Source organism: Apium graveolens, chromosome 9 (assembly GCF_009905375.1).
Source record: "Apium graveolens cultivar Ventura chromosome 9, ASM990537v1, whole genome shotgun sequence".
NCBI classification, from domain to species: Eukaryota; Viridiplantae; Streptophyta; class Magnoliopsida; order Apiales; family Apiaceae; genus Apium; species Apium graveolens.
The window spans coordinates 154,170,496-154,242,584 of NC_133655.1; the positions used below are offsets into that span (position 1 = coordinate 154,170,496).

Sequence of the window (72,089 nt, forward strand, 5' to 3'; positions counted from 1 at the left end):
GGATATCCCACAAAATTACATTTTACGCAACGAGATTCCAGCTTATCTGGGTCAACTTTCTTGACATAAGCTGGACATCCCCAAATCTTAACGTCTTTAAGACTCGGTTTCCTTTCTTTCCATATCTCATATGGTGTTTGAGGAACAGATTTGGAAGGCACCTTATTCAGTAAATATGATGAGGTTTCCAATGCATAACCCCATAGGAATACTGGAAGATTCGCATAGCTCATCATGGACTGAACCATATCTAACAAAGTTCGATTTCTCCTTTCAGATACCCCATTCAACTGTGGAGTATATGGAGGAGTCCACTGGGAGACTATACCATTTTCTTTGAGATAATCTAGAAACTCTCCATTCAAGTATTCACCACCTCGATCTGATCGAAGAGTTATAATACTATGTTTGGTTTGTTTCTCCACTTCATACTTATATTCTTTGAACTTTTCAAAGGCTTCAGACTTGTGTTTCATTAAATACACATATCCGAATCTAGATCGATCATCTATGAAAGTAATGAAGTATGAAAATCCACCCATGGCTTGTGTAGACATTGGTCCACATACATCTGTGTGTACCAATCCTAACAAATCTGCAACCCTTTCTCCATGTCCACTAAATGGAGATTTGGTCATTTTACCCAATAGACAAGACTCGCATGTAGGATATGATTCAAAATCAAAGGGGTCAAGTAACCCTTCCTTATGCAATGTCCGCAGTCTATTTTCACTAATATGACATAGCCTACAGTGCCATAAATAGGTCAGATTTTCATCATCTCATTTTCTTTTATTAGTTTGTTCAATCTGAAGTAAATCATGCTCTACGTCACATACATACAGACCATTATTTAAAATACTATGTCCATAAAGAACATTATCTCTAAGGATAGAACATTCATTATTCTTAATAATAAATGAAAAACCATCCAAATCCAACATAGGAATAGAAAAAATATTCCTCATAATAGAGGGAACGTAATAACAATTATTCAGAATAATAGTCTTGCCCGTAGGCATATGTAAACTAAATGATCCTACAGATATGGCCGCAACCCTTGCTTCATTGCCCATACATAAAATCACCTCATCTTTTTCAAGAGTCCTACTTCCCTTTAGTCCTTGCAACGAATTGCAAATATGAGAACCACAGGTGGTATCTAATACCCAAGTAGAAATTTGACATAGTGATATATTAACTTCGATCATGAACATGCCTGAATCAGAAGCGGTAGTCTTACTACCCTTCTTCTTCTTCAATTCTGCAAGGTAAACCTTGCAGTTCCTCTTCCAGTGCCCCAACTTGTTACAGTGAAAACAAACAGCTAAATTAGGACCAGTCAACTTGTGAGCATCTAGTATGCTCCGTAGTGATAGTGCAGAAGACATGACGAATATAGTAAATCTGTAAATGATAAATACATAACAACACTTACCAAATATTCAATTTCATTTCAAAACACTATATGAATCGGGTCTTTATTCATAAGTGTCTCCCACTAGTTTATCTAATTTATTCAACCCCCTAAGTGAAAATTAAGCATTCATAATGCTAGTGGGAATAGGGATTCTACATTCCATCACACAACCTCGGCTGTGGCATGAAACGTCATGTGATGTTCAATAGGCAAACAACTCTTATCAATTACATCTTATGTTATTCCCTAATATAACTTTAGCCTCTTGAATAATTGAGTCACGGCTGTGGCACGACAAACTCAATATTCTAAGTCAAGTCTAACCCAACATTTCGTACAATTGAATCAGTCTCCAATGACCCACGGCTGTGGCATGTAACGACCTTTAGATTCTAATTCAATGTACACATCTCTATGTAATAGACAAGTATTTCTTATTTTGAAATCAAAGCCCTCGGCTGTAGCACGAAACGACAATGATTCAAAAATAAGAACTACTTTCTACCATGTTGGAAGGCTTTGACCGACACAAGCCCGTTGTGTCATTGGCCAATTACTACTTGATATTATTTAATTTTAGAGGGATTATATTACGTTATAATCATAATCATATTATAAAGAGATTCTTCCTTTTAAATTAAATATTTCAAATCAATAATCGATAATCAGATGATTTCCGGATCGGGTGGAGCATTGTCAAGAGGCGTCACTTAATAACCCTTTCTTACAGATAGAAATCTGTTGTTGACAGAATCATCCTTTCTCTCAATATTGAAAATTCATATTCAATTACGTGTTTCATAAACACAAGAATCTCATGATCGTATTCATAATATTTATTGTTAAGGCAAGAAATGATTCCTATTCTAGATTTTCTAGAGCACGCCTTATATTGATTTAAGTTCACCTAAATCTATCATCGCATGGTAAACATAGGCATATATCTCATATATAAAATTAAATAAACAAGTAAATGTAAAGTACAATAAAGTAAATGTGTTTGGTTATGGCCCCATCCTATGTGATCTTTATCAAGCTCATGATAAAGATCAAGGTCAATCTAATATGGTGATGGAAATAAATACAACTACTTATTACATAAGTCTTCTTCTTTGTTTAGACTTCTTGTATGCCTCGTCTTCTTCTTTGTATCACCTCCATTGGACTGCCTTCTTGAGTCTTCAATTACATTACATGATTAAAAGTAAAACTAATTTAATGAACTTACAAGAATAACTCGAGTTACATTCGAGATTTATGATTACAAAGATTGACGACATGCAAGTCGTATTTAAAACCAAAACCAAAACCATTACACTAAGGTCGAAAGGCCATAACCATCCACCATGCTCATACAGCACATAAAAGCATGTTAAAACACATAATCTGATCTTAACATATCATATTATCCATGATCTAATCATAAAAAGAAAATATGACAAAAATCAGAAAAATCAGAATCAAATCAGAAAAATAAGAATCACTGTTTACGGGCAGTAAACGACGTCAACCGCCTTACAGATGAGTCGTTGATAGCTTTAGCTATCAGTTTTGTTCAGACGCTCGTTTACCTATGGAATAGGGTATTCGTTTGCGTAAATCGGACACCAGACCCAGATTTCAGCAAATCTGCAGCAGCCAATTCAGAATCTGTATCTACTATGATTCTCATAATTAGAACAAACATAAATCATGTATATATCAGTATATATACAGATTACATGATTATCTTATGACTATACAACTCACATGAATATCATATATTCAAAACCATACATATATAAGCATATTATATTAACATCAAATCATGGTGAATCACGTACATGCTCATATATCGAAAACAGTTAATGTTATGGATTAAAACTACTATATATAATTGCTGTATTTAATACTAAGGAACGTGAGCTCCAAGGCTCGATTTGACTGCTCTTGTGTTTCGTGACTCAATCTGCCTTAACAAGATGCCTACGTACCTTGCTGATTGCCAAGGATCAAGTCAAAAAATGTAGTTCTGATTTGTGGGGTGAGGCCCCTTATATAGATGTGGGAGTCCTTGAATTGGACTTGGTATAGGAGACTTGGTGGACAAGCCTCTGAATTAGGATAGACTTAGGAGTCCTAGGAAGTAGGAAGCTGATCCCTTATCCTTTTAGGTCCCCTTGAGGCTAATCTATAAGGATTTATATCCTTATTGGGACTCTTCTCAATAGCTGATTTTTCCCTTATTAATTAATTACGAAATTAATTAATAATTAGGGCTTTTGGGCCTTTTTTATTCCATCAGGCCTGATCTGGTCCATTAGGCTTAACCTTTCTGGTCTGAGTTTCATATATCTTTTTATTGGGCCTAGTAGCCCACAGCTTGTACAATTAATGCAGTATTTAATTATACAATAATAATTTATTTATCCCTATCATTTGCCCCCCAACTTTTGGGAAATATTGAATAGGTTTCGCAGAAGTTAAGTCTATTTGTTCCCTTACAGGGTTTCGTTTTTCCGTAAAGTGTGGAGCGACCTACACGTTTACAACAAATTTTTCCTTTTATTTAGGAATTATTTTGATTTCCAGGAATTTTTCCCTAATTTCCGGGATTTTTCCCTAATTTCTGGAATTTTCCCTAATTTTTCTGGGATTTTCCCTAATTTTTCTGGGATTTTTCCTTATTTTTCTGGGATTTATCCTTAATTTCTGGATTTTTCCCTTAATTTCTGGGATTTTTCCCTTAATTTCTGGATTTTTCCCTTAATTTCTGGAATTTATCCTTAATTTCTGGATTTATTCCTTAATTTCTGGATTTTATCCTTAATTTCTGGATTTATTCCTTAATTTCTGGAATTTATCCTTAATTTCTGGATTTATTCCTTAATTTCTGGATTTTATCCTTAATTTCTGGATTTATTCCTTAATTTCTGGAATTTATCCTTAATTTCTGGATTTATTCCTTAATTTCTGGATTTTATCCTTAATTTCTGGATTTATTCCTTAATTTCTGGAATTTATCCTTAATTTCTGGATTTATTCCTTAATTTCTGGATTTATTCCTTAATTTCTGAAAATATTAACATTTTTCAAAAATTATTTTAAGGAATTTCCTGATTTTTTTTTGTAATTTTCCAGGATTTTTTTTTTTTTTTTATACAGTTTTCGACCAGGGATCCATTCGGCCAGGATCCTGGTCGAATTAACCTTCTTTCAGCCCTGGTCGAAGGAAATTCGAGCAGGAATATTCGAGCAGAGGTCCTGGTCGAATTTCGGCCAGGATTTTTTTTTTTTCCCTTTTTTTTTTTTTCGACTAGGATTTTCATCCTTTTCGGTCAGGATCTCCGTTTTTGACCGAATTAACCCTCATTTGTTGCCCAGGTCGATGCAAATTCGGGCAGGGCTCATTCGACCAGGATTTTATTTGGTTTCCTGGTCGACCGGGTCAAAAACATTCTGCCATTCTTGATCGAATGAAACAGCTATTTCCCCTTTTCGACCAGGAAATTTTCGGTCAGGGTTTTGGGTCAGAATTCTTTGTTTTGACCGAATTAGCCGCCTTTCTTGCCTTGGTCGAAGCAATTTCGAGCAGGATTGTTTCGACCAGGGTTTTCAGTTGATTTCTAGTCGAATGAGTCTTAATTCAGGTCGAATTAAGCTTATTTTTCAGCCCTGATCGACAAGATTTCGACCTCAGGAGTTTCGATCAGGATTCCTTTGTGTTTCCTGGTCGAATTGGTCTTGAATTAACTTCTTGCATATATTTCTGTAATTTGGATTTGGGCCCTTAAACCTGGGCTGTATTCTTTTGGGCCATCCCCTTTCTTCGTTTATAACCTGGGCCCATTTCAACTGGGTTTTGTATTTTTAACTAATTAGGCCCTTTTCTGGGCTGTTCTGACCTTGGGGCCCACTATCTTTATTAATCCTGGGCCTGAAAAAATCATTTTGGGCCTCAAATAGGGCTTTTTGTATTTGGGCCTTGGTACTGGGCCTTGGGTTTTTCAAGATTTTTCTAGAATTGGGCCTCATTTCTGAGCCCAAATTCCAAATTCTTCTAAGGTTATTCTGGATTCTTCCAGAATCTTCAAAAAAATTCAAATTTCTCTCAATTTTTCCAGGGATTTTCTGGATAATTCCAGAACCTTCTTATTTTTGGGCTCAAATGGGCTTTTTTGAGGCCCAAATCCCCTTATTTCTCCTATATATAGGTGGGATGAGAGTGTGCTTCTTCACACCTCTCATTTCATTTCTCTTCATCTCAAACTTCCTAATCTTCTCCTCCCTCAAATCCACTTCTTCCTCCTCCCAAGTCTTTTCCAGTCTTTACTAGATGGCTGACAAGAGTTCCGAGAGGGCGGCCAAGATAGCCTCGGCTTCAAAACGAGGTAAGGATATCGAGATCCGCTCTTCATATATGTCTTTAATTGATATGATTAATACTAGGGGGGATGAATATCCTTCCACTGCACATCTCGACTCCTTTAATCACTATAATACTTGGCATAACATAGATTTCAATAAACTAAATGCTCGTTATAACGTCCCTCCCCCCTTTAGACTAGTTCCAGTCTCTGGTGGCGACCGTACTTGCCACTGGAGGCCCGATACTCTCTTCATATACACCGACGCCCTTAATGCTGGGCTTAGGTTCCCTTTCCATCCTTTTATCCCTCATCTTTTGGCTGACTTACAAATCAACCCGTGTCAGCTTCCTCCAAACGCCTGGAGGAATATTCTATGTTTTATGGTTTGTTGTCTTAGGGAGGGCTTTCCTCTTTCTGTAGCCGTTTTTAGGAAAGTCTTTCAATGTTACAATAGTTCTTCCAATATTTGTGGCTGGGTTTATGTCAAACAAAGGCCCAAAAGCAAACATATCTTTAATAGCGCCTCTATTCCTGATAATAATCCAAATTGGAGGAATAGTTTCGTTGGGTTACGTTGGGAGAATGGCGACTGGGGCACGCTCTTTCGATCTTCCTTCGGGAAGGTCAGTGATGGTAGCCTCAAATCCATTCACTTAACTCCTGAAGAAACTATCATTTACAATGGGCTCACTCAGGATGATGGCACCACCACCAGCTGGACTCTTTTAAAAGAGTTTTCCCTGATTCATGTGGGACTATCCTCTGTTTCTCAACAGGGTATTTCTCTTCCCTTCTCAATTTTTCTTTATTTCACGCATTATTAACATCACTTATTTTGTCTTTTGCTTTGTTTCAGCTGCTAAGGAGATTAACGAGGACAATGTCCCCTTGGTCGAGGAAACAGCTAGGATGAAGAAAGCTCGGTTAGCAGGCCTAGACACCAGAGGAAAGGCGACAGAGCCTATCTTCTTGAGAAAGCACAAGGAGCCTATGGGGGAGGCTTCAACTGAAGGAGCTGAGGGCCATAATGCTCCTATCACTGCTGCTGCCCCTGCTGCTGCTGCTACAGGCGCCTTTCAGCCTCTCTGGGGATTCCGCCGAGGGGATACCGTGGTTGGTTCCACGAAGCATGCTTGGGATTGGTCCTACCATAGCGTGACTCCAAAGGACTTTACTGATGTGGTGGCCACCCCTGACCTTGAGAGGATTAAGCTCATGGGAGCCCAATCTCTGGCTTCGGTATGCCTTCTCTTTTTTAAACTTATTTCTCGTTCTTGTAGCACTTTCTTGCCTTATACTTTGTTAATCGTTTTGTTTCAGTCTAACGCCTACTTTCAAGGCGCTGTGAGGCAAGCCGAATCATGGAAGCGGGCTTCTGATAAGGCCGATAATGCCCTCAGGAGGCAGCAGAAGAAGTATGCTACCCTGGAGAAGAAGCTCAAGCGCAAGGAGGAAGAACTCGGAGAGTCTAACGCCGAGCTGGTGGTACTTCGGGCGGAGAAGGATAAAGCTATAGACAATTATCTGGACTCGGAGGAGTTTGCCCAATCTATGAGGATTAGGGATGATTCAGTCTTTCCCGAGTTTTTTAGGACTGGTTGGGACACGGCCCTTGGGACCGTGAACGAGGCTTGTCCTGATATTAACCCGGCGGACTACATCTGCCCTGACGACGAGGCTTTGCTACAGAGGTTTCGTACCCGAGTAGTTGTCTCGGACCATGTTCCTCAGGATCCACTTCTTCCTCCTCCCGAGTCTTCTTCCAGACCTGCTGAGGATGACAGCTCTTCCTCCTCCGAGACGACGGAGACATCTAGCGAGAGCGGAGAAGACGATGATATGGACGCCGAGGGCACCTCAGCTCCTTAGAGCTTTTTCAGCCTTGCATGGCTTGTCTTATTGTATTGACTTAATCGTATTCAAAACTTATTACCCTTCGGGGCTTATATTTTATATGTTGCTTTTCTTGCCTCTTTCTGTTTAATATGCATTTGAGCCTTAAACATCCTTGGATTGAAGTAATTTCAAACTCTTTAATATGAAGTCTGGTTTTTCAAAACCTTACATAGCATGGGTTCGACCCTAATCAATAATAACTAGACAATGTAAATTCTACTGGAATATAAAATCCTACGCAAGCAAAGCTTCCAGGTGCTTTTAAACCTACTTGTCACAATGACAAGTGAGAATCGTACTTCGCCTATCTTACACGTAGTAAACCTTCAGGTTTTGTGCGTGCCAGGTCCTCGGGACTTCAAAACCATCCATAGTCTCGAGCTTGTAGGTTCCTCTACCTTGAACGTTCTTGACTCTGTACGGCCCTTCCCAATTTGGGGCAAGCTTCCCTTTCTGTCCAACACCAGATGCTTCTATCTTCCTCAAGACTAGATCGCCTTGTTTAAAAAACCTTTCTTTAACCCTTAGGTTATAGTAGAATGAAGCTTTTTTCTGATATTCTACTATCTTTGCATGTGCCTTATCTCGCACTTCATCGATCAAATCCAGGGCTAACCTCTGACCTTCCCCATTTTCCTCTGCGTTGAAAGCCTGAATCCTTGGAGAGGAATGTGATATCTCCACCGGAACTACTGCTTCTGCCCCATATGCCAACAAGAAGGGAGTTGCTCCCGTCGTGACTCTACATGTAGTCCTATAGGCCCATAATATGGGAAGTATCTCGTCCACCCAATTATTTCTTGACTTCTCGATCCTCTTCTTTAATCCATCCAGGATTATCCGATTTGCTACTTCCGCTTGCCCATTGGCTTGCGGGTGAGCCACAGAGGTGAATCGTAACTCAATTTCATTTTCTTCACAATACTTCTTGAATTCCTCATTGTTGAATTACGTTCCATTGTCAGTGACGAGGATACGGGGAATTCCATATCGGCACATAATGTTTTCCCACAGGAATTGTGCAACCTGCTTAGTTGTGATTTTGGCCAAAGGTTTGGCTTCGATCCACTTGGTGAAATAATCAATGGCTACAATCAGAAACTTCCTTTGTGCTGTGGCCATAGGAAAAGGCCCTAGAATATCCATCCCCCACATAGCAAAGGGAATAGGTGAGTTGATAGAGGTCAGCATCTCGGGGGGTTGTCTGGCGACTGGTGCATGCTTCTGACAACGATCACACTTCTTTACATATTCTTTGGCATCAGCCATCATTTCTGGCCAATAGAAGCCTAAACGAGTTATCTTATGAGCCAAGGCCCTGCCCCCCAAGTGTTGCCCACAAATACCTCCATGCACTTCCTCAAGAGCTAAGCGCGCCTCATCGGGCCTGAGACACCTCAAGTAAGGAACCACGAAAGATCTTTTATATAGAATCCCATCTATCAAAGAGTACCTTAGTGCTCGAACAGTTAACTTCCGTGCCTCAATTGTATCGCTTGGCAACCAACCGGTCTGAATGTGAGCCTTGATGGGATCAATCCATGACGTCCCCAAGCCTACGGGAGCCACAAGCTTAACATCTATGTTTCGTGTCTTCAAAACACGGAAGTACACACTTCCTGAGCTTTCTTCAATCTCAGATGAAGCAAACTTTGATAGCGCATCTGCTTTAGCATTTTCTTCCCTTGGAATGTGTTCAACATGGCATTCATTAAATTGGGTCATCACAGCCTTTACTAGGCGAACATACTTTGCCATCGTATCATCCCTTGCTTCAAATTCTCCCTTTACCTGGGATATGATCAACTTCGAGTCTCCACGGACCTTTAAGTTTTTGACTCTAAGTGTCCCAGCTAGACCAAGGCCAGCAATCAGGGCTTCATACTCTGCCTCATTATTTGTGGTTGGGAAGTCTAGCTTCATGGCATACTCTATTAAGAATCCATCAGGGCTTTGCAAAACCAAACCTGCTCCACTGGAATTTGTTTTTGATGCTCCATCAAAATAGAGAACCCAATATTCTTTCTCGTTGTCCCCATTGTCGACTCCCTTGTCTTGAGGTGTGGTATCTTCCTGCCCCCCGACTTCTTGGTTGGGTATGGTACATTCCACCACGAAGTCAGCTAGTGCCTGGGCTTTTATGGCCATACGTGGCTTATACTTGAGATCGAACTCTCCCAACTCTATTGCCCACTTAATTAGTCTCCCACTTGCCTTGGGACTGTGAATGATATTTCTCAGTGGCTGATTTGTTAGCACTTCAATTTGGTGAGCTTGAAAATAAGGACGCAGCTTTCTTGAAGCCATCACCAAGGCTAAAGCGAATTTCTCAATGGCTGAATAATTCAACTCAGCACCATGCAAAATTTTGCTGACATAGTATACGGGTTTCTGGACTTTCAGTTCCTCCTTAACCAATACCGCGCTCAAGGCGCTTTCTGAAACAGCCAAGTACAAGAATAAAACTTCACCCAGAACTGGCTTGGCCAACAACGGGGCCTGGCCCATATACTTCTTTAACTCTTCAAATGCCTTCTGATTTTCCTCACTCCATACAAAGTCTTTAATGTTCTTTAATGACTTGAAGAATGACAAGCACTTGTCTCCTGACTTGGAGATGAATCGTCCTAGCGCAGCAACCCTTCCTGTGAGTTTCTGAACATCCTTGACAATTTTTGGGGGTTCCATGTCCAGGATTGCCTTTATTTTATCGGGGTTAGCCTCAATTCCCCTCTTTGAGACCATCAATCCCAAGAATTTTCCAGATCCTACTCCGAAAGCACACTTCGTGGGATTCAACATCATCTTGTGGTACCTCAGGACCTCAAAAGCTTCCCTCAAATGGGTTATATGATCAGTCTTTACTAGACTCTTGACTAGCATGTCATCAACATAGACTTCCATAGTCTTCCCAATAAGATCCTTAAAAATTTTATTCACCAACCTTTGATAGGTGGCTCCTGCATTCTTGAGACCAAACGCCATAACAAGATAACAATAAACACCAAAGTCAGTGATAAATGATACCTTTGGAATGTCATCCTTATGCATTTTGATCTGGTTGTATCCGCTAAACCCATCCATGAAACTCAGCATCTCATGTCCAGCGGTGGCATCAATCAAAGTATCAATTCTAGGCAGCGGAAAACAGTCTTTGGGGCATGCATCATTCAGATCGGTGAAGTCTATACACATCCTCCACTTTCCATTAGCCTTCTTCACCATTACAGGGTTTGCTAACCACTCCGGAAATTGAATCTCCTCAATGAAACCAGCCTCTAAGAGCTTTTCCACTTCCTGCTTTATAGCCTCTTGTCTTTCCGGGGCAAAATTTCTTTTCTTTTGTTTCACTGTCTTCCGGCTTGGATCCACGTTTAACTTGTGGGTAATTAACTCCGGGTCTATGCCTGGCATATCAGCTGCTGACCATGCAAACACATCACTATTTTCTTGCAAAAATTTCACTAACTTCCCTCTAAGGGGCTCCTCTAATGTAGCTCCAATGAAAGTCATCCTCTCAGGATTCTTGGGATCTAAAGGAACCGAAACCAATTCTTCTGCTGGCCTTCCTCTATTCTCATCATTTTCTCGAGCATCCATATCTTCAATAGGAAGAACCTGCCCCCCGACTCCATCTGCCCTCAAAGAGGCCACATAACAGCTTCTAGCCATTTTTTGATCTCCCCTCTCTTCTCCAATCCCGTTTCGGGTGGGAAACTTCATGACTGAATGGTAGGAAGAGGGGACTGCCTTGAAGGCATGTATCCCTGTTCTCCCCATGATAGCATTATAAGTTGAACTAGCCTTTACCACCACAAAATCCAGCATCTGCGTTGCTTGCCTTGGCTCCGTACCTATGGTGGTTGGCAATTTAATTATCCCTTCCACAGGACATTCTACTCCAGCAAATCCATATATCGGCATGTCGGTTGGTGTCAACTGGGAGTCGTTATACCCCATCCTTAGAAAGGTGTCGTGGAGCAAGATATCCACAGAAGCACCATTATCCACAAGGACCCTCTTAACCGGGCTATTTCCTATTATCGGCGTTATGACCAGCGGGTCGTCATGGGGAAACTTCACACCCTCTAGGTCGGAATCATCAAAAGCCAATGTTACTTCTGTCCTGGCCCTCTTCGGGGCTTCTCCAACAATATGCATAACCTCTCTAGTATATGCCTTTCTGGAATTTTTGGACAATCCAGCAGCAGTTGGACCTCCAAAGATCGTGTTTATCACAGGCCCTCGAGGTCTCGGCCCTCCATAAATGGTGTTTATAACTGGTCCTCTAGGTTGGGGATTCCGCCCCTGATCATCTTGGTCCCTCCTACGATCTTCAAAGTTCTTCCTTCCATTATTGTTTCTGTCTCCTCCATCTCCAGTATACTTGTTCAGCCTTCCTTTTCGAATCAAAAACTCAATTTCATCTTTCAACTGCCTACACTCATCGGTGTCATGGCCAACATCTTTGTGAAACCTGCAATACTTGCCCTTATCTAGCTTGGCGGGATCAGCCTTCAAGGGCTTAGGCCAGCGAATATCTCTGTCTTTCTCAATCTCCATCAAAATCTGACTTCTGGGAGCATTCAGCTTAGCGTATTCAGTGAACTTTTGCCCAGGTCCTCCCTTCTTGGGGGTTGAATCAGGGTTTTGTTCAGTTTTAGGATATTTATCCTTAGCGATATACTCCAAATCAGTTTTTCGTTTCTTGCCTCCAGTGGGCTCATTACTTACTACGGTCTTCCTCATACTTTCTTCAACCTTGATATACTTCCCTGCCCTCTCTTGGAGCTGCAACATGCTCTCAGGGGGTCGTTTGGCCAAAGACATCTTGAAAAACTCATCCCTAGTTCCTTGTTGCAGTGCTATCATGGCTACCTTATCATCAAGGTCTGGGACTTTTAAAGCCTCCTTTGTAAAACGATTTAGGTAATCTCTTAAGGATTCTTTAGCTCCCTGCACAAGACTCATAAGAGATGCTGAACTTTTCTCATGGACTCTTCCACTGATGAATTGCTTAATAAAAGCCTGACTTAATTCTCTGAATGATCCAATAGAATTTGGGGGTAGGCGACTGTACCATCTTTGAGCCATACCCGACAGGGTTTGAGGGAAGGCCCGACATTTTATAGCATCATTCACGGGTTGCAGCAGCAGTGCATTAGAGAATGTCCTAACATGATTAGCGGGGTCTCCCGTGCCATCATAGGCTTTGATAGTGGGCATCTTAAATTTTCTTGAGATATGGGCATTCATTATCTCTTCTGTGAAGGGTGGAGTTGGATCATCAGGATCTCCAAGGGGAAGGAGATTGCTTGGATCAGTTCTTGGGACAGCAGCCCTTCTTCTTACCGGACCATCCAGGTCTATGATAGGAGGAGGATTTCTCCCCCTAGGAGGTATGTGGGGTCTGGTGGCTTGGTGAGCCTCCAAATCACGCCTCAGCCTTTGGATTTCAGCCTCATGAGCCCTGATCTTTTCCTGCACTTCTTGGGGATTCGCCCCTGGGGTGCTTTGGGGGCGTTGCCTTCCATCGGCCATTGGCTCTTTTCCAGGACGCCTCCTTCTCGGGGCCACTTCATCATTCGAAGATTCGGAGTCTCTCTCAGTGTATGGACCAGAAAATTCCCGATCCTCAGGGATAGGATCCAAACCTCGTATATAGGGGGGCGACCGCCCTCGTGCTTCGCTTCGCCCAGCATATCCACTTCCTCCAACCTCAGGGTGAAGGGGCATCCCATAAGGGGGGTTAGTAGTAACAATAGTTGAATATTCATACCCGACGGGTCGAGAATTCACAGGTATATGTATTTGTTGAACTTGAGGATTCGTACCTTGAATAGTCGGGGGAGTTGTCCCTTGTGGCTGAGGATGAGTTGCCCCTGTCTGGGCTTCCCCCTGAGTAGATGCATAAGTTGAATGGGGAGGAACCTCCACGGTTGATGAAATCACCTGGGTTGTCCCTGATGGTGTTCCCTCCTCCAGAGTGCTAGTTGTTCTCCGTGTTCTCGCCATGGTTGTTGTTCCGTTGTTCCCACAGACGGCGCCAAATGTTATGGATTAAAACTACTATATATAATTGCTGTATTTAATACTAAGGAACGTGAGCTCCAAGGCTCGATTTGACTGCTCTTGTGTTTCGTGACTCAATCTGCCTTAACAAGATGCCTACGTACCTTGCTGATTGCCAAGGATCAAGTCAAAAAACGTAGTTCTGATTTGTGGGGTGAGGCCCCTTATATAGATGTGGGAGTCCTTGAATTGGACTTGGTATAGGAGACTTGGTGGACAAGCCTCTGAATTAGGATAGACTTAGGAGTCCTAGGAAGTAGGAAGCTGATCCCTTATCCTTTTAGGTCCCCTTGAGGCTAATCTATAAGGATTTATATCCTTATCGGGACTCTTCTCAATAGCTGATTTTTCCCTTATTAATTAATTACGAAATTAATTAATAATTAGGGCTTTTGGGCCTTTTTTATTCCATCAGGCCTGATCTGGTCCATTAGGCTTAACCTTTCTGGTCTGAGTTTCATATATCTTTTTATTGGGCCTAGTAGCCCACAGCTTGTACAATTAATGCAGTATTTAATTATACAATAATAATTTATTTATCCCTATCAGTTAAACACATAAACGAATTAAAAACTTTTCGCAAGTAGCTCTGATGCCATTGAAGGGTTTTTAGCACATAAATGCAACGAAAACATAAATTTAAATCTTTAAAAAAACCGAAACCCTCCGCAGGATCCATGCGAAAAATAATATTTAATTCGCAGTTCAGTATGTTTACCTTAAGAAGCTTTACATTAATGGAAAGATGGAGGTCTTTAATAGCGATCCAAGAATCACGAGCGGAGATCCCTAGCAGCTGCTCCTCAAGTGTGAAGCACTCCACCGGTATCCACCAAGAAAATGATGTAATGGAGAAGGAGGAGGTGGAGAGAATTAGGGTTTTGTAAAAAAAAATTAGGTTAAGGCAAAAATAGGGTTTATAATAGTATATTTATAGGAAAAAATTTCAGCTGAAAATTTTCCCATAAAATATTATTATTATTAACCCTTTATTATTCTCATTAATAATTAAAACCCCTTTTAATTATTAATCCTTTTTCTAAACACTTTAGAAATAATTCTCTCTCTTGATTTAATTTCCAAAAATTAAATTCTTAATTAATAATATTAAGAACTTTTTCTTGATTAATTTATAATCAATTAAATCTCATTTAATCAATTATTAAATTTTCCAATTAATTATTTATTTCATAAATAAATAATTATCAGCCATTATTAATTAATTCCTCCACCATTAAATCATTCTCTTTTATGGTGTGACCCTGTAGGTTCAATATTAAGCCGGTAGTAGAAATAAATAATAATAAAACTATTTTATCATTATTTATATAAATTCTCTAATTCATTAAATATGATTAATTAATTAATCATATTTATCTACATCGTGAGGGATACTTCTCAGCATATCGCAACTATCCGGATAATACGAATTCACTGCTTAGAATACCAAGAACCTATTCAGTGAGTAGTTACCGTACAATTAATTCCTTCTACCTTGCAATGTCACGATTAAATATAAGGCATGGAACTTGTGTCAAGCCTATCTTATTTAATCACTTGCTTTTCCATTCACTATCCTTAGTTCTATTTAATGTAAATTAGAAACTCCTTTCTAATTTCATTCACTCTGGCCAGAGATTCCTGAACTAACATGTTGGAATAATCTTAAATTTAGTTATTAATTATTTATTTATTTAATTATTAGATATTTTAGATATTTAGAAATAGATTAATTATTAGAGAAAAATATTATTTTAGAATTGTTTGGGAGTGGGGTAGTGGAGTTGTGGAGTAAATTATGGACATGTAATTTACCCATTAATTAGTAGTGGTTAGTTTGGGTAGTAGTTAGTTTTAATATGTTTGTAAAGCCTATATAATGGCTAGTTTACCTTGAGTTTTACAAGAGAAAAAGAAAAACAAGAAATATAGCAGTACAAGTTCTCTGCAAAAAAATGTAGGTGTCTTCTTTTTTCTCTAAGTTTTTCCATCATTGGCATCAGAGCCATATGATCCACGGCTTATAAAACTCTTATAAAAATACACATATACATAAATATATATTATCCTTAATATTTTCCATGGCATCTACAAATGCAAAAAATATGGGCATCTGGCAAAAAATTGTAGATTTCAGAATGATGAAGAAAGGATGACATAATTGATCGAGGGAGAACCATTCCTTTAGAGTTGTGGAGAGAAAGTGCTCCAAAGTATTTTTGGAGAGAAAGTGCTCCAAAGTGTTTTTGGAGAGAAGTGCTCCAAAGTGTTTTTGATGAGAAAGTGCATCAAAATTGATGGTGGTGAGAAGTGCATCACAGGCCAAGAGAAAGTGCTTAGTAAATTTAAGATTATGGGGGTGAATGTTGGAATAATCTTAAATTTAGTTATTAATTATTTATTTATTTAATTATTAGATATTTTAGATATTTAGAAATAGATTAATTATTAGAGAAAAATATTATTTTAGAATTGTTTGGTAGTGGGGTAGTGGAGTTGTGGAGTAAATTATGGACATGTAATTTACCCATTAATTAGTAGTGGTTAGTTTGGGTAATAGTTAGTTTTAATATGTTTGTAAAGCCTATATAATGGCTAGTTTACCTTGAGTTTTACAAGAGAAAAAGAAAAACAAGAAATATAGCAGTACAAGTTCTCTGCAAAAAAATGTAGGTGTCTTCTTTTTTCTCTAAGTTTTTCCATCATAACATAAGTGGATCAGCATTGAACATTCTCTTCCTTCACTGGAAGGGGTAGATCCTTTATTGATCATACACTATCTTCGTGTACAAATTCCTATACCCAGTAGAGCCCTTATAATTGTCCCTTGAGACTAAGAACTAAACCAAAACATAGTTCAGTGTACACAAGATGACTATGATGACCTCAAGTCTAAGGATACTTGTACAACTATCACTATGTGAACAACTGCTGACACGTGAGTGAACTCCATCAGTTGTTCAGCTGTGTGAGTCATGTTCAGTGAACTTATTCTATAATAAGCACCTACATACTAGCTATAATGTCACCACACAAATGTCTATGAGAACAGACATCCTTCATAATGAAGCAAGCATAGTATGTACCGATCTTTGCGGATTATTAATTACCAGTTAGTAATTCTACGACCAGGAACTATTTAAGTTTAGAATTATCATCTTTTAGGTCTCATTATTATGATCTCATCACGATCCATAAAAAGCTTTACTCTAAACTATGGTATATCTTATTTAAACACTTAAATAGTAAAACCCGCAATAAAACCAAAACAAGTCTTTTATTAATATCAATAAAATCAAAATAGATTACATAAAAGTTATTCCTGAATTCTCATTACATGATTGGACTTAGGACATATCTCTTTTAGTATTTATAGACTAGATCTGCTGACTATTGAGTAGGTTTGTTGTACCCTTTTGCTTTTACTTCTGAAGCGTTTTTTCGTTTGTACTACCTAAAACTTTTGATCTATATATATCAGTACCTTTACCTTTCCGGCATTGTCAATTACATTGCTGCACCTGTTTTACTTTACTTTACTTATTGCATCAGTTATACCTCTTGTGATACCATGTACCCTAACCCCTTAATTGTTTACATTCTGTAAAGAAGCATGCAATTTACTTAGTTCAACTGTTACAACTGTTTTCAAAAAGAGATATTTCTATTTTACAAAACTTTTCTTTTATGCAAAGAATTTGATTTAAAGGCTAAATAAGTTGTTTGATTTTTTTACAGAAAATGCCTCCCAGAAGAAATAACCGTTCCAACACCCAGAATGAAGAAACCAACAACAACAACCAAGATAATACCAACTAGAATGCAAACCCAGGACCTATAGACCCAGCAGTAGCCCAGATTCTTCAAATCTTGGCTCAACAAACAGTTCACCTGACTCAACAGCAACAAAGACAGACCAACCCCCAGGTAACTTTCAAAACTTTTCAGGCGGTGAATCCACCGGAATTCAAGGGTTCCTTAGATCCAATTGAAGCGAATGTTTGGTTAAAGGAAATAGAAAAGTCATTTGCCTTAGTCAAGGTAAAGGAAGAACAGAAGGTTGAGTTTGCAAGTTATTATTTGAAGAATGAGGCCACCTACTGGTGGGAAACTGGGAAGCCATTGGAAGGTACAGATGCTATTACTTGGGAAATGTTCAAAGAATTATTTTTAGAAAAATATTTTCCCCTGTTTGTTCAGGACCAGATGGAGTTGAAGCTTTGGAGCTAAAGCAAGGAAGTATGTCGGTAGATGATTATGAAAGTAAGTTTGAAGAATTGTCAAGGTATGTGCCATCATATGTGGATACTGACAGGAAGAAATCCAAGAGATTCCAGCAAGGTCTGAAGCCATGGATCAGAGGAAAGGTATCCATATTTGAATTAAATACCTATGCAGGAGTTGTACAGAAGGCCATGATTGCAGAAATAGAGAGCGAGATGTCACAGAAAGAGAAGGAAAGCAAGAAAAGGAAGTTTGAAGGGAACGAATGACAGTCACAGCCAGGGAAGTTTCCAAATTTTAAGAAGGGCAAGTTTCAGCCAGGAAGGAATTCTAATTTCAAGAAGCCAAATGCAGGCGACGGAGGTCAAGGCAACCGTTCAGCCAATATGAATTAGCCAAATCAGTTGGGGCTAACTTTTCCAAATTGTCAGGTATGTGGGAAGAAGCACGAAGGAGTTTGCAATAAGTTGAGTGTGGTTTATTTCAAGTGTAATCAGAAAGGGCACTATTCGAGGGAGTGCCGTAACCAGCCAGCAAGAGAGCAAGTGAGCAAGGATCAGCCTACCCGGAATCCAACAGTTAAGGTTCCAGCCATTGGATTTACATGCTTTAAATGTGGGAAGCTAGGACATATAGCCGGGGATTGCAAGACACCAGCCCTAGTCGGTAATGCATTAAGGATTATGGGATCTACTCCAGTAGTGAATGAGACTCCAAGGGCTGGAGTTTTTGATATGTCTGTGAAGGACGCTATTCAAGACACTGATGTCGTGGTGGGTATGCTTAATGTGAATTCTTTATGTGCCAAAGTATTAATAGATTCGGGAGCAACTCGATCGTTTATTTCTCAAGATTTTGTTAGTAAGTTAAATTGTCCAGTTGAGTATTTAAATGAAATAATGACTGTGGAATTAGCAAATCAAGAACGTGTATCTTTTAATCAAGTTTGTGGGAATTGTGAAATTGAGATTTCTGGTAATAATTTCTGTGCGGATTTGATACCTTTTAAGCTAGGAGAGTTTGACGTTATCTTAGGAATGGATTGGTTATCTAAGCACGATGCCCAGATAGACTGTTGTAATAAGAAGGTAATTGTAAAGATGTCAGACGAAAAGATATTAACGTTTAAGGGCCAGAAGCAAACAAAGAAGTTCTTAACGATGATCCAAGCTAAAAGGTTGCTACGACAAGGATGCGAGCATTTCATTGCATATGTAATTGATAGAAGTCAGGAGCCAGCAAAACTTGAAGATATTCCGGTAGTCAATGAATTTCCAGACGTGTTTCCCGATGAGTTGGACTTCCTCCAGACAGAGAAATTGAGTTTTCAATCGACTTAGCACCTGGAACGGGACCAGTATCCAAGGCCCCGTACAGAATGGCGCCCGTCAAAATGAAGGAATTTGAAAAGAAATTGCAAGAGTTGTTAGAGAAAGGAGTAATCAGACCCAGTGTATCCCCGTGGGGTGCACCGGTATTATTTGTCAAGAAGAAGGATGGGAGCATGAGACTGTGCATCGACTATCGAGAGCTCAACAAGCTTACAATCAAGAACAAGTATCCATTACCTCGAATTGATGATTTGTTCGACCAGTTGAAAGGAGCCAAGTACTTCTCCAAGATTGATTTGAGATCGGGATATCACCAACTAAAGATTAAGCTAGAGGATATACCAAAGACAGCTTTCAGAACACGGTACGGACATTGTAAATTTTTAGTGATGTCTTTTGGATTAACCAATGCCCCGACAACATCTATGGACCTGATGAACATAATTTTCAAGTAATACTTGGACAAGTTTGTTATTGTGTTTATAGATGATATTTTAATTTATTCAAAGACAGAAAATGATCATGCAGAACATTTGAGGATAACTTTAGAGATTTTGAGGAAGAAAAAGTTATATGCTAAATTCTCGAAGTGTGAGTTCTGGCTACAGGAAGTTCAGTTCTTAGGACACATAGTCAGTAATGAAGGGATCAAAGTGGACCCGACAAAGATTGAAGCTATTACAAATTGGGAAAAGCCGAAAATACCGAAAGAAGTAAGAAGTTTCTTGGGATTAGCAGAATATTATCAGCGATTTGTTTAAAATTTCTCAAGGATTGTAACACCATTGACAAAGCTTACACGAAAGCATGAAAAGTTTATATGGAACGACAAATGTGAAGAAAGTTTTCAGGAATTAAAGCGAAGATTAATCACGACACCTGTTTTGTCACTTCCAGATTACCAAGGGAATTTCGTAATCTATAGCGATGCTTCTCATAAAGGACTAGGATGTGTTCTGATACAGCACGATAAGGTTATTGCATATGCGTCAAGGCAACTGAAACCACACGAAAAAAAGTATCCTACTCATGATTTGGAGCTAGCAGCCATAGTATTCGCTTTGAAGATTTGGAGACATTATTTATATGGAGAAAAATGTGAGATTTATACAGATCACAAAAGTTTGAAGTACATATTCACACAAAAAGAGCTTAACATGATACAAAGAAGATGTTTAGAGTTGATTAAGGATTACGATTGCACGATTAACTACCATCCCGACAAAGCAAATATTGTGGCAGACGCGTTAAGTCGAAAAGAGAAATTGAATGTGTTATCAGTACCCGAGGAGATATACAAGGAATTTCAGAAATTGGAATTGGAGATCAGAGTTTGCAAACCTGATGAAGCAAAAGTGTATAATATGACTTTCCATCCAGAGTTGTTAGAAAAGATAAGGAAGTGTCAGGAGGAGATAATGGATCATGAAATTAATCATTTGGTAGGTGAAGAGTTGTGCACACAAAAGGATGATCAAGGTATTCTTAGGTTTTCTTCTAAAATTTGGATTCCTCCAGTAACGGAATTGAAGAATGAAATTTTACAGGAAGCTCATAATTCAAGGTATTCAATCCATCCAGGGAGTACAAAGATGTACAGAGATTTAAAAAAAATTATTGGTGGCCCGATATGAAGAGAGAGATTGCTGAATGGGTTAACAGATGTTATACATGTCAGAGAGTCAAGGCAGAGCACCAGAGACCAAGTGGATTATTGTAGTCATTAGAGATTCCAGAATGGAAGTGGGAGCACATTGCCATGGATTTCATAGTCGGATTACCAAGGACAAAAGCCAATCACGATGCCATTTTGGTTATAGTGGACAAACTTACCAAGTCAGCTCATTTTCTGCCTATAAATGAAAGATTTTCACTAGACAAGTTGGTCCATATGTACCTGAAAGAGATCGTAGTTCGTCATGGAGTTCCTGTGTCTATCATATCCGATCGAGATCCGAGATTTAATTCGAGATTTTGGAAGAGTTTTCAAGAATGTTTGGGAATGAGACTGAATATGAGTATGGCCTACCATCCACAGACGGACGGCCAAAGTGAACGAACAATCCAAATAATTGAAGACATGTTACGCGTTTGTGCTATTAATTTCAAAGGAAGTTGGGATGAGCATTTACCCTTGGTAGAATTTGCTTACAACAACAGTTATCATGTCAGTATTGCGATGCCACCATATGAAGCTCTTTATGGACACAGATGTCGATCTCCAGTATATTGGGATGAAGTAGGAGAACGCAAGATACTTGGGCCTGAATCGGTGCAACAGACAAAGGAAGTTGTTGAAGTTATCCAGAAGAGATTAATAGCAGCACAAGACCGTCAGAGGAAGTATGAAGACCAATCAAGGAAAGATATGGAATTCGAAGAAGGAAATCTAGTATTGCTGAAAGTGTCGCCGTGGAAGGGATTGACAAGATTTGGGAAGACAGGAAAACTGAGCCCTAGATATGTCGGACCTTTTGGGATTCTAAATCATGTTGGCAAAGTAGCTTATGAGTTGGCATTACCCCCGCACATGGAGCATATTCACAATGTTTTTCACATATCGATGCTTAAGAAGTATAATCCAGCCTCCAGGCATGTAATTGAGTACGAGCCAATAGAACTTCAAGCAGATTTGTCGTATGTAGAGAGTCCGATAGAGATTCTAAAAGTGAGAGAGAAAGTGTTAAGAAATAAAGTGGTAAAGTTAGTAAGAGTATTATGGAGAAACCCAAAGGTTGAAGAGTCAACCTGGGAGTTAGAGAGTGATATGAGAGAAAAGTACCCTCATTTGTTTTCTTAGGAGATTCTGAGGACAAAATCCTTTTAAGGGGGAAAGGATGTAATATCTGGGATATATTGTGTAATTATTGGGATATATCTGAGATTCTGACCCGGGTTTGGAGGGCGCCATAAAAACAGGCCCGTTCTTGGTGCTAGTACACGCCTCCTACGTACCAGCTTTCGTGTGGATACCTCTACGGCATAGATCGTTAAGGCGGGATACGTGGTGTTCAGTTAAAGCTAAGATCTCCTTTTGACAACCATAATCGTAAAGATCTTTAAGGTAAACATCTCATCCATGAATTAAATATTGTTTTTCACATGGATCTTGCGGTGGGTTTCGATTTATTCTGTTTTTACGATTTTATTTATTATTTTCGCTGCGTTTTATGCCTCAAAACCCAACAAGTACTTGGATACTCGTCCGCCCTTTCATCCAGCATGCTCTTTAGACTGTTAGAACAACGATTAATAGAGAAAGAGGAAATAAAAGCTATACCTTGCAGAGAGCGAATTGTAGCCCTCTTGTGCATAGCCTCCATCATGGAGAGAGAAGATCTGGTGGGACCTTGACCTTGAGAAATATTTGAAAAGCTTGAAAAGTTGGGAGCTTGAGAAGGGCTTGAGAGAATTTGAGAAGTTGAGAAATGAAAGTGTGAATGAAAATGAACACTTCTCATCTTCTTTTATAGGGAAAGAGCTACCTGCTACAACAGGTCATAACTTTGCCTAGTTCGCATTAGCAGGTATCTCTCGAAAGAATACCGGAAAATGGTGGAGAAAAATGATCGAAAAATTAGAAGGGATGACATAATAAACGAAAAAAATGATGTAGGACACCGCTTATCGTATTAGTCATCCGAGAAAAGCCTGGATGAGGCTAAACACAAGTCATTAGTATTAGCTAAGGGTTGAATACGCTAATTACCATGATTGGCAAAGCTTATAAAGATTATAACAAGATTAGTTTCTTAGATGAACAAGTTTCGTGAAGGCCTGAGTGCTCACGAGAACGAGAAGAGAACGTTCTCCTCACGACTGATCTGACTACCCTGCAAGAGACCCCCAAGACCTACTAAGAGTAGACCTCGCTGACCAGGATACAAATGAAGCCTTGAGGCCGACCAGGAGCCTCTTTAGGATATCCAGAGGGCCCCAAGGCCTACCAAGAGCAGACCTGGATGACCAGGCTATAAATGAAGCCTTGAGGCCGACCAGGAGCCTCTGTAGGAGAGCCATGAGGCCTACCAAGAGTAGACCTGGCCGACCAGGAGCCTCTGTAGGAAAGCCCTAAGGCCTACCAAGAGCAGATCTGGCCGACCAGGCTACAATTAAAGCCTTGAGGCCGACTAGGAGTCTCTGTAGGAAAGCCCTGTGGCCTTCTGAAGTTGTTCCGGTGGCCCTCCAGTAATTTTTTTTACGAATTCGTAAAAAAGGTTGTCCTCCAACGGATGCGAGTTTCGCGAAGACTAGGACGTCCACGAGAACGAGTTCCATAAAGATCAGAGCGTCAGCGAGAACAAGTTCTGTGAAGACTAGAGGGTTCACGGAAATAAGTTTCGTGAATAGTAAAACGTCCACTATAGCAAGTTCGGAGAACTTTTCCTTCCGGCCGACTAGACTACCCTGAGAGTGGCACCAATGCCTACCAAGAGCAGGCCTAGACGACCAGGATACAAATAGAGCCTTGAGGCCGACCAGGAGCCTCTGTAGGAGAGCCTTGAGGCCTTCTGAAGTTGTTCCAGAGACCCTCCTGTGAAATCTCTTGGAAAATTTCTTGGAAAAGATAAGTCTCAACGGAAATAAGTTTCGTGAAGACTAGAACGTCTACGAGAACAAGTTCGTTGGAGTACAGAACATCCTGTAAAACAAGGTCGAACAAGTTCAATAGAGTACAGGACATCCTATAAAACAAGTTCGATAGAGTATAGAACGTTCAGTAGAATGAGTACAGAACGATCACTGAAACAAAGATAGAAGAACCACAAGGGACTCTAGGACTACCATGAGATTAATTCCATGGATGATCAAGAGCAAGAAAAGCCTAGCAGAATACATAAAGGGCTTGAGTCCGGGTAGAAGGTTCTGCAAAAAAAAATTGGAACAAACACCCCTGGCCAGCAGGGGACAGGAGGTCCTGCCCTAGCCCGCCAGGCCTGGCCGAGAAGGTTGCAATGAAGCCCTTAGGCCGAGCAGGACCTCCTGCAGGCTGCCCTGCAGAAGGTCTGGCAAAGTCCCGGCGACCCTCCTGCAAAATTTTTTGATTTTTTTTTGCAATAATGGAAAAATAGAAAAAATTCATTTTTTTTTAAATTTTCTAGATTTTAAGATTAGCCCGATTAGGGCCAATTAATGTATATTACACGTAATTAACCCGGATTAGGGGAAATTATTGACTCGTGTGATAACATTAGCCTCGACTAGGGCCGTTTAACCTATTCAATCACCTGATTATTGTGAATTCGGGATAATTAGTGTCTTATGCATACTAATTAGTACTGATTAAGACAAATTAACCCTGATTAGGGCAAATTAACCTCGATTAAGGCCGATTGGTGCATTATAGCTTAAAATTATGCTCTTTTAAGCCTAGTTAGCAGCTTGTACATGGAAATTAGCCCCGATTAGGGCCGATTAGCCCCGAATAGGGCCTATAAGCCCCAAATAGGGCCTATTAGTAGCTTTCACCCTGTAATTAACCTTGACGAAGGTTAAGGGGTGATAAATGTTCGCTTTTTAGTCCTAATTGAGACCGTTTAGTGATAAACACTATCCAATTAGCATGTGTAAATGCCTTAAGTATGTAAACCCGCACTATATAAGTCGTTGTAAACGTATAGGTCGCTCCACACTTTATGATAAAACGACGACACCCATGAAGGGCCGACACCCATGGAGGCCGATACCCGAGAAGGACCAAAAGTACCGTGAGTCGCGAAAAGACCATTATAAATTCCACGAAAACTCAAGCAATATTCCCGGAAATTGGGGAAAATCATATGGATAGAAAATACATCCTAAAGACACATTAAATGTCACATTAATTACAATTGGGCTTCTTGTCTGAAGTCTAGTACAGACCTGTCTGGTCCAAGCTCGTAGCAGACTCAAGACGGTCCATGTAGTCAAGGCCCACCAACAGAGGTCGTCAAAGTCCACGAACGTAAGCTGTTCACGGACTAGGCCCAATACGGCTGGAAGAGTAGAGATATGTGTCCAAAACGGACTCGAAGTCTTACACAAAAGGTTCTGGAGTTCTTTTCCTTATAGGATTCCTAATTGCCATATAAGTTGGAGACTTGTCCACCAAATCTCCTAACACAAGTCTAACCCTAGACTTACCTCTATATAAAGGGCTCTACCCCTCATCCTAAAACTACATTTTTTGGCTTGATTCTCTACCACACAGAGATACGTAGGCATCTTGCAAGTACCGATAGTCCCGAATGCGAGATCAACCATTAAAACTCGAAACTCACAAACCCTAGAATTAATTATTAACGCACTCTAGTTTTTATTTCACAACATTAACCGATTTTAATACTTTAGGGTTCAATAACTCTAAATTTAAGTTTAAAAATATTAAAATATTTATCAATATAAATAAAAAACGAACAAAATACCCGTTACAATAACGTGTCATACTTGAAAACATAACATTATCTACGATTTTTGGTAAAAAAAAATACAAATAAGCACTACAAATCACATTTTTCTTTCAAAACCAAATATGAGAATTGATTTTGCATAAAAAAAGTAAAATAAAATAAAATACAACTTGAGATTGTGCTAAAAGAAAAGATTGGACAACATTCCATATAACTTATTTTAACTCCAAATACAAACTATGTCAAAAGAAAATAGTCCAAAACAATCAAAGTATTACTTTTCTACCAAAAAAAGGGCCCTAATTAAGAACAAAAATCAGATCCAGATCTAGATCTGAGATCTCAGGTATGTATAAAATCTTGAAATCTTAGTTGAAGTTGGGTATGATTAAGTTAGACTATTTTGCTCCTGAATTACATATTTTTTTTTGTAAATGGATGAAGAAACTGTTATATTCTCGATGAATATTGTGGTGCATCTTGTTAAAAGTGGTTAAATTGTGACTTGGACCGGTGTTTGTAATCAATTGCATTTAATCTGAAGACTTGTGATGTTGTTGAATCTAGTTATATTATACTTAAATCACTTCTTCTTATAAATGAATGTACATATTTTACTACTATTTGCTGAATATTCTGTTGCATGTTGTGTGATAATTTAATTTTATTTTATTTCATTATCTTTTGGCCAGACAGATTATATAGTTTTCTCCATTTTAGGACTTTTAAGCTGCTCATTGTCTTAAGTGATATTGGTTTGTTGTAGATTGGAAGTATCTAAATTTCTTGATGAATCTGGTTAAATTACCACTGCTATTTGTATATAATTTGCCTTTTGTCATAAGAGGTAGAAAACATAACTTTGTATATTTTTTGTCTACGGCATTGAAACAGAAACTGTTTGTGCATACTGATGGCACTAAGATCAGTAGATCCTAGGGTCAAGAAGGCCTTGATTGCAATGAGGGAGTTGGGTATTTCTACAGAAACTGTGAAACCAGTACTAAAGAATCTGCTAAAACTGTACAACAGAGACTGGACGCTTATCGAGGCAGATAATTATCACACTCTTGTCGAGGCTATTTACGAATTGGAAGATGAGAAGGTTTGCTTTTACATTCTCTCCATGATAATTTTGTGTCGCTGTTGCTTGCATGCTTCTCAACTACTCTCTGTCAGCACTTGATTATGTTTCACAATTCGTATCAACTTTTGGATCAAATACGTTTTAGGGCACAAAAAATATGGTTTCATGTTCAATGCAAGTGAAACATACATTTTTGTTCCTCCAAAAAGAGCAAAGTATGTCGCTAGTGGATTTTCTTTGAGGATGTTAGGACATGCAAAACACATGGCACACTTCCTGCAAATAAAAACCGAGACTGATACTAGCCGGCACAATTATGGTTGTCCATAGATAGATGAGATCAGAATGTAAAAGCAGCGGAAGGGAGTTTCCTGTTTTATTCATTGATCTTTAGATGGGTACAGAGAATACTTGTTGCTGATAGTCAATAAGAATATGTGATAGATTAAATTGCATTATATTGTATCTGGAGACTGGAATGTCTTATAGTCCTTGTTGAGCAGACATGAGTTAATTGTTTGGTGAAGCTTGTAACTGTAGTTGCACAAAGCTTGAATTAAAGTCTATTTTATCAATAAAGAGTATATTGACTGTAATCATTTCCAGTCTCGGGTGTCATAGACTTTCTTAGTTTGCATATATCAATAATGTGTTGAATGTAAAGTATCTTGGATAAAATATTCTGATTATTTATGTGCGCCTTTAAGCTTTTCTTCAATCTTATGTAATGTTATTTGCCATAGGTGCAGAAATACCTGATATAAATTTTTGAATTTTTTTTTGCGACATTGGTTGCAGAAATATAGGCCATCTAATGTGATAGGACAAAGTGGTTTTACCATTAATCTTTTCCACTCTGTAACTATGTTAAGGTTATTATGTGCATCCTCGTCTGAGTAGTAAACTTATGTTCTTGAAACAATATTGTGAACAAGGATGCTTTCTTGCAAAATGTGTTGAAATTTTTTGTACCTACTTCCTTGACTAGCTAAGGGATCAGAAGAGAAAAGGCAAGTGGGTGGGTAATGTGTCTGAACCTCCAACGAAGAAAATCCATGCACGGTTAGAGGAATGTCAGAACTTTGATGATGAAGGGACAGATTCTGATAAGAAACTCAGCGTTAATGGAAATACAGATTTTGTTGTGCCAGTAGCAATGACACATTCAGGTAACCATTATCTGCATTTAATAATCAATGTGGTGGCATAGAGAGCATTCTCATGGCGCATTTTCACTTTTTGGTAAACAGCTGCTGATTGACCATGTCCACTCCATGTCAACTATCACTATAATTTACTTACTCAGTTATACAAGTACAAATGTTTCATCTACATCTAATCAGTAAGATATCATTTATCACTTCATATTCACAAGGCTGCGAATCAGTTTAGAGCAACTCCAACCCAACACTATAGTACTATAATAGTGTAAGTTTTGATGTAAAACCAACTCCAACCCAACACTATAATAGTGTCAAAGTTACACCAAATAAATAGTGTGACACCATTTGGTGTACATTTGGTGTGATTTTTACACCAATTTGTTGTAATACATAATTCCTACTATGCTTTTGCCTTTATTAACAAAAACAAATTTATTCCCACCATATTCCATTTATGTCCTATTATAGCCAAACAAGCTACTTGCTTTTGGAGAAGTAAGAATATCATATTCTTATTTAGACATTTAGTGTAAGATATAGTGTAAATTGGTTGGAGTTAATTTTAAAAATGGGGTAATTTTGACACTAAAATAGTGTAAAAGTTACATTATTTTAGTGTTTTGGGTTGGAGATGGTCTTATTTATGAGAATTTCTTTAATTGTGCCAACAATGTGGTAAATTTCCCTTAAACTTATTATATCTTATTGCCAAATATACACGTGTCACAACATTCTTTGAAACTATAACTGAGTCATTACCGTGCTTCTAATTGATTGTTAAATCTTCTAGGTTCATTTAGAGTTTCCTCAAATGCAAACAATTACAATTATGTTAGTGAGGATGTCACTGATGATTGTTTATCTCAAAGCTGCTGGAGTTGCTGTGGAAAAAATTTCAATTTCATGTTTTCACCCTCTGGAGACATGAAAATTTCATCAAACTGTAATCGCGCTGCTGTGCAACAACCCGGTCTTTCCATGGACATGCAGTCAATTCTGAAAGCTTCGGAAAGTAAATTTTTAAGGTCAAATGCAAGTGTCAGATCTCAATATTCAGTAGTTAACTTGGTAAAAGAACTGTGTGCAAGTTATTTAAAACAGATAGATGGTTCTACAGATCATTGGTTAGATTCCGGTTGCAGTGGGAGCTACTTGGGAATGGAAGGATGTAATGACATAAGTAATGGAACAGAGAAGGTTAAAATACCACTGGTTGATGATTTTGGCAATGAGCCTGTTCCTGAATTTACGTATATCCCGCAAAATACAATTTATCAAAATGCGTATGTGCATGTGTCGCTAGCTCGCATTGCAGATGATGACTGCTGTTTAAGTTGTTCTGGAAATTGTCTTTTATCCCAAGTACCTTGTGCATGTGCTCGTGATACAGGAGGAGAGTATGCATACACAAAACAAGGCCTACTGAAAGAAGAATTTCTGACATTATATATTTCTATGAGCTTAGAACCTCACAAACACTACCTGTTTAAATGTCAAGATTGCCCTTTAGAGAGGGCTAGAAATTCATGCAAGCCTGAACCATGCAAGGGTCATTTAGTCAGAAAATTCATCAAAGAATGCTGGAGAAAATGTGGCTGCAGCATGCTATGTGGGAATAGAGTTGTACAGAGAGGTATTACAAGAAAGTTGCAGGTGAGCAAGTTTGTCCCCGTCTTGTTTCTTCAAATTTAGTTTGCATTATGTATGAAATGGTGGTGTTAAGCAACTGTCATCAATGTTATATATTGGAATATCAGAACTATAAATCATATATGGCCGTGAAAACTTTAGTATATCATGCGATTATATATACTTTATAAAAAATATTTTGGAAAACTTTTGGAATGTTATTTGATAACATGTATTGTTTCTGTATCTTGAAAAATTTTCCCTGTGAAATTTGGCTATCTAAAGCTACAAATCATTCAGTTGGCCGCAACCTCATCTCTCTTTTTCTTGCCATCTTACCTTTTGTGACATATCATTGTAAATGCAAAATAATCTTAGTTACTGGGTATTCTTAAAAAGATACAGAGGTTTTTTTGTACCAAAATTTAATTGCCTATATGAAGCAGGTATTCTTGACTAAAGAGGGTAAAGGTTGGGGTCTTCGAACACTCGAAGATTTTCCCAAAGGTGCTTATGTATGCGAGTATGTTGGAGAAATTTTAACCAACATGGAATTATATGAACGGAACAAGCAAAGTGATGAGAATAAGAGGCATACATACCCTGTTTACCTCGATGCAGATTGGGGTTCAGAAAGAGTTTTGAAGGATGAAGATGCACTTTGTTTGGATGCAACATATTATGGAAATGTTGCACGGTTTATCAATCATAGGTAATAACTCTTATTTAAGACATGTGATGTGCATACTTTGATAGTCCTAATAACCTTATTCAGGACTCATGAATATTTTGGCCATTATAGATATGATATATGGTATGGCAAGACATGGTATGATCATGAACAGTTGTATATTTGTTTTTAATAATGTGAAAACATTTTTGCACTATTGTTGACACCTTTTTGTTTTATCCTTAGTGTACAATGCAACTCCGTGATTCGCACTCACATTTTAGATAGACAATGGAATTAATATAAACAGTTCTCAATGTAGAACTAATATAATCTGCTTTCTTTGTAGAATTTATTATAGATAAAACATAAGTATATCTGTACTTATCAATACGTAAGATTTTCTCTAGATTTTACACTATTGTGTTTTCATTATTTATCTTTTCAACTAGACAAAGGAGGAGACTCTTATCCCCCAGAGTTATCTTGATTTATGACCCATCCAGGAAGCACCATAAGTGAAACGTCTGCTTGATAACTTACCTAAATCTTTATGAATGTTGCTTTGACTAGTATCTTTTGGAGAACTTACTATACCTAATACTATTTTATTGAGAAACGGACAATTAAATTCCCCATCAGAAGCATCCGATCTCCAATTTTTTTTTGTTAAGTTCAATCTCCAAAATCTAGTGTTCGTGAGAAAGTTTGAAATTATGCCTGAAAATCGTCTTTACTAATAACTGAGTTCTAGAGTTGGTGTCCATACTCCCTCCTTTGCTCTTGATAATATGATATTAATATAGGCTATGACATCCAATGTTGTTAAGTGTTTGACTTTACTGGACTTGGCATCTCCTGACTATCTGCTATTTAAAATTTCAACTATACACTTCCAACTGACACTATGCTTACCATTGCTAGTGTCTTTAGAGATCTTTAGAATTATTTTCATCCACAATCATCTTAAACATGCACTTTATTCTAGACTTTGAATATATGTGCTGAATTTGGTTGTTTTATCATGTATGACAATTTAGTTTACTTATAACTGTGTTATTCTCTATAATTGTATGAAGTGTTACTTTACATTATATACCATGTATATATGTATATTTACTTGTCTGACATGAATCCGTGCATTACGTGTGTTATGCTTATGCTGCTTCAGGAGGCCTTTGCGCTTCAGCGTGCATTGCGTGTTCAATAACACTGCTCTCAGTCATCTGTCTCATCTCCCACATGGAATCTTCTGTTCAATTCCCATGATAGACCTAAGACCTAAGCTGTTTTATTGCTGATTAATCTGTCCTCTGGTTCTGTTTATTTACTTTTTAAACAATGTGTTGAGGACATTAATTTTCTGTAGAATAGATAGGTTGTAATATTCCGTCGGGATGACATAAATCTATAATGCTAGATCATTACGGTTTTTATACATTTTGCTGATTCCAGAGTATTAAACTATCAAATATCTTAGTTTAACTTCGATAACAAATTCAAAGACAAATAATTTTTTTTGTAAAATTATGTATAAAGGAAATATACATCAAGTTCCTCACTTCTTTCATTAATTCCTTTCTGCAATAAAACGGCAAAAGGAGGCAACTATAGTAATAAACTATAGTAATGCAAGCAAAGGCAACTATAGTAATGCTAGCAACCCTTCCACGGTGACATAAAATGTCCTCTAGTTCTTTGTAATATAATTATACGATAATGCCATCTAAAGTCCCAAATACAGTAGACGCTTGTAGGCGTGTGAAGGATCCCAAGGGATTTAATGGAACACATATATGGCAAGTGTCAAAATAACAAACCAATAATAGACCATTTGTATTGAAAAGAGTAAGCTTGACATGACTTCTTCAAATATGCAGTAGCATGATTTTTGAACATCTCTCCATCAATATCACTCTCATGAACAGAATTGTAGATTGTCTGGGATGACTAGCATCCCCATAATTAAGTGAGCCTATTAAATCTGGACTGTGGAGTAGTGGTTTTTCAGGACTGCAAATTTGTAAAATAGTAAGTTTCGTATCTTTTGGCTAAGATTATCTCTTTGCACATGAAGCAGCTCCTGGAGTTCTGGTTATAGCTGGTTTCTTTCAGTGCAACTTGGAGAAATTTAGATCATTTGCATTAGGAAGATTTTTATTTTGTAGATTAAAATGATGCCATAACGATAAAATTGTGTCTATGCTAGCCTTTTATGAGCCCATTTATCTGAACTCTTCAGGTGGTTCTTTATTTGCGCAGATTGGTATCACCAGAAGTCCAGAATAGAGGATATTGGTTCAGACTTGAGTTTGAGACACATTGATGTTAGTATGTTACCACATATACAATTAAAATTTCTTCGAGATCAGTATAAGTCCAGAATAGAGGATATGGGTTCAGGCTTGAGTTGGAGACACTTCGTTGTTAGTATGTTACAGTACATTTCTTAAAAATCAGAGATTTAGGGGTTTTGGAGTTCTTAGACTGTCGTGGCCTTTTAGTTGTCTAGATCTAAAGTTTATGATCAAAAGGGAGAGCGATGTTCAATTTTGGTGTTACATTTTGTAATTTAGTTTTCAGATGAAGTTAACCTTCAGCTGTTCTAGTCTACCAGTATTATGTATTTGTTTTTGCTCTGGATTTCGAATAAATGAGTTGTATGTTCTTTGAGAGAAGACTATGCTCGAGCACACTATTGTTTATCAGTTTTATATGTAATTCCATACAAAATAAGCTAAAAAAATATATTAAGAACACAGTAATGGCCCTTGTTTGTTAGCTACATGATTTTACGTTTGCTGTCTTTTCTTCGAAAGCAATAAATTTTGCTAAATTTAAATTCTCACATAATATTATATTTTGTTGTATCCTTAAAGGTTAAGTGGAGTTTCATCTTCCCTTGCGTCATGCAACTGTACATTGCAGACTGAGTCTTAGTATATTGTAGGTATAATTTTGTCTTCTATGTAATTACAGGCACTTTTCGTACTATGTTTTTTACCAAATAATTCTTTAGAGAGTTCACTGCATCACTTGCAAAATTATTGCATTGATTTAATATGGAAATGTTTGTATGTTATATGTCCCCAAGATATCTAGTTTATAAATCAAGTTTATCATTCTCTTTATTTTTATCTTTGTAGATGCCATGATGCAAACTTGCTTGCAATACCTGTTGAAGTGGAGTCTCCTGATCATCATTACTACCATGTATGAAGCAAAGTACTCCGTGTATTTTCTAGCAGTAATTGGTTATTTGCTATTATGTTATCACTATTATCTTGCTGTAGGAACTTTGTTGATCAAGTCGATATCTTTGCTTTATTTCAATATTTTGCAGATTGCGTTTTTTACCAAGGAAAAAGTTAGTGCTTTGGAGGAGCTAACTTGGGTAAGTTAATCCAACAAGTACTTATATGTTTTAATTCTTCATATACTAAACTAAGGTGAATGAGACCCTTCTTTGGCTGGATCATATTAAATCTTACAGATGGAAATAGTAGGGGAATTATCATATGTTAATGTAGTACATAAGCAGATAGCAAAATTCTATATATGTGGGTAGGTCTTACAGAATGAACTTTATTTGTTGGGGTTGGGGGCAAATTAATTGAAGTTTATTGAGCTTTATGTAAATTAAAATATTTTTTCTTGGGTTTTGTGTAATAATACAATTAGTTTAGAAGGCATACGTTTGACTCTTTAGGACGCCACCTGCACAATATACAGGGAAACTTGGTTGCGGATTAGTATTTCCTATCTTTCATTTGTCTACTCGAGTTCGCCTATTTCTTAATATTAGTTCGTACTCATACCCCCAGTTTAAGTTTCTAGGCCGTTTTAGCAAGCGAGAAATTATGTGATTTAAACCAATATATTGATGTATCCAAGATTAGGCGAACTGGTATATTAGGATGTTTTATGATTACTCGGTTTTCATTGTAAGCTAAGCTGTGTTGCGGTATATATATCACTGGCTTTTAATTTCCATCTGTTAGTGTTTGTTAATAATGCAAGTGCAAGAATTGTCAACTACATGTAAACATATAGAGTAAGGACGAGTGGATTGTTAAGATGCCTTATCATCTGGTTTATTATCTTTTGCAGGACTATGGGCTAGATTTTGATGATCAAAATCACCCTATTGATGCATTTGAATGTTGCTGCAACAGTCCATTTTGTCGAGGCACGAAGAGAGAAGGTGAATGTACATTATATTTTGGATTATTTCTTTAAAATAATAACAATAAGTATTAAAATTTCTCTAGAAATAATAATAATAGTAATAATAATAATAATAATAATTATAAATATTATTATTATTTTATTGTTATTATTATTATAATAATAATTTGTATGGAGTAAATAAAAAGAATACTTGAGATTTTATTGAACATGGACTGTTTTACTGAACATGGACTGATTGCGCATCATGGACATATTATTTCCGTGTTAATTGCCTTGGGTTTCTCAGTTTCTCTATTTGTTCTTAACCCTGTTTTAAATTGAATACCTGCCAGGTTCAAGATCCTTGGTAGTATATCAGGGTTAAGCACTCGAATAACTAATATCAGGAGTTCATAGCTTCTTTGGAAGAGACCTTTTTGATCTGGAACTGAGATTCCAGGGTGCTGTCATGCATGATAATGTTTTTCTAGTGAAGAAGTTCCAATAATTTCTTTTACAGATACTTTGGAAGTCTGACATTAGGGATACACAGGAAGTCTTTTGGATTGAATTCTTATTTTTAGCCCCTAAACTCGTGCAAAAAAAAAACAAGTTCACAGAGGGAAAAACTAGGTGATGCAAATATAAAGTTTAAATACTTGTACCATATCTTGGTCAATTTTTGTATAATGTCATGATATTATTATAAACGTGTTAAATGCTTGTTTGGGAAACAATTGAAGGACATTCATATGAAATGCACATCACCACATCCCCTTTTATAATTTATGATTCTAGCTGACAGCCTGTGAAATGCACGGGCTTATTTTAATTCTTATAATTTTATATATATTTGTAATTTTGAATAAACATATGTCATTTTGATATGATATTCTGGGTCATTCTGATTTAGACCCATAGAACTCATAATGAGGGTTTATCTTATTATAGATGAAATTTTATTACAACATAAAATTTTATCTTCACTAAACTTTTAAAGCTGGAGTAAATTTGCTAGATTTTAATAAGCGCGTTGGTTGGACTATGTATCTAGTAACCCACTAAGCTCATATTACCGGTCAAATATTTATATTGATTTCTTATTTAATACTAGTTTAAATCCCGTGCAATACACGGGTTCTCGTTAATATTTTAAATTTTTATTTATCCTGTCATATTATAATTTTAAAATATTTATTTAAATATATAATAATAATAAATTTATAAAAAAAAGTAGTATAATAACATGTATGTAGTCGTAGTTTAATACGATAATTATAGTATATCTAGTAGTTTAATGGATATATAACGCTATTTATTTCCTTTTTTAATAAAAGGATAAGTTGTGATTGTATTTTAGTAGGATAAGCAGACTGTGCGTGTAGGAATTTAATAATTTAGTAGTTTAGCGGATATATAATTATATTTATTTATTTTTTTAATAACCAAAATTAGAGAATAAAACCAAATTATATCACATTCCGGTTACACTATAGTATAGATAGATACACGTAGTATGGATGATCATATTACTTTTTAGCACTACTCATTTATCTTGATTTCGGCTTTAACATAGTAGTATAAATGATGTCAGCATGTTTGGGCCGGTACTTGTCGACGAGTGTTTGTCGATCCAAATTATAAGTTGCCTTTATACTCATAATCTGATAAGTTGAATGTTAGCAACAACGTATTTTTTTCAACTTATTTTATTTTTAGATTTTTAATTAATTTTAGCTTCAAAATATATGTTTTTAAATATTAATTTAATATAAAATTTACGAATTAAGATAATTATATTTAAAAACTATTTACATATAAGATTTCATTTAAGTAAAAAAAATAATCTAAATTATAAATAAAATTATTCAAACATTTATACTTCTTTTATAAGTATTCATGTGCCTGTGAGTATAAGGTTTCCTAAACGAACACAAGTTTTGCAGTACACTTTATTCTTAGATTTAGATAATTAAAGTGAAAAAACACAGAGACTAGTTGCATACGCATACTGAGTCTTAGATTTAAATTTAGATAATTAAAGTGAAAAAACAGAGAGACTAGTTGTATACGCATGGTGAGTGTGAAGAACGAATACTTTTGTCATAATTAAGAAAATACAGAATTAACTAGTGTAGTATATCTGTTGCAGGCAGCAGCAGCAATTTCCTTACATTATTATTACAATGTAATTAGAGTAATTAGAGTAAGAAAGACAATAATACCAGAGTTATATTAAGTTAAGAAAGACGAGAGAAATTGGAGCAGAAAATGAAGAGGGTCATCCAGATTTGGCAGGAGCTTTACGCGTCTTTGCACAATACTCAAATAAACTCCCATCAAAACAGCGTCTAACAGCTTCTTTTGTTAAGTACCCTTCTGAGTCCTTTGCCAGTATATACAGCCCTGCCCATTCCATTTTACTTGTTATCCTATTTTTTTCCAAATAAACAACATTACTCACACATACACTTTGTTAAATATCAGATTCAAGTGAGTAGGTAGACAGATATGTTTACCAGCCAAAGAAATCAAAAGCATTACGGTTGGCATTCGTCATGTGCCAGAGTTCCTTGAAAGTGAGCTTATCAGGCGCTGTATGAGCATATTTGCTAAATATGTTCTCCAGGTTTGCTGGAATAAACCTGCATTTCCAATCACTTTATTGTAGGCTCTCAATGTCACACATACACATTTGGGACTGTCCCAAAATTATTTGCTGCACGATTTCTATCAACACCAATTGAGACAATATAAAGTTTTATATAAAACTCAGTACAACAGTTTAATAAAACAAAAATCTGGAATTTGATATCATACATGAATATACAAAATAAATGACAAGCTCCCTCACCTTCCTTCTGTGTCATAGGTTGAAGTATCACTGCCATGCTTGGCTCGATGAATGTTCTCTATGTATATTGGGAAAAATGGCGATGGTAACCATGTCTGCGCCACCATACACCCATTAGAAACGAGTTAAAAAATTTATAATTGTAGGCACACGGAATGCAAACACTACAACTGTAATTAGAGATGGATAATGCTTAGTGATAATTTGTTTGTGCATGTACGATGAGTTCAAAGCTAGCATTAGATATACTGATTATTTTGTAACACACTGGCAGCTTATTCTTTGCACACTAAAGTTGAGTATTCTAGTTATTATATTTCCATGCATCTACTCTCTTTTTTTTAGTCTTATGCATCTACTCTTTACTATTGACATAAATTTTGTAACTAAAAGAGCGTAGTGCTGCCAACTACCAAGGTATAATTACAGGTTTATCAGACTTCTACTAATCTATAAATCAAGTAAAAATATATGTATGCAACAAGTATGTTTAGATATAGAGTTTGCCATTTAAAGTAATGCCTATATAATTGCATCACAAAAAAGTGTGCTGTGTAATTAAATTTTAAAATTGGCGAATCTGAGAAGAACTCACAGGAAGAGTTGCATAACTCATAGTTGCATGGATAAGCAGCATTACAATGAAAGAAGCCACCGGATTAAAGCCAATATCCCGAAAACCTTAAACACATAAGATGCATGTAAAAAAAAATTAGTTGAATCATAAAATTGTTGTGTGGTATAAAGTGTATAGCAAGAGTAGTGACAGACTGTTATATATGTTGCTGATCAGCTGAGTACGTTCGGCTGTATAATGCCGTGGATAATGCCTCTAATATTTAGATGACGTAAATTTCATACTGTGGGATTTATTAACATATATATATATATATATATATATATGAGGTACGTACAAAACTAAAATTCAAATGCGGGAAGATGTTACCTTTGAAGGTCTCCCACGGATAGAGGATGCCATTATCATCTTGATCAAAAAATGCAATATGCTGTTGAAGAACAGACATGTTGTGATGCCTGTGTCCCCATGTCCCATTCACATGTTCTGCATCCGCTGCCACCAGCGCTCTGGGAACATCTGGTCGATATTGCAACATTATCCCTTATAGTTAGAGCACTGACATGTATGCTGGAGGACACATATTGTCCGTTGATATGTTTGTGAGTGCTCTAGTTAGAGCACTGACATGTATATATATATATGCCTAATTTTTAAGCCTTGGAGGACACATATTGTCCGTTGATATGTTTGTGAGTGCTATAGTTAGAGCACATATTATTAATCAGTTATACTAAATAATTTCTGGATGCAAACACATATATATATTGTCAGATTGAACTTTGATAAAAACAAAATTCATATGTGACTCTCAAAACTTAAATCTGACAGGTTACGATACTTTGCAAAACCAAAATTTTTGGGACGCTTATCGTCTTTTGGATGAATACATCTTTCCTTTGTCTAACATAGCACTCAAACTAATACATACATGTTCTGCTACTACGAATTTACAATCCTGGGAAAATACGGTCTTCAAACCCTAAAAAAATTAAACAACAATAAAAACTCGACAGACATAAACGTGAACAAGGGGTGCATATGTTCTCTTGTATACAAATACCAACTATATTGATATCTAATCTTTGTACAATTCAATATACTTTTACTAGAATTTTCTTGTACAGATTACATGTTAATGCTATGTGTTAATTCTGGAGAAAATCCAGAATATATGTAAAAAGTTTGATATCGAAACCCTACAAATAAAAAAATATTCAAATATGTTGGAATATTGTAGAATCCAATAATTAAATTGGAAAGGTACGTACAAGGTTTAGGAAGTTTAGCATCAAGATCTTGCAAAACCTTCCTGCGAAAAGTGACGGGAGCCTTATCGGCCACAACAGACATTGCATCACTTGATGGTTTCTCATTTGGTGGTGTCTTCTCTCCCATTTCTTCTTCCTTTCTTGATATTAATTGTTTCTCTTTGGGGGGGAGACTAGTAGTGTGTGTGTGTTACTGCATGAAATATATTTTATGGCCAGGGGAAAAAATAGCAGCAATACATGATGCAGAATATTTGTAACTAACTTCGAGAGATGGTTGCATTTTGACTCGCATACTTCCATCCTATTTGTTTGCCTAAATCTATGTCCTCCACCTGTCACTACTTTTTTTTTTGTCAAGTCCATCTGTCACTACTTTGTCTCTCTCTCTCTTTTCTTTTTCGTTTTATAAATTCAGTAATATAGTATTAAAATCAGTGTTACAGATTTCGGAAATCAGAACTATTCGTTTGAGGTACCGATTTACGATTTATCGGACGATTTTTAAAAAATCGGATGATTTATCGGCGATTTATCGAAAATCGGTCAAATCATACAAATATTTTTGACCGATTTTTGAGCAATTTATCGGTAATTTTTGAAAAATCGACCGATTTTTATAACAGAAATTAAAATTATATAATATATCGCGGAAATAAATATTACCGAAACAGTGCTTTACCCCTAGATGTCCAGTCAACTGCTGTGTTATACACGCCGGAAACAAAACGGCCGTTTGCCGGGAATGAGAGATGGGGGTACTGGGACTACCCGTTGTTCTCGGTCAAGCCGCTTGAAGGGCCTCTTGAAATGGTAGAGTTCTAATTTTTTATTTAAATTCTATAATTACAAAAATATTCATGCATTAATATTAAAAAAAATTATACTCACCTAAATTAGGTGAGTACGTACCTAGGAGTATTAAGTCCGGAAAAATAACATGAAACACACATTTTTGCTTTCTTAAAGAAAAGAATTTGGAAATTTTTTTGGGGCGGGGGAGAAGTTTCTATCCAAACCAGGGAAAGAGATACCGATTAAAGCTGTGTTTTTTTGCTAATAATAAAAAAAAATTGCTAATTACAATTAAAGCTGTGTTGCACAGGTAATACTAACTAAGGTCGTTCACGAATCGAACTGAACCGAGTTTTGATGTAAACGAGCTGAGTTTTTATTTTTTGCTGACGAACCGAGCTAAGTCGAGTTTTCTTATCGAACAAGAAAAACATGTTCAAGCTCGAGCTCGTTTACTAATAAGCCGAATACGAGTTTATTCGCGAACAAATACGAGTCGAGCCGTAAACGAGCAACCCGTTAACAAATAAAAATAATACAATTTTTTGACCCACACCAACTGAATGAAGCCCGACCCAGATTTAAGCCCAAACCAAATTATTAAAAAAGCTAAACCTAAATAATGTTCATCTCCCCCGATCCTTATCTCTCCTGACTCTCTGCCTCTCTTATCATCAATTTCTCTGCTTCCTCCAGCTTCCTCCTACGTAGACTAGATTTTCAATCAAAAATACACACACAAACATAAATAGACACCACGTATTGAATACACACAAACACAACTTGACACCCAATTTACATAATTGTATCAAAAAATGTATTCAAATTCAGGGATTCATCAACAAGTATATGCAAGTGGGTTGTTGTTTAAATATATTGACTTAATGAGGTGTGTTTTTAATTTCGACGAATTGGTTGAAGTGGATGGAAATGTATGTAAGTGTGTTTTCAAAGATTCTAATTTGGTCTGTATCTCTCCGCATGTATATCTATGTATCTATCTAACATAAATGGTGATATATTGTAAAAATATTATGAATTTTTTGTATTTTTTTCGAGTTTTATCGAGCCAAAGGAGTTCGAGCCGAGCCCGAGCCGAACATAAAAAAAACTCGGCTCGAACTCATTTTCTTAATAAACACATTTTCGTGTTCGAGCTCGAGCTCGAGTTCTTAACGAACCGAGCCGAACCGAGCCGAGTTCGAGTTTGTTCGTGAACAGTTCGGTTCGTGAACAACCTAATACTAACTTATATGATGTCTTTTAAAGTTGCAGAAGGTTTGGTGGATGAAATGTACATATTAATAGTCAGATTCCTATATGAAACTAAAGCACATACAAAGAATTTCAACGCAAGAAGGCATGTAATTTCGATAAACTAAAAATAATTGTGATTAAATTTTATCGTATTTGGTCAAATTTATGGGGTACGGATAAATTCGACCATTTATGATCGAATTAAGGAGCAGTCATTTTAATCGGTTGAATTTAGTAGTTAAATTCAACTAATTTTTTATTCGGTCGAATTTAGTAGCTAAATTTGACCGATTTTTTATTCGGTCGAATTTAGTACTCCGCCAAAAAGGGGAAATTTCCCGCAAATAACTTGAATTTTGGAAAATAAATTTGACCATTTTTTGTCGAATTTAGCAAATGGTTTGGGCGGGAAATATCCTTTTTTCACCAAAAGTATTTTACTAAATTCAACCAAAAATGGTAGAATTTAATTAAATGCGACTGAAAGTGGTTGAATTTTTTGTATTAAAGAAATTTATTTTTATTTTCTAAATGCTTAGTACATATCATGCAAAGAAAAATTTTAATTGAAGGACACTTTCATTATATAAAAATATTATTTAAGTATACATATATATGATATATAGTATGTTGAATTTTTATTTGTGTTATATTTGATGAAAATTAAATAAAAATCTTAATTAGTTAGAACAAATACAAAAAAATAGTTATATCAAGAAGACATATGCTTAAATATAAATTTACTGAATATGATATAAGGTGATAAAAAAATCTTCTAATTAAATAATTATGAAGAACAAGTTTTGATAATTAAACATGAAGTTAGGGTACAGATTAAGGTTATATTATTTATTTTAAAAAATAATTTGAGCAAATCAACACGAATGAGAAGATTGTCAAAAATGAAGAGTGTACATAAAAAATAATCTACTTATATATTAAACACTAGTAAGAAATACTGGTTAAACTACTTGTTGACTATTAAAATAACAAACCAAATAAATTCATACTTTTCTAAAAATTTTGTGATATCACTAAAATATATAAATTTTAAAATCCGTATGGTTGGATTATTCATATATATTTAAAAAAAAATCAAAACATGAATATGGAACTAAAAACTAGTCGGAAGTACTATTGAAACTATTGGTTGATTGATAAAATAACAAACAAAATTAATTTTTTTTAAAACTTTTGTCATATCACCAAAATATATAGATCTTGACATCCGTACGGTTGGATCATTCGTAATATTTTTAAAAAAAATTGAAACATGAATATAAGAGTAAACACTAGTAAGAAATATAAGTGAAACTACTTGTTGACTGTTAAAATAGTAAACCAAATAAATTTATATTTTTTCTAAAAATTTTGTGATATCACTAAAATATATAAATCTTAACATCCGTATGGTTGGATTATTCATATATATATTTTTTAAAAATCAAAACATCAACATGGGACTAAACACTAGTTAGAAGTAATATTCAAAGTATTGGTTGATTGTTAAACGAATAAACAAAATCAATTTATTTTTTCTAAAATATTTGTTATATTACCAAGATATATAGATCTTGACATCCGTACAGTTGGATCATTCATAAATATATTTTTTTAAAAATTAAAATTTCAATAAAGGATTAAACACCAGTATGAAATGCTGGTGAAATTACTTGTTAACTGTTAAAATAGCAAATCAAATAAATTTATATTTTTCTAAAATTTTTGGTAAATAACTAAAATATATAGATCTTAACATTTATATGGTTGGATTATTCATATATACATATATATATATATAAAGAAATCGAAATATCAATATGTGACTAAACACTAGTTAGAAGTACTATTCAAACTATTGGTTGATTGTTAAAATAACAAACAAAATCAATTTATTTTTTTCTAAATTTTTTGTCATATCACTAAAATATATAGATCTTGACATCCATACAGTTGGATCATACATAAAAAAAAAATTAAAAATTAAAATATCAATATAGGTTTAGACACTAGTAAGAAATATTGGTCAAACTATTAGTTGACTGTTAAAATAGCAAACCAAATAAATTTATTTTTATTAAACATGTTGTCATATCACAAAAATATATATTTAAATAAAGAGTGTATGTAAAAAACCAATCTATTTAAATATTAAAATCTTAAATATTTTTTCAATAGATGTGTCATTTGCATTAAATACTACCATAACCGTAGTTGGTCAAATTTAGCTACTAAATTCTACCGAAATTGGTCAAATTTAGCTACTAAATTCGACCACAATTAGTCAAATTCAACTTCTAAATTCGACCACAAATGGTAGAATTTACCTGTGTTTTATTTTTGACTAAATCCGGTTGAAAATAGTAAATTTGACCATTATTTTGTGTTGTTAGGAATATGTTGTATGCTTGATGATAACTTGACAAAACACTCTAAGTAGATAAGTTAAATAATTTTTTTAACCATCAAGTGATGGAGTAGCTTATGTTTAAATAAGTCTGTAGCACATTCCCATATACTGTAACATCTTAGAGGTTTAGAAATTGTTAGACATTCCAAAGCATGTTGACTACTAGCAAGATATGCAAAATAGGTTGGCTAACTGTAAATAGATGATACCTTGTAATTCTGCATAAGTGAAAGAGTATTAACTGTTAAGGAAACACTAACAATAGATAAACTGCAAAGCACCTAACGGATGACTCAAGGCACTTTCAACGGAAGATCCATGAGAGACTTAACGGATAATCCAAGCTGAGTATCAACGGATAATAGATTCAAATAGCATTGAAAGCGAATAGACAGTCACATGGGTTGATTGTATATAAAGGGAATGTGGCAGCCTGTAATCAGGTTTATGAAGATCAAGAAGCATTTCCATTCCATGCAAAACAGGGACGTTCAAAGATGTTGTATCTATCTGGATTTGCATGAGACAGAGAAATGAAGAAACATGTTTTAGACCTAGATAATAGATTTAAGTTTCGTCTTATTACACATGTAACTTGGTGATATATAAACTAAGTGTAACAAAGAGTTAATTATCGATTGACACAGTCAACACAAGCAAGAACAAGAGAGCATTTGTAAGTTGTATCTTTTAGTACTCTCAAGTTCAGTTTTGTAAGAACTCTTGTAAGTAGTTATGTGCTTTTACAACACAAAGATCTTCTACATTTATATATATCTCTGGTGGAAATATCAATCCACCAGAAAGTTTTTAAAAAACTTTGTTTATTTACTTTATGTTTTGAATACTTGAATACTTCTTACCACACCTAACTTATTCAAACACTATTATATATATTTGTAAAGAGAATTTAAATTTTTCAAAAGAAACCAGAATTCCATTCAACCCCCCTTCTGTAATTCTGTTGTTAGATTTTTAGGGAATAACAATTGCTATCAGAGCAAGCTCTTGACACACTAAGAGTTTAAAGATCAAAACAAACTAACAACATGAGTAGAAAGGATGTTGGAGTGAAGATTCCACTTCTGGATAAAGATAACTATTATCACTGGAAAGTGAAGATGCACATTCATCTACTCTCTCAAGATGAAAGATATGTTGAATTCATAGAGAAAGGTCCTCATGTTCCTCGTAGAGCTGCAACAGATGCTGAAGGAGCTGTTGGATATGAGCAAACAGTCCCAAAGCCAAGGTCAGAATGAACGGATGAAGACATTGAGCAAGTTCATAAAGACAAAAAGGCCATAAATATTATGTTCAATGGTCTTGATGGAGATATGTTTAATAATGTTATCAACTGCAATACTGCCAATGATATTGGGACCAAATTCAAGTATTATGCGAAGGAACTGAGCAAGTTAGAGAAAATAAGATGCAACTACGCATACAACAGTATGAATATTTTTATTTTGAAGATGGTGAGTCACTGAGTGACATCTTCAATATATTTCAAAACCTGCTGAATGGTTTAAAGTTGTATGAGAGGATCTACCAAACTAAAGATTCCAATCTAAAATTCATGAGATCTTTACCAAAAGAATGGAAGCTAATGACTGTCTCTCCCAGAAATTCTCATTAGTATAAAGAACTTACTCTAAAGAGATTGTATGGTATCTTAAAAACCTATGAGCTCGAAATGGAGTAGGATGAGCTATTGGAGAAAGGAAGGAAGAAAGGTGGATATGTTGTACTTGTATCTAAACAAGAGAAAGGAAAAGAGTTGAAGGTTGAAGCTATGGAATATGCACCAAACTCAAGATTTTTGAAGGCAAAGGAAAAGGACTAATGGCTGAGAATGAAGATGATCCTATTCAGGATGAAATGGAGGACATAGATGAACATCTGGCTTTCCTATCAAGAAGATTTTCCAAGCTCAAATTTAAAAAGAATTTTGGAGCAATCAAGCCAAACAGAAACATGGTGGACAAGTCAAAATTCAAATGTTTCAAGTGTGGCTTGAGTGGTCACTTTGCTAATGAGTGCAGAAAGCCTAATTCTGAGAAAAGGAGGTTTGAGCCAGTGGATTATATAAAGAAATATTTTGAGTTGCTCAAACAAAAGGAAAAGGCTTTCTAATTTCAAATCTGTTATGCCAACACCCATGTCTGCATGTTCTTCTTTTTCCAGCATGCCTACATTACCAATGAATGTCATGCATATTATGCCTACACAGAATTTAAATGCACAATTTGCTAATATGCCATTTACACAAAATCCTTATTATGCTGCATTCAATATGCCACAAATGTCATTTAGCATGCCTTACTGGAATAACATGTTTGCACCATCTATGCCATATCATGTTAATCAAAATGTGCTTAATAATTCTATAATTGATCATGGGATTCATAGTCAATCCCCTAGGACTAAGGTTGATCCTCAATCACCTAAGTCTGATGGTGAAAAGCCTAAGTAACCTAAGAAAAGGGCTGACAAGGCAGGACCCAAGGAAACTTGGGTACCAAAATTAACTTGATTTGATTTTGATGTGTGCAGGGAAACAGAAAGAGTCTATGGTATCTAGACAGTGGATGCTCAAGGCACATGACTTGAGACTCTACCCTGCTCACTAAGTTCAACGAGAGAGCCCACCCAAGTATTACTTTTGGAGATGACAACAAAGGATATACTATGGGATATGGCTTGATTTCAAAAGATAATGTTGTTAGGAATATGTTGTGAACTTGATGATAAGTTAAACAAAACACCTTGGTAGATTTAACTTAGTGAATTTTGTAGCTCTCGACGGATGTTCTAATATAGTCCCGACGGATGAACTTTATAGTCCCGACGGATGACAATTTAACATCCATCGAGAGTGTAGCTTATGTAACAAATAAGTACTATAGCACATTTCTGCAAACAACATGTTTTAGTCTAGTAGATTCTGTAGGATTCTCTAAGTCATGTTGACTATTAGATAGATAAGCAGAATAGGTTGGCTAATTGTAAAATATGAGATGTCTTGTAATTCTGTATAAGTGAAATAGAGTCAAGTGACAGATAGACTCCCGACGGATGATCTACAATGCTCCCGACGGATGATCAACATATTTCCGACGGATGCTCAACATAATCCGGATGGATGATCATATTCAAAATAGCTGTTGATAGTGACAACACAGTCACATGCGTCGGGTGTTTGTAAAAGGAATGTGGCAGCCTGTTAAGCAGGATTTTGAAAACAAAGAAGCATTACTATTTCCATGCAAATATGAAGATATTCAAAGATGCTGGATAAAGTAATGTTGCAGCATGATATTAAACTAGATTTATTTTGTTTTATTGTCTTGTCTTACTGTCATGTAACTTGGTGATATATAAATCAAGTGTAGCAAGTAGAACAACTAACTAAGCAAGCACATTTTTCAAGGAGATAGATAAAGTTGTACTTGTTAAGAATTTCTTTGTAGTTTGTTTGTTCACTTGTAAAGCAGCTGTGTGCTATTCAAAGTATCACAGAGTTCTCAATATGATATATTTATATCTCTGGTGGATACTTTCAAATCCACCAGAAAGTTTTAAAGCTTGTGTTTTATTACTTAGTGTTTTGATTTCTATAACTCCTTCATTCCGTATTACAACAAATCAAACACCGTTATATATATTAAGTTAAAACATTTTTAAAATCTCAAAAGTAGCCAGAATTACATTCAACCCCCCTTCTGTAATTCTTGTTGTATTGTTAGGGAATAACAATTGGTATCAGAACAAGCTCTTGAAGTACAAAGAGTGTAAAGATCACAACAAATCAACAAGATGAACAAGAAGGATGTTGGAGTAAAGATTCCATTTCTGGACAAAGACAATTATCATCATTGGAAGGTGAAGATGCACCTACATCTCCTCTCTCAAGATGAAGCTTATGTGGACTGCATAGAAAGAGGTCCTCATGTCCCTATGAGAGCTGCTAAAGGGAATGAACCATCAGTTCCAAAACCTAGGCATTAATGGTCTGATCGAGACATTGAACAAGTCAGGAAAGATAAGAAGGCCATGAATATAATGTTTAATGGTGTCGATGGTGATATGTTTGATAACATCATTAACTGTAAAATAGCCAAAAAGGTTTGGGACACAATACAGATTATTTGTGATGGTACTGAGCAAGTAAGGGAGAACAAGATGCAACTCTTGATTCAACAATATGAGCATTTTCATTGTTATGAAAGTGAGTCACTCACTGATATTTTTAGTAGGTTTCAGAAACTATTGAATGCTCTAAAGCTGCATGGAAGAGTCTATCAGACAAAAGACTCTAATCTCAAGTTCCTAAGATCTCTTCCAAAGGAGTGGAAGCCAATGATAGTCTCATTGAGAAATTCACAAGATTACAAGGAGTTCACCTTGGAGAGACTGTATGGCATTCTGAAAACCTATAAGCTTGAAATAGAGCAAGATAAAAGAATGGAGAAGGGAAGGAAGAAGGGAGGATTCATTGCACTTGTTGCTGAATTAAAAAAGGAGAAATAGGTGAAGATGGAAGCTGTTGAATCTACATCAAAGGTCTGTGAAAGAAAGGATAAAGGGTTGGTAGCTGAAAATGAAGAACAGTTGAGCCAAGATGACATGGATGATATTGATGAGCATCTAGCATTCTTATCCAGGAGATTTTCCAAGCTCAAATTCAAGAGGAATTTTGAAGCAGCCAAGCCAAATAGAAACATGTTTGATAAGTCAAAATTCAAATGTTTGAAATGTGGCTTGGCAGGTCATTTTGCTAGTGAGTGTAGAAAGTCTGATTCCAGCAAAAAGAAGTTCGAGCCTGTTGATTATAAGCAGAAATACTTGGAGTTGCTCAAGCAAAAGGAAAGGGCTTTCATCACACAGGAGAATGACTGGGCTGTAGATGGACTAGATGAAGATGAAGAAATCAACTATGTAAATCTAGCCCTAATGGCCAAGTCATATGAAATAGAAACAAGTTCATCAAGCAATCAGGTAATCACAACCAATCTAGCTCATTTGTCTAAAGCTGAGTGTAATGATGCAATAAATGACATGTCTACTGAGTTATATCACCTGTGTGTTACACTTAAGTCCCTCACTAAGGAAAATGCTAAAATTAAAGAAAACAATTTGTTTTTAAGTGAGAGGAATAATGTGCTAGAGTCTCAATTTATTGAGTTTGAAAAATTGAAATTGGAATGCAAGGTTGCTAAGGATGAACTTACTGAATCCTTAAAGAAAGAAGAGATTTTAAGAAAGCAACTTGAACGAGAACATGAAGTAATTAAAGCATGGAAATCATCTAGAGATGTTCATGCTCAAATTACTAAAGTTCAAGGTATAGAATCCTTTTGTGATGCAGCCCAGAAAAAGAGCAAAGAGAAGCTTGATTCCAATCTGGTTGAAGGACTCTTTACAGATGTGGACCCGTCGGATAATCAAAAGGATTATCCGTCGAGAGACAAGGAGCCACATTTGTCAGTTCAGAGTAAACCAGTTAGCAGAGCTAAGTTAGTTAAATTGAATGAGAAATATGGATCGGTTTCTAAAAACTTTGTTCCAGGAGAATCAAGTCAAGTTAGAAAAGAAAAGAAAGCTAATGTTAGTCATATGTCTATCAAGCAATTGAATGACATACGGGAAAAGATTGAGGTTGAAACAGAAGCTAAAAGGAAAAACAATAGAAATGGGAAGGTAGGGATTAAAAAACATAACAACTACACACCTGATAAATATGCACCAAGAAAAATCTGTGTTAAGTGTGGTAGTGTTAATCACTTATCTGTTAATTGCAAGATTGCTATGCCTACTCCCATGTCCGCACCTTCTTCTTTTTCTAACATGACTGATATGTCTGCAATGACTATGAATGCTATGCCTGCTCAGAATATGAATGCACAATTTGCTAATATGCCATTTACACCTAATCCTTATTATGATGTATTTAGTATGCCTTAAATGCCATTCAGCATGCCTTACTGGAATAATATGTTTGCAAATAGCATTCCTTTTTATGTAAACCAAAATGTGCATGATAATTATGTTTCAATAACTTGTTTCAAAGGTCCAACTCAAATGACTAAGGATGAATCTCAGATCCCCAAATCAAATGAGATCAAACCTAAGAAACCAAGGAAAAGGGCTAACAAGGCAGGACCCAAGGAAACTTGGGTACCAAAATTAACTTGATTTGGTTTTGATGTGTGCAGGGAAACAGAAAGAATCTTTGGTATCTTGACAGTGGTTGCTCAAGGCACATGACTGGAGATTCTACCCTGCTCACTGAGTTCAAGGAAAAAGCTGGCCCAAGTATCACTTTTGGAGATGACAACAAAGGTTATACTGTGGGATATGACTTGATTTCAAAGGATAATGTCATCATTGAAGAGGTTGCCCTAGTGGATGGACTCAAGCATAATTTGTTGAGTATCAGCCAACTTTGTGATAAGGGCAACTCAGTCACTTTTAATTCAGAAGCCTGTGTCGTGACCAATAAAAAGAGCAACAAAGTGGTTCTCACTGGAGTGAGAAAAGGAAATGTGTACCTAGCTAATTTCAACTCATCAAATGCAGACTCAATAACTTGTCTTCTCAGTAAAGCAAGTCAAGATGAAAGTTGGCTATGGCACAAGAAACTGTCCCATCTAAACTTCAAGACCACGAATGAGCTAGTCAAGAAAGAGTTGGTCAGAGGTATTCCTCAAGTGGAGTTTACTAAGGATGGATTATGTGATGCCTGCCAGAAAGGAAAGCAGATTAAAGCATCATTCAGAAAGAAGCTTGATTCAACAATTGAAGAACCTTTGCAACTGTTGCACATGGATTTGTTTGGACCAGTCAATGTGTTATCCATCTCAAGGAAAAGATATTTCCTAGTAATTGTAGATAATTTCTCAAACTTCTCTTGGACATATTTTCTAAAGTCTAAAGATGAATCTAGTGAAATCATCATCAATCACATAAGGCAAGTCAACAATCATCTTGACTTTAAAGTGAGACGAATCAGGAGTGACAATGGAACCGAGTTCAATAATTCTGTGATGAGATCATATTTTGAAGAAAATGAGATTATGCATTAGTTCTCTGCAGCTAGAACTCCACAACAAAATGGAGTGGTGGAAAGGAAAAATAGATCTCTTATTGAAGCTGCAAGAATAATGCTAGAAGAATCAAAGTTACCAACATACTTTTGGGCTGAAGCTGTGAATACTGCATGCTCACTCAAAATATTTCTTTGGTTAATCAAGAAAAATGCATGACACCCTACCAATTGTTCAAGAATAGGAAGCCAACTCTAAATTTCTTACATGTCTTTGGCTGCAAATGCTATATCTTAAGGAATCAAACTAATCAACATGAAAAGTTTGATGCCAAAGCAGATGAAGGAATTTTTGATGGATATGCTGTGGGAAAAGCATATATCTACAATCTAAGAACCAACATTGTTATGGAATCTGTGCATGTTGTGTTTGATGATAAAAAGATTGAAGGACTATAAGATGGAGATTTCCATGAGAGCCTCAAATTCGATAATGTTGAGATGGTTAGTCATGATAGTGATGATGAAAGTGATCAAGAAATAGTGGCTAAGGACAATATAAAAAAATCTACACCTAATGAAGCAAATAACTCAACATCCGTCAAGTTACATAATGCTTCATCCGTCGGTAGACAATCAGCTTCATCCGTCGAGATAGAAAGTGGATCATCCGTCAGAACAACAAGAGAAGCTGCGAGTCAAAACAGATCACTTACTGAAAGAACCCTGTAACACCCCCAAATCTTGGGTCGGGGATCCGGGTTGTCACGAGTTCCATTTCCCTTAATAACACCCAATCTTAATAAATAATCAACTACTCTGTACTGTGACCCCACAATAAACACACACACCACACGTTATAGTCTCAGAGATGAACACTCAAAAATAACACAAGTCCTTATATTCCACAATTATAAACAGTTATACCTTAAAAAGGTTCTGAATAAATTTACACATTCCTTGCCATTATTACAATTCATATTATACATAAGTCTGGTTCATCAATAGTTGAAAACCTAGCCTATTGGTAGCTCCTACCTCAGCTACGGCGGCATCAACGCTTTTAGAAGACTGCATAACGTTTTCTAACCGCTTGCGAATCGGGAGCTTGGTCCTGTTCATCTTTTCTATCTGTTGTTGTGTGATGAAAGAAGAAAGCAAGGGTGAGCAGCAAGCCCACCAAAATAATATGTATAATGATTAACAATATATGAGCCTTCTCATAGTACTCATGAAAGTCTTGGTCAAAAGAAATGAACCAAGTTTGATATCTTAATGCGATGAAGTCGCAAAATATTCAGTATATATACATATATACTTTTCAAAATCTTGGAAGTCCTCTTCCATGCATAATATACACAGAGTTCCAGTTTATAACTGTATAAAAATATCGTTGCAAGGTGATCTCATATATCTACCCTTGTCTCAACATTTTTCTGAAAATCTTTGATATGCATAAGATAATCATTAACTAGATATAAGTTGAAAATATGAAGTTACAAGATACCCCAATATACTTATATCTTTTCCAAATATTACTTGAACTACCACCGTTCAAGTTATAATCAGTTCAAAAGTTCATCACATAGATGAGACTACAAGACAAGATTTGAATAGATTCAATCTTTGAATATCATTATAAATAATGAAGTTACGAGATACTTCATTAAATCCCGATATATATATACACCTATATATACATTTCATACACTCCTTGAAAACCTCTGTTATGAAAATTATAAACAGAGTTGCAATATCCAATGAATTTGGAAAGGAGAAAACCTTGGCATAATCCTGATATCTTGCTGATCAGGCAAAGATACCAATAAGTAACCTTTTCTACTAGTAGATGGACGAATTCCCCACTGGTCATCACCCTGGCCGCAATAGGACCTTATGCTGGACTGCCACTCAGCCACTTACGCATTTGATGGACTCCCACTGAGCCACTTACACTTTCATGGACGCCCACTGAGCCCATGTTGCTTATGCCGACTCAAATAGATGAACTTACTTCCCGAACGATGGGCAAGTAATCAAGATGTTTTCTCAAAACAGCAACCTCGTTGCGAATGTAAAATACACCACTGAGCCGGATCCCTCAAGTTTTGAACGAGTATTTAAATCCCCTTTAAAAGGAAGATCTTAAATATAAAAATGAGTTTTGGGATCCGCTCTAACTTTTAAAAATCATTTTGAAGACTCGAAAACACTTTAAAGAGTGTTTGGAGTAATGCTGATTTAATGAAATAAATCAGTCCCAATATATTAGAAAATATCTGAATATTATTATTTAAATAATATTCCCATAAAGAATAATCTTTATAAAAATAATTGAAGTAGAAGTTTTAAAACTTATACTTGAAATGAGTATTAAATAACCAAAGATATACTTATACGAAAGTACTATCTTTATTTGAATAATCAAAGATAAGTTTGATTATCGACACCTTATTCTTTAATAAAATAAAGAATATATCTCAGCAAATAATCGGAGTCATAGATCCTCAAATGAATATTCAAATAATATTCATTAAATAATATAAACTGAGTCATAAGCCCTCGAATGAATATTCAAATAATATTCAATAAATAATATAAAGGAGTCATAAGCACTCGAATAAATATTCAAATAATATTCAAATAATAAAATAAAAGGAGTCATAAGTCCTCGAATGAATATTCAAAATAATATTCATTTAATAAAATAAAGAAGTCATAAGCCCTCGAATGAATATTCAAAATAATATTCATTTAATAAAATAAAGAAGCCATAAGCCCTCGAATGAATATTCAAAATAATATTCATTTAATAAAATAAAGAAGTCATAAGTCCTCGAATGAATATTCGTAATAATATTCATTTAATAAAATAAAGAAGTCATAAGCCCTCGAATGAATATTCAAAATAATATTCATTTAATAAAATAAAGAAGCCATAAGCCCTCGAATGAATATTCAAAATAATATTCATTTACTAAAATAAAGAAGTCATAAGTCCTCGAATGAATATTCGTAATAATATTCGTTAAATAAAATAAAGGAGTCATAAGCCCTCGAATGAATATTCGTAATAATATTCATTAAATAAAATAAAGGAGTCATAAGCCCTCGAATGAATATTCGTAATAATATTCATTAAATAAAATAAAGTTATCGAATAAACCTTAATCGATTAATAGTTTTAAAAACTATATCAATATATATATAAATATATATTATACTCGGGAGTCTCGCCTCCCGGTTTTAGAAAAAGTTCACATTTTGATCCCCTATACTAAGGGTATACGCAAATACCGCTTATCTCTAGCATAGGTATTATGCAACGAATAAGCATTTGAACCAACAGATATATAAATCAAGAATACGAAACAGGCATGCATATATACCATATCACATGCTACAATATATCGCAAGAATTTACTAATAACAAATATGCATTTATCACAAGATCATGCATATACACATATACATCACAACAACAGTATAACGGGTAGAAAACTTGTCTGAGCGACTGGGGGTGATAAAAGGCTCGGGACGAGTCTGGTAACCTATAAACAACAAGTAAGTTGGAATTAAACCAAAGTCACTTGTAAATCTATACTCTAACTACCTTAGACTCTAACGCTCGCTTTGCGCTTACTGATTCTCTTAAGTCACTCGAGTACCCTCGGCTCCACCATTTTTTATAATTTAACCATTACAAGTTTTAAGGCGATTCCTTCGCGAGTGTCTTACCAACTGCCTAACACTCTTACCATAATTGTTTCATACACTAATTAACCCTTTTTGGTCTTTAACCTATGTTTCAAAGTAAGGCGAGGGGAAAAGTTTCGTTCGCGAAACGCCGTTACTTAAAACGGTCGTTTCTCCTAAACCGTATATCGGAATCAAATGAACTACATATCAAAACGAAGCTCGTAACATGAACTATCTAAACATGGCAATGGTCATAATATAGCAGGGAGTTCTCGGGTCCAAATGTTATGAACAAAAGCAGTCTAAAGTAAATCGGACATTACGACGGCTATGTTTACGCGATTACCAATGTTTAAACTACTCCAATTAACCACCAACCAACTTATAACCATCAATACAACAAAACTTCACCTAAAACATACCACATCAGTCCATAATCTCCAAGGTTTTCAACTCAAACAACCACAATCAAGACCTATGAACTATAATCAAGCTTCAATTACCAAAACACTTCCAAATCAAACCAAACTACTAATAATCACAATCCATGCTTCTCATTTCACAAAACCAACCATTAAACTTACTAACAAATAAAGTAAAGGCTAGGGTTTGAAGTTTATACCTTCCTTGGGAGGTGTTAAGTTGCTAGGAAGCCTTAGGGAGCCTCCTACAAGCTTGATCTTTCCAAAGAAATCAAGAACACAAAGTTAAGCTTTGAAGTTTCTAAAAGTCCGATTTAAAGAACTGTAAAAATGAGGGTCTTACCATGATTATTTGGACGAGACTTGTGAACAAGAGTTGTAGGCCATCTCAATACCTTTCCAACGAGCTATAGAACACAATATTTGAGTGAGAAATGAAGGAGATACAACAGTTTTAGTGTGCTGGTTCTGTTTTGGCCGAGAGCAATGGAAATGGGGGAGGAAATGCTTTTGCTTTCTTGTGTTGGTGAAATAATGTGGTGGATAATGATGGGTTGTCTTGATATTTTGCTAGGTTAATAATAAACAAAGGAGTTAGTGGAAGATAATCTCACCATTTGCCATGTGTTGGTGATTTGTGGTGAGATGAGATCATCCCTAGTTAACTATATAATTAACTAGCCATTCCTTCCTAACTATCACTTGGTTTCTTGTTTGATCAACCATCCACTTGTCTTGCCACTTGCAAAGGTATTTACAAGAGTCGTTATTCATTTCTTTGTCCGGTTATCACTCAATCTCGTTGATCGTTTGGTTAAATACCTTAATGGTTTTATTGATAAAATCTTCTTGGTATTTTTAATACCTAAATTAATTCTCCTTTATAATCCTTGAATTTAAAATCCTTCATCTTAATATTAATTCCTTAAATCCCTTAATGTCTGGTGGAAATCTCGGGGAAAAATAAAAGTGCTCGTTTTCAAAATCCGACAGCTTTTACATACACTTATTTTCTTTATGGAATACTAATACGATCTTAGAATTTTCATAACAGTACTCCTATATATCGTGGTCTGATAATTTTTCTTAATCAGCATTGTCAGCAAAAGTTACTATTCATCCGGGTTTCAAAAATCTCCAAAAATTGGGGTTATTACAAATCCCATCTTTAATTTAAAGATCCACAAACTCAGGGGGAGTTTCTTATAATCAAAACTCAGTCACACATCAAGACAACAATGAGGCCTCTTCATCTAGAGCTAATCTACCACAACAGAGAAAATGTACTAGAGATCACCCTTTTGAGCTCATTATTGGTGATGCATCTTCTAAAGTTTAAATAAGGAAAGCAATTCAAGAAGAATATAGAAGAAGCTCTGTTGGATCCTGATTGGGTTTTAGCTATGTAGGAAGAGCTAAACCAATTTAAAAGGAACAAAGTATGGAAGCTGGTACCTAAGCCTAAAGAAAAGAATCCAATTGACACCAAGTGGGTATTCAGAAACAAGATGGATGAAAATGGTGTTAGGAATATGTTGTGAACTTGATGATAAGTCAAACAAAACACCTTAGTAGATTTAACTTGGTGAAAAATTGTAGCTCTCGACGGATGATCTAATATAGCCCCAACGAATGAACCTTATAATCCCGACGGATGACAATTTGACATCCATCGAGAGTGTAGCTTATGTAACAAATAAGTACTGTAGCACATTTCTACAAACAACATGTTTTAGTCAGGTAAATTTTGTGTAGGGTTCTCTAAGTCATATTGACTACTAGATTGATATGCATAATAGGTTGACTAATTATATATATGAGATGTATTATAATTATGTATAAGTAAAATAGAGTCAATTGGCAGATAAACTCCCGACGGATGATCTACAAGACTCCCGACGGATGATCAACAAAGTTCCCGACGGATGACCAATATAGTCCCGACGGCTGATCAAATTAAAAATAGTTGTTGACAGTGAAAACACAGTCACATGTGTTGGGTGTTTGAAAAAGGAATGCGGCAGCCTGTTAAGAAGGATTTTGAGAACAAAAAAGCATTACCATTTCCATGCAAATGTGAAGATATTCAAAGATGATGAAATAGAGTAGTGAAGCAGCATGGAGTTAGGCTAGATATATTTTGTTTTATTATCTTGTCTTACTATCATGAAACTTGGTGATATATAAACCAAGAGTAGCAAGTAGAACATAGGACAAATAAGCAAGTTTATTTTCATAGAAACATATCAAGCTGTATACTGCAAGAATTTCTCTGTAGTTTGTTTGTTCAACTTATAAAGTAGTTGTGAGCTATTCAAAGCTTCACAGAGTTCTTATTCTAATATATATATATATATATATATATATATATATATATATATGGCGGATACATTCAAATCCACCAGAAAGTTTTAAAGTCTTCTGTTTTATTACTTAGTGTTTTGATTTCAATTATCTTTCTATTCCGCACTTTAGCAAATCAAACACTGTTATATGTATTAAGTTAGAACATTTTTAAAATTAAGAAAATGAGCCAGAATTACATTCAACCCCCCTTCTATAATTCTTGTTGTATTGTAAGGGAATAACAATTGGTATTAGAGCAAGCTCTTGAAGTACAAAGAGTTTAAAGATCACAACAAACAACAAGATGAACAAAAAGGATGTTGGAGTTAAAATTCCATTTCTGGACAAAGATAATTATCACCACTGGAAGGTGAAGATGCACCTACATCTTTTTTCTCAAGATGAGGACTATGTGGAATGCATAGAGAGAGGTCCTCATGTACCAATGAGAGCTGCAACTGGTAATGAACCATCTGTTCCAAAACCTAGGCATGAATGGTCAGATCCTGATATTGAGCAAGTCGGGAAGGATAAGAAAGCCATGAACATATTGTTCAATGGAGTTGATGGTGATATGTTTGATAACATCATTAACTGTAAAACGGCCAAAGAGGTTTGGGACACCATCCAGATTATTTGTGATGGTACTGAGCAAGTAAGGGAGAACAATATGCAGCTCATAATTCAGCAATATGAGAATTTCCACTGTGAAGATGGTAAGTCACTCACTGATATATTTAGTAGATTTTAAAAGCTACTAAATGCTCTAAATCTGTATGGAAGAGTCTATCAAACAAAAGACTCTAACCTCAAGTTCCTTAGATCTCTCCCAAAGGAGTGGAGGTCAATGACAGTCTCATTGAGAAATTAACAAGATTACAAGGAGTTCACCTTGGAAAGACTTTATGGCATCCTAAAAACCTATGAGCTTGAAATAGAGCAAGATGAAAGGATGGAGAAAGGAAGGAAGAAAGGAGGGTCCATAGCACTGGTTGCTGAGTTAGAGAAGGAAAATGAGATGAAGGTAGAAACTGTTGAGTCTACTTCAAAGGTCTGTGAAAGCAAGGGTAAAGGGTTGGTAGATGAAAATGAAGATCAGTTGAGCCAAGATGAAATGGATGAAATTGATGAATATCTAGAATTCTTGTCCAAGAGATTTTCCAAGCTCAAATTCAAGAAGAATTTTGGAGCAGCCAAGCCAAACAGAAACATGGTTGATAAATCAAAATTCAAGTGTTTCAAATGTGGCTTGGTGGGTCATTTTTCCAGTGAATGTAGAAAGTCTGATTCCAGAAAAAAAAAGTTTGAGCCTGTTGATTATAAACAGAAATACTTTGAGTTACTCAAACAAAAGGAAAGGGATTTCATCACACAGGAGAATGACTGGGCTGCAGATGGATTCGGTGAAGATGAAGAAACAAGCAATGCCAAACTAGCCCTAATGGCCAAATCTAATGAAATAGAAACAAGTTCTTCAAGCAATCAGGTAATCACCACTAACCTAGCTCATTTATCTAAAGCCGAGTGTAATGATGCAATAAATGATATGTCTGCATAATTATATCACCTACGTGTTACACTTAAGTCTCTCACTAAGGAAAATGCTAAAATTAAAGAAAATAATTTGTGTTTAAGTGAGAGGAATAATGTGCTAGAATCTCAGTTTATTGAATTTGAGAAATTGAGAATTGAATGTAAGATTACTAAGGATGAAATAACTGAGTCTATGAAGAAAGAAGAAATTTTAAAGAAGCAGCTTGAACGAGAACAGGAAGTGATTAAGGCATGGAAATCATCTAGAGATGTTCATGCTCAAATCACTAAAGTTCAGGGTATTGAGTCCTTTTGTGATGCAGCCTAGAAAAAGAGTAAAGAGAAGCTTGAGTCCAATTTGGTTGAAGGTTTGTTGACAGATGTAGACTCGACGAATGATGAAAATCATCCGTCGAATAATCAAAAAGATTATCCGTCGGGAGAAAAGGAGCAACATCTGTCGGTTGTGAGTAAACTAGTTAGCAAAGCTAAGCTAGCTAAGTTAAATGAGAAATATGGATCAGTTTCTAAACCCTTTATTCCAGGATAATCAAGTTAAGTTAGGAAAGAAAAGAGAGTTAATGTTGGGCATCTGCCTATCAAGCAATTGAATGACAGATTAGAAAAGATTGAGGTTAAAACAGAAGCTAAAAAGAAAAACAATAGAAATGGGAAAGTAGGAATTAACAAACATAACAACTACACACCTGATAAATATGCACTAAGAAAAATCTGTGTTAAGTGTGGTAGTGTTAATCATTTGTCTGTTAATTGCAAGCTTGCCATGCCTACTCCCATGTCTGCACCCTCTTCTTTTCCCAACACGACTTCCATGCCTACCATGCCTATGAATGCTATGTCTACTCATATGAATGCACAATTTGATAATATGCCATATGCACCTAATCCTTATTATGCTGTATTTAGTATGCCTCAAATGCCATTTAGCATGCCTTACTGGAATAACATGTTTGCAAATAGCATGCCTTTTCATGTAAACCAAAATGTGCAAGATAATTATATTTTAATGTCTGGTTTCAAAGGTTCAACTCAAATGACTAAGGATGAATCTGATATTCTCAAGTCAAATGAGATCAAACCTAAGAAACCAAAGAAGAAAGCTAACAAGGAAGGACCCAAGGAAAATTGGGTACCAAAATCAACTTGATTTGATTTTGATGTGTGCAGGGAAAGAGAAAGAATATCCGGTATCTAGATAGTGGTTGCTCAAGGCACATGACTAGAGATTCTACCCTGCTCACTGAGTTCAAGGAAAGAGTTGGACCAAATATTACTTTTGGAGATGACAGCAAATGTTATACTGTGGGATATGGCTTGATTTCAAAAGACAATGTCATCATTGAAGAGGTTTCCCTAGTGGATTGTCTTAAGCATAATTTGTTGAGTATCAGCCAGCTTTGTGATAAGGGCAACTCGATTACCTTCAATTCAGAAGCCTGTGTTGTGACAAACAAAAAGAGCAACAAAGTGGTTCTCAATGGAGTGAGAAAAGGAAATGTGTATTTAGCTGACTTCAACTCATCAAATGCAGAATCAGTTACTTGTCTATTCAGTAAAGCAAGTCAAGATGAAAGTTGGTTATGGCACAAGAAGCTGTCCCATCTAAACTTTAAGACCATGAATGAGCTTGTAAAGAAAGAATTGGTTAGAGGTATTCCTCAAGTGGAGTTTACTAAGGATGGATTGTGTGATGCCTGCCAGAAAGGATAGCATATCAAAGCATCATTCAGAAAAAAGCTTGATTCAACAATTGAAGAACCTTTGCAACTGTTGCACATGGATTTATTTGGACCAGTCAATGTGTTATCCATCTCAAGGAAAAGATAATACCTAGTAATTGTAGATGATTTCTCAAAGTTCTCTTGGATATATTTTCTAAAGTCCAAAGATGAAGCTAGTGAAATCATCATTAATCACATAAGGCAAGTCAACAACCATCCTCACTTTAAAGTAAGAGGAATCAGGAGTGACAATGGAACTGAGTTCAAGAACTATATGATGAGATCATTTTATGAAGAGAATGGAATTATGCATGAGTTTTCTGCAGCTAGAACTCCTCAACAAAATGGAGTGGTGGAAAGGAAAAACAGATCTCTAATTGAAGCTGCAATAACAATGCTAGAAGAATCAAAGTTACCAACATATTTTTGGGCTGAAGCTGTGAATACTGCATGCTACATTCAGAATATATCTTTGGTTAATCAAGCCAAATGCATGACTCCTTATCAGTTGTTCAAGAATAGGAAGCCAACTCTAAATTTCTTCATGTCTTTTGCTGCAAATGTTATATCTTAGGGAATCAAACTGATCAACATGGGAAGTTTGATGCCAAAGCAGATGAAGGAATTTTTGTTGGATATGCTGTTGGAAAAGCTTATAGAATCTAAAATCTAAGAACCAACATTGTTATGGAATCAGTACATGTTGTGTTTGATGATAAAGAGATTAAAGGACTGCAAGATGGAGATTTCCATAAAAGCCTCAAATTTGATAATGTTGAGATGGTTAGTGATGACAGTGATGATGAAAGTGATCAAGAAACAGTGGCTAAGGATAATGCAGAAAAATCTACAATTAATGAAGAACATAATTCAACATCTGTCGAGTTACAAAATGCTTCATCCGTTGGTAGACAATCAGCCTCATCCATCGAGATACAAAGTGCATCATCCGTCGGAACAATGACAGAAGCTGAGAGTCATAAAAGATCACCTAAAGATAGTACCCCTTCCTCAAATCAAAAATTCACAAACTCAAGGGGAGTTTTTCATAATCAAAACTCAGTCACACATCAAGACAATAATGAGGTCACTTCATCTAGAGCCAATCTACCACAACAGAGAAAATGGACTAAAGATCACCTTTTTGAGCTCATTATTGTTGATGCATCCTCTAGAGCTCTAACAAGGAAAGAAACTCAAAAAGAATGTCTGTATAGCAGCTTCCTTTCTAAGGAAGAACCAAAGAAGGTAGAAGAAGCTCTGTTGGATCCTAATTGAATTTTAGCTATGCAGGAGGAGCTAAATCAATTTGAAAGGAACAAGGTATGGAAACTGGTACCCAAGCCTAAAGAAAAGAATCCAATTGACACCAAGTGGGTATTCAGAAATAAGATGGATGAAAATGGCATATTTGTCAGGAACACAGCTAGATTGGTTGCTAAGGGCTATTGTCAACAAGAAGGGATAGATTTTGATGAAACTTTTGCTCCTGTTGCAAGACTTGAAGCCATTAGAATTTTCTTTGCCTATGCAGCCCATGCCAATTTCAAAGTCTATTAAATGGATGTCAAAAGTGCCTTTCTGAATGGAGATCTGGAAGAGAAAGTCTATGTCAGTCAGCCTCCTGGATTTGAAGATCCAAATTTTCTAGAATATGTCTACTATCTTTTGAAAGCACTTTATGGACTGAAGCAAGCACCTAGAGCCTGGTATGACACTTTATCAAAGTTTCTTTTAGAAAACCACTTCACAAGAGGTATAGTTGATAAAACTTTATTCTTTAGAAATGTTAAGGCTCTATTATACTTGTTCAAATTTATGTAGATGACATTATATTTGGCTCTACATATGAAAAAGTTTGCAAAAAGTTTGCCAAATTGATGTAAAGTAAGTATGAAATGAGCATGATGGGAGAACTAACTTACTTTTTTGGTTTACAAGTTAAGCAAGTTAGTAATGGAATATTCATTAGTCTAAACCAAATATATTTTTGATCTTTTAAAGAAGTTTGATCTAATGGATTGCACATCTGCAAAAACTCCCATGGCCATTGCAACTAAACTTGAATTAAACACTATTGAAAAGTCTGTAGACATTTCAAGCTATAGGGGCATGATTGGTTCACTTCTGTACTTAACAGCTAGTAGGCCAGTATAATGTTTGCTACCTATCGTTATACTAGATTTCAGGCTCATCCTAGAGAATCTCATTTAGTAGCTATTAAGAGAATTTTCAGATATCTCAAGGGAACACTAAAACTTGGCATTTGGTACCCTATATATTCTGGTTTTGATCTAACTGGTTATACAGATGCAGATTATGCAGGTTGTAAAATTGATAGAAAAAGTACAACAGAAACCTGTCAATTTTTAGGAAACAATCTTGTGTCCTGGTTCAGTAAAAAGCAAAATTCAGTTTCTACTTCTACAACTGAAGCCGAATATATTGCTGCTGGTAGTTGCTGTACACAGATTTTATGGATGAAAAACCAATTGTCGGACTATGTTCTATAAGTGGACAGAATTCCTATTTTCTGTGATAACACAAGTGCAATTGCCATCACTAAAAATCCCGTACAACATTCAAGAACAAAGCATATAGACATCAAGTATTCCACAATACCATTCATCAGGTACCACTTCATTAGGGAACATGTGATGAATGGTATTATGGAACTTCATTTTGTTCCAAGTGAAAAGCAGCTTGCAGATATCTTTACCAAGTCACTTGATGAATCCACCTTTTGCAGGTTGGTAAGTGAGTTAGGTATGCTTAATTACTCTTAAATCATTACATAGATTTTTTCAAGTTGTAATGCAGCAAGAAACTTAATTGATTTTTCTGTTTTAGATGAAATTTTGGCTAAGTCAAAATTTACATCCCGACGGATGCTCATTATCCATCGAGTTTGATCATCCGTCGGAATAGAATAGCTTAATAAAAATCAATTACTTTTCTGGATTATTTTATACCCGACGGATAATTATGTTATTCTCATCTGTCGAATTATTTTCATCATGGCCGTTGGAACTCTGAACATTATCCATCGAATATACTTACAGTCTGTAAGTATATTATGACGGATAATTGACAGAATTTTGACAGTTTTTTATTTTTAAATGGCTATTTTGGGCTATTTTGATTGGTTACTTTATTTCACTTTATTACTTTTGACAGTTTATTTCTGAGATAGTATAAAAGCAAAATTCAATTTCATTCTTTTCTTTTATCATTCTCAAATCAATTGCTCTAACTCTCTTCTTCTCCAAAGCAAATACTCTTTTACTTTCTTCAAATTCCCTTACTCTAACAATGGCACCAGTAGTCAAAATCATGTCTCAGTCTGGATTTATCTATGAGAAGAACAACTTTGTAGCTCTTGTGAACAAGAAAATTCCGGCGTCTGAAGATTTTCACAAAATGATGGATTTTGTGAAAAGTTGCAAACTCAGTTATGCGATACTGGAATCACCCACAATCTACTGTGAAGTTGTGGAGGAGATATGGACAACTGTTGTGTACTAGTCTACAGACAAAACCATAACTTTCACACTCAAAGGTAAGCAATGCTGCATTAACAGTGACACAATTCAAGCATGTTTTAAGATTCCTGAAAACACTACTACTGTTCCACACACAGATGCTAATATAGTTACCATGCTTAATTCTATTGGCTATGCACTTCCTACCTTTAAGTTAAGTGAGATTAGAAGGCTAGGTATTAGAAAGGAATGGAGTTATTTGTGTGATGTAGTTACCAAGGTATTTTCTGGAAAAATAAGTAATTTTGATTCTGTCAATACTGTCATGCTTAACATGCTTTATATGCTAGTTACTGATAATTATCATAATTTCAGTGACATGGTTATGTTTGAATTAGGCTATAAGTTAGGGGAAGTTAGTAATAGAGGTAAAAGTGTCTATTATGCTAGATTCTTTATGATTCCTGCTAACCATCTTATTGAGAATATTGCTATTGAGAAGCCAACCAACAAATTGGATTGTTGGGTTCAAGAAAGAAGAATAATTGCAGATCTGAACAGAGCAAGTCACCACAAAGAGGTGCCCCTCTTCTACTTTCCAATCATGGAGGGCCCTCAAGTAAGTGAGGTAAGCACCATTGTCACTACTCTTCCAACCTCACATATTTCTTTGCCTTCAAGTGTAGCTATGGCATCTGTGTCAATGACCCAACATATGCCTACCCAAGCTACCAAAACAAAAACTTCAAAATCCAAAACAAAGAAAGCCCCCTCTGGTTTCTCTCAAAAGAAACCAGTTGCAAAATCTACCAATCCTAAAGAGGGGAGTGTGAAGGGTGGTGAGATAGGTGAAGGACAGGGTGAAAGTCAAAGAAACCCTAAGGATAAGGTTGGTGAGGTAAGTGTACCCAAGCCTAGCCACACCACAGTTTCCCAACAAACTGTGGTAGTTAATAAGGAAATTAGCACAACTCTAGTTTCATCCTCTCAAAAGGATGTTACTATTGAAACAAGCTCCCAACCAGGAGCACAGGCCAAAAGGGTAAGGGACACTAGTTCACCTCAAACCTATGCCAGAAAGAAGAGATCTAAAACCCTTGGGGATGCACAGGGAACACACACAGTGCAAACTGAAGCTAAAGACGTAGTCACTGCACCATCTCAAAGTCAGTTTAATGTGGCTCCAATAAATGTGGAGTCACAACCAAAATCTTTAGTAATAGAAGCACCACAAACACCAAACTCTCCCACAAATTCTCTGGATGTGGATATGATAAACACATCAATTCATGATTCCGCTTCTTTAACTCTGTTGGGGAAGCCAAAATCTAGTGCAAGTGAGCATCATCTTTTGGATGATTTGTTGGCTCACTTGCCAATTCTTTCAGGAACTGTTGAAATATCTGTGCCCAAATTTTCATCAATTTGCACAGAGTCCACAATAGCTTCCACTCCAAACTCATTTATTTCTTCTATTCTGATGGATATTGTTCATCCGTCGGTTTGTGATTGTATCCCGACGGATGTGTCTAACAACAGTCATCTGTCGGTTATCCTAACTACTATCCCGATGGATGTTTCTCATCCGTCAGTACTCTCTATACACACTGAAATTATAACAATTGTTACAAGAGTAGATGAGTTAGTAGTTGTACAATCACTCTTAGGACTGAGGGAAGGGAGTGAAATGAGTGAGAGGATGGGTTGCTCCCAGGAAAAAGGAGAGGAAAAGAGTGAACTCATGTAAGCTAGTTCTTCCAGCCTGGCAAAAGAGAGTGAGAGGAGTCCCACCTTAGAAGGTGAAGGTGAGGGTGTGAGGGTGGTGAGCCAAGGGGAGCCCTTGATGCAAAAACAGAGAGAAAATGAGAGAAATGCAGGTATAGGAGTTATAAGGATGGAAACCATTGCTAGTGAGTCAATGAATATCAGTGATGCAGAAATGGAGAGACTATTTCAGCAAGAATATCAAGCTGTCATAGATTCTATCTCCCTGGATGCTGAGACATTTACTCATCCTGTTCCAGCTTATCAAACTCTAGCTGGACAGGGCAATGAGGATGCTGAGAAGATGCTGAACCTAGTACATACAACTGCTTCTCTGCAAAGGGAAAAAGATACAATAACTGCTATGCCATCTACAACTAGTAGTGATCCTGAATTGGATGAAGATTCTTTTGGGGATGATGGTGAAAATATGGAGGATGATAGCATGAGCATAGGGGAAGATGGAAATATTCCTTCCTGGATGCTGACTAAAGAGTGTTCATATTCACATCTCCAATCCACCTTATTCAAACTAATTCATGACACCCAAACAGTAATCCGGGCATCTACAAGTGCCAACACTAAAAGGTTACTCACAGCACATCTTAAAGCTCTACAACTGCACAAGATTCAAGCTCTCCAATACAGTCAAAGTGTGGATGAAATGAAGCAAGAAATTTATGAAGTCAAACAGGATTTTGTGGCAAGGTTGGATGCCAGACTTCCAGGAACCACCATGACTGAGATCGCTCAAAAGCTAAGGAAAGAAGCTGATCTAAACAGAAAGGTTGAGGCCATGAACTCTAGGTTGTCTAATGTGGAGAAGTCAGTGGCCAACATACTTGCAAATCAGGAAGCTCAGACTGCTCTGCTCCAACATTTGGTGGCTGCACAACTCCCTTCTTCTCAACAACTTGATGCTAAAAAAGGGGGATAAAGGCTCATCAAGTAAGGGGGAGACTATGCTCAAAATTCAAGTCAGCAAAGTAATTGTGCCAGCAATTGCTTTAACTAATCCACCAGCTATGGACAACATTGATCTCATCAATCTAGCAGCAGCAAAACTGGAATCAAATGACAAACTGATAAAGATTGATGTAGCAGCAGCTGAGAAGGAGCTAGATGATAAATGGAAGAAGATTGATGCAGATATTCAAAAGAAATTTGGTCAGATATAAAAACCAGACAAGATTTTTAATCCCACTCACAAGTCACACAAATCCCAGTGAATGAAATGAGTCTTGGTAGCTTAGAAAAAGGCCAAACTTCATGCATCAAATCTACAAAAGCCAATCTAATTCTGAAGCCTAAAAGGAGCTATTCAAAGATCTCAGACAAAAACCCTATGGATCTTATATTTGAGACACCTAGGCCAGATGAAAAGAAGCTGCTGGCAAGGTCAATTGCATTTTATAAATATCCATCTGATTCAGTTCAAAAGAAGAGAATTGCCAAAATTTACAGAAATGGAAAAGAGATCTGTGTGATGGCTAGACACCCTTTGTTTGTAGAAGCTAAGAAGGAAGAAAAAGAAAGGATCAAGCAAGAAAAGAAGTAGGCTGCTTTAGATGCAAAGAAGCTCAAACAAAAGAAGGAGCAAGCTGCTATCTTGGCCAAACTTCAAGCTGTCAAATCTACAACTGAGATTTCTAAAAAACCACCTGTGATTACTGAAGCTCAAGATCAACAAATGCAAAATGAACCTCCACTGGAAAAGAAAATTCAGATACAAGCTTCACTCCAAAAGAAAATTGGACTTTAGTGATGAGGAAATGGAGGAATACATTCCTAAATAGTCTGTACTTCAACTGAAACATCCCAGCCCTTAGTGGTATATGAGGAATTCAAGGTAGATCCAACAAAGAACTTCCATGGTGAACCTATAATTCCCAAGGATGAGCCAATAGACTGGGAAAGCTTGCCAATTCATGAATTCAATTTATCTATCCTCAACAAGCCAAAGAAGACAAAGATTAAAGCAACTAAGAAAGTGAAGCCTATGACTTTCAGGTCCAAGACCCTAACCAAATCTCAACCTACAGTCAACAAGGGAGATCTATTATACATCTGTGACATCAAGAAGTTTTCTGAAATAAACCTCTACTTGGATGAATTGGAAGAAGTAAGAGGATTTGATGCTCATAGACATCTTCCTGAAAAGCTGGTGTTCAAGTACAAGGGATGGAAAGAAATTATATGGCCACTTCACAGGATTCTTCAAGAAAGCCAATATGTACTGATAAAGGTCTACTCATCCTTCCAGAAGAACTTTGGATTTAATGTGACTGCAAGGAGATTAGTCCTCAATAAAATAGAAGATCTAAGGAGCAATAGAGCCAAAGATGCACTCCCAAAAACTTTATCAATTCCCTTCATAGGAAATAGAGTGCATTTGAGGCCTTATTGGCTGATGGAATTCATGGATGATAAGGGTGTTAGAAGATTCTTCAGACTGGATGACCAATTGAGTATCTCTAGCAATGAGACTCTATTGGAAATGCAAGAAAAGCTGGATATATCTGAAGTTGATGAACTTGAATTCCACAGACAACTCCAGAATCAAATAGAAGAAAATAACATGAAGCTTGGGAAGAAATCCAGACAATCCAGGAAATAGAATCATCTGCTCAGACTAAAGGAGCACCTTGATTATAGTTGTGAGAACTCTTTGTAAACTTTGTCTTGTTCAATTTTCAATAAATTTGTAGCACTTATAAGTGTTATCTACTATATTTTAATCTGTATTTTTAGGGGGTTTTGTTATCATCAAGTTTCTCTTAATTTATGGCTACAATTCCAGTAGACATAAATTGGGGGAGATTGTTAGGAATATGTTGTGAACTTGATGATAAGTCAAACAAAACACCTTAGTAGATTTAACTTAGTGAAAAATTGTAGCTCTCGACGGATGATCTAATAGAGCCCCAACGAATGAACCTTATAATCCCGACGGATGACAATTTGACATCCATCGAGAGTGTAGCTTATATAACAAATAAGTACTGTAGCATATTTCTGCAAACAACATATTTTAGTTTGGTAGATTGTGTAGGGCTCTCTAAGTCATATTGACTACTAGATTGATATGCAGAATAGGTTGACTAATTATAAATATGAGATGTCTTGTAATTATGTATAAGTGAAATAGAGTCAAGTGACAGATAGACTCCCGACGGATGATCTACAAGACTCCCGACAGATGATCAACAAAGTTCCCGACGGATGACCAACATAGTCCCGACGGATGATCAAATTCAAAATAGCTGTTGAAAGGCATATGTCATAGCCTATTTGTTTATTCGAGGATTTAACTCAACTCAAATAAGAATGTAATAAGTAAATAGTGGATCTATCGTCAGAGAGATCTCACAGAGTAACATATGTCAAAGGATTAAGAAGCATTGTTCATCTACAGACTTGATGACTTAATTCACTGGAAGAAGCTCAAGCAATTGATCAAGCCTCAGTGATATAAATCACGATTGTGGATTTAATCAAGTGACAGAGATCTCGTCAGGGTATCAATTAATTACAAGGATTTAGTCTAAAGAAAATCAAGAGTATCAAGGTCAAGGCATGAAGAAACGTCACGGAAGTTACTCACTCATGAACCAGACAGTACATCGAGTGTCAACAATGAAGTGGTGGAATTGATTCATATATTTCAGTGATTTTCAGAAGATATACAGAAGAATGGATGCTGCTCAAGATTAGTATTAATTCTCTATTAATTAATTAAGTCATATAATTTAATTAAGAAAATAAATTATATCTGCAAAGATTAATTTATTTGATTAATTGAATTAATTGATTAATTAATTCTGAATTAATATTAAGATTTTTTAGAATTTAAATTGGTTTAAAAATCTGTTTTAATTCAACAAGACAACTGTTTGTATTAGTATGATAATCGGTATGACAATCAATAGTCATATCGAAAGTCATGCTAATTCAAAAGGATTGTCTTACCAGAATTATTATAGGATTTAAATCTATTTATTTTCAGCAAAAACAATCTGATTGTCCTACCGAAAGTCTTGCTAGTTCATTCTGATTATCTTGCTAGCTCTAAAGATAGTTCTACCGAAAGTCTTGCTGAGCCAAAGAGATTGTCATGCCAGTTCATTTCCATTCGGCTGTTTTGATAAAAGAAGCAGAAGACATTCATTCAAAAATATCATACAGAACACACAAGTCAAGAACATAGCAGAAACAAAAGCAAATCATTTCATTTTTCATCTGCTTTATTCAAGATCAAAATTCTAGATTGTAAAGTTAAATCCAAACCACTAGAATTATTTATCTTGTTCTTGTGTAACAATCTAGCGGATCAAAATCCCTAGAACTTAATCTCAAATCGCTTATAGCATTTGATCTTTTTTATTGCAAAAATAGAAAAAGTTCATGTTGAATTTATTCTAGATTTGTGATAATTGATTTGAGATTAATCCCTTGTAAACGATACCGTTGTTGTAACACATTTCAAGTTTAATAATAATTTTATTTAACTTGAATTTTGTTTCACTTTTTTATTCCGCATTTTATTCGATTAAACGGTATTGTTTGTATTCAACCCCCCTTCTACAAACATATTGAGACCTAACAATTGGTATCAGAGCCTTCTGATTAACGTACAAATCAAGATCCTAGACTTTTGTGTTTCTTTCACTCCTTGAATTTTTTATTCACTCTCAAAAAATTCATAATGACTACACAAAAAGTTGGAACCGTTAAAATTCCACTATTCGATAAAGAAAATTATGTTATGTGGAAGAAGAAGATGCTATTGTTTTTACAAGTTGCAAATTCCAAATATCTGGAAGTGTTAAAGAAGGGTCCTAAAATTCCGATGGTTATTGAACCAGAGGTAATAGAAAATGATGTGGTGATTACCAAAGCAAGAACTTATGTGAAAGATCCTGAGGATTTCTCTCCTGCTGAAAAAGAAGAAGCCTCCCTGGATGCTAGCCTTCAATTAATTTTAGTAGATTCCCTTGATCCCTTGATGAATAGACATGTGATGAACTGCAAAGATTCCAAACATATCTGGGAAACTATTGAGGTTATTAATGAAGGCACAGAGGAAGTTAGGGAGAACAAGTTAGATATCCTAACCTCTGAGTATGAATACTTTAAATCCAATCCAGGAGAAGGAATCACTGAAGTGTTTGAGAGGTACAATGCATTGATCAACAACCTGAACATTAATGGTAAATACTATTCCATCAGGGAGGTCAACAAAAAGTTCCTTTTAACACTGCCAACTCATCTCGAACATAGAATCACTGCCATAAGAGAAGCAAGAGATCTGAGTGAGATTTCTTTGGAAAGGCTCTATGGTGTATTAAAGACTTATGAGTTGGAGCAGATTCAGCAGAAGGAAGTTTACGGGAAAGGAAGAGTGGTCAGCACGTCTACTGCTCTAGTAGCTGATGAACAACAACAACAACCACAACATCAACAATCTCAACAGTCAGAAAGAATGGTACAGTCTTCCAAGGTTGAAGAAAATGTGATAGTAGCAGAATTTGATCCTCCTACTACAAATGAATCAGGAGATGATTTTTATTCCTTGGAAGAACTGGAGCAATTGGAGGATGAGTCAATGGCCCTGATTGTCAAGAGATTCTCAAATGTCAGATTTAAAAGGAATCCCAAGTTCAAGTACAAGTCCAACTACAACAGATTCAAGAAAGGTGGATCTTCATCCTCTAACACTAGTAGTGGTGGGTACAAAACAGGGATGGTTGATCGAAGCACCATTCGATGCTTCAACTGTAATGAGTTGGGACACTTTGCCACAGAATGCAGGAAGCCAAAACAATTTAGGAAGAACTCTTATGATTCTAATCAGAAGAGTAAATCTGAAAGGGCTTACCTGGCAAAGGGAAGAAGTTGGGATGATACTGACAGTGAAGATGAAGAAGTTGGGAATCTTGCTCTCATGGCTAGTGATGCAAATACCTCATCGTCAAGAAAAGAGGTAAAATTTACTTATGCTGAATTAGTTTATCATCTAGGAGGTACCTTAGATTGTGCTCGTCGTGATAATGAATTGTTAAATCAACAAATCAAAGACCTTGAGAAAGAGGTCAATGAATTAAGACTTGTGCACATTAATCAAGATAAATTAAAAGAACAAGTATCTTTTCTAGAGAATAGAGTTGACTGTTATAGACAACTTGAAACTATTCTCAAAGACAAGATCACCGGTCTTGAGGCTAAGGTTAAAGCTTACTTTAATTCTTGTTCGAGGTCCAAAGAGTTTTACAATAAGCAAGCTGTTAATCAAACATCTGGAATAGGTTATGATTACAATGCTGCTATTAGAAAATTAGGCATAAACTCCCCTCCTCATGTCTGTGCTAAAGGCAGGGAAGTACCACATGTGCTTAAGGGTGTTGATGAACCCCTCTATAAAGAATCAATTGCTGAACCATTTGATGAGACCTCATTTATCATTCAAGAAGAAATCTGTGCTGAAGATAA

At 36.1% G+C, this 72,089-nt stretch overlaps 2 protein-coding genes across 6 annotated transcripts; one reads left to right on the forward strand and one right to left on the reverse strand.

Annotated features, from left to right (window-relative positions):
• The first annotated feature begins 25,912 nt into the window (after positions 1-25,912).
• On the forward strand, positions 25,913-35,185 carry LOC141682587 (histone-lysine N-methyltransferase SUVR4-like). Of its 4 annotated transcripts, XM_074487278.1 has the most exons (9): positions 25,913-26,027; positions 26,576-26,786; positions 27,757-27,937; positions 28,722-29,584; positions 30,007-30,272; positions 33,377-33,443; positions 33,574-33,624; positions 34,341-34,434; positions 34,754-35,185. In XM_074487278.1, the coding sequence occupies exons 2-9, from the start codon at positions 26,595-26,597 to the stop codon at positions 34,783-34,785; spliced, it is 1,746 nt and encodes a 581-aa protein (XP_074343379.1). In that variant the 5' UTR covers positions 25,913-26,027; positions 26,576-26,594; the 3' UTR covers positions 34,786-35,185. The 4 variants fall into 4 exon arrangements, 3 of the variants coding, with proteins under 3 accessions (XP_074343379.1, XP_074343378.1, XP_074343380.1); XM_074487277.1 differs by lacking the exon at positions 25,913-26,027 and having other exon boundaries at positions 26,086-26,786; XM_074487279.1 differs by lacking the exon at positions 25,913-26,027 and having other exon boundaries at positions 26,665-26,786; positions 27,762-27,937.
• A 1,293-nt stretch (positions 35,186-36,478) lies between these two features.
• On the reverse strand, positions 36,479-39,367 carry LOC141686654 (putative peroxygenase 3). 2 transcript variants are annotated; one of them, XM_074491695.1, is made up of 6 exons: positions 39,103-39,367; positions 38,201-38,350; positions 37,850-37,935; positions 37,255-37,349; positions 36,920-37,045; positions 36,479-36,806 (listed from the first exon to the last, which is right to left on the reverse strand). In XM_074491695.1, the coding sequence occupies exons 1-6, from the start codon at positions 39,227-39,229 to the stop codon at positions 36,752-36,754; spliced, it is 639 nt and encodes a 212-aa protein (XP_074347796.1). In that variant the 5' UTR covers positions 39,230-39,367; the 3' UTR covers positions 36,479-36,751. The 2 variants fall into 2 exon arrangements, with proteins under 2 accessions (XP_074347796.1, XP_074347795.1); XM_074491694.1 differs by having other exon boundaries at positions 36,479-36,832.
• Positions 39,368-72,089: the final 32,722 nt, after the last annotated feature.

What these genes read in the sequence shown, in the direction of transcription:
- LOC141682587 (XM_074487278.1), top strand. Translation starts at nt 26,595, where the DNA reads ATGGCACTAAGATCAGTAGATCCTAGGGTCAAGAAGGCCTTGATTGCA. An exon ending in AGTAGCAATGACACATTCAG is followed by an intron (nt 27,938 to 28,721) that starts GTAACCATTATC and finishes TAAATCTTCTAG; the next exon opens with GTTCATTTAGAGTTTCCTCA. An exon ending in GTATTACAAGAAAGTTGCAG is followed by an intron (nt 29,585 to 30,006) that starts GTGAGCAAGTTT and finishes TATATGAAGCAG; the next exon opens with GTATTCTTGACTAAAGAGGG.
- LOC141686654 (XM_074491694.1), bottom strand. Translation starts at nt 39,229, where the DNA reads ATGGGAGAGAAGACACCACCAAATGAGAAACCATCAAGTGATGCAATG. An exon ending in TGCTAAACTTCCTAAACCTT is followed by an intron (nt 38,351 to 39,102) that starts GTACGTACCTTT and finishes AATATCGACCAG; the next exon opens with ATGTTCCCAGAGCGCTGGTG. An exon ending in TGAGTTATGCAACTCTTCCT is followed by an intron (nt 37,350 to 37,849) that starts GTGAGTTCTTCT and finishes ATGGTGGCGCAG; the next exon opens with ACATGGTTACCATCGCCATT.